The 60,948-nt window shown below is 41.6% G+C and overlaps 2 protein-coding genes and 2 long non-coding RNA genes across 10 annotated transcripts in view; 2 read left to right on the plus strand and 2 right to left on the minus strand.

The window, feature by feature from the left end:
- The window catches only part of ARHGEF7 (Rho guanine nucleotide exchange factor 7), an 87,388-nt gene extending 73,136 nt beyond the window's left edge, over window positions 1-14,252 (minus strand). For all 7 annotated transcript variants that reach the window (XR_013985374.1, XR_013985375.1, XM_081003003.1 and 4 more), the window contains exons 1-2: window positions 13,950-14,252; window positions 17-103 (exon numbers count right to left, since the gene is read on the minus strand). Coding sequence is in view for 5 of the 7 variants with exons in the window: in XM_081003003.1 (XP_080859129.1) it covers window positions 17-103; window positions 13,950-14,114 (252 nt within the window). In the remaining 2 variants the exon portion in view is untranslated. The remainder of the gene's footprint in view (window positions 1-16; window positions 104-13,949) is intronic.
- A 467-nt stretch (window positions 14,253-14,719) lies between these two features.
- On the plus strand, window positions 14,720-16,801 carry LOC308475975. Its single transcript, XR_013985602.1, has 2 exons — window positions 14,720-15,298; window positions 15,392-16,801. It is a non-coding gene; the product is annotated as an uncharacterized lncRNA (long non-coding RNA).
- Window positions 16,802-27,467: 10,666 nt separating this feature from the next.
- On the minus strand, window positions 27,468-34,512 carry LOC308475917. Its single transcript, XR_013985530.1, has 2 exons — window positions 33,538-34,512; window positions 27,468-30,581 (listed from the first exon to the last, which is right to left on the minus strand). It is a non-coding gene; the product is annotated as an uncharacterized lncRNA (long non-coding RNA).
- A 504-nt stretch (window positions 34,513-35,016) lies between these two features.
- On the plus strand, window positions 35,017-60,398 carry ANKRD10 (ankyrin repeat domain 10). Its single transcript, XM_081003192.1, has 6 exons — window positions 35,017-35,372; window positions 40,795-40,947; window positions 42,014-42,105; window positions 54,074-54,309; window positions 55,562-55,657; window positions 58,747-60,398. Exons 1-6 carry the CDS (start codon window positions 35,172-35,174, stop codon window positions 59,202-59,204), a joined length of 1,236 nt encoding a protein of 411 aa, XP_080859318.1. The 5' UTR covers window positions 35,017-35,171; the 3' UTR covers window positions 59,205-60,398.
- The last annotated feature ends 550 nt before the right edge of the window (window positions 60,399-60,948 follow it).

Below are 60,948 nucleotides of genomic sequence, written 5' to 3' on the forward strand. Positions count from 1 at the left end.
TTCTCCCCCACCTCACCTCCAGGCGGAGAGTGGCGCCGCAGGCGCGGAGGAACTCGCGGATATTGCTCAGGCACTCGCTCTCGGTGCGCGGCTCCGGATAAACCTGCAAGAGGAAGAGAAGGAGAAGCGGCTCAAGTCAGTTTCGCGGTGGCGGGTTGCGACCCTGGAGAGAAGCAGGGGCTTCGGAGCACCCACCCGGGTCTAACTTGCCCTCCGTGGGCTCCGGGCTCTCGCTTCCACCCGCCCACCCACTGCACTTTCTCCCCTCCTGGATTCACTTGGAAAGCAGCTTTTGGATTTGATTTGCCCGGAAGTAAACACGCCGACAGGAAATGGCGTGTGAACGGGGGACGAGGGAAGTCCCTCGTTCCCCCACTCCGGGATGGTTTCCCCTTCTCTTCTCTTCCCTCCCTCCCGCCCGCGCCACCCCTTCTGCAGGGGCAGGGCTAGAGAGGTGGTGTCTTATTAGCTATGCAAATACAGTAGACAATAGAGAGAGCACCCCACCAGTGCAGCAGCAGCAATGTGTGCAGAACGGAGTTGCCAGGATCTTGCCACCGTGCCTTTCTGGAAGGGCTCTCTAAGAAACTGCTCCGGCGGGCAGTTTTGTAACGGGCACAGCTCGTGTCCTCAAGTCACCAGTTAATAAAGATCCACCTGTTGGATTTGGGTTAGCTATTTCCAAGGCACGGGGAGCCTGCCGGAAATAAATGGTGGCCACCTGCAGGAAAATAATATATAAGGCAGGGCTGACGGACTTTCTTTCATAGGCTTTCCCCATCAGCAACGTTCTGCAATGGCCTGTCCACATTGTTCCAACATGTGTCTTCCCAGGGGGCCAATCTCCCCGTTAATGTAGGAGCATCCACACAATGTCCTCCCCATCTCAGTTTACCTTTTACCCTGAACCTTTCCACCTTGAAATGCAGAGGGCTTTGATGGTTGGAAAATCAAAAAAGGCCAAGATCAAAATGCCTCACATTTAAAGGAGGAGACACTGGGATGGGGGGTCCACATTTTGCCCCAGTGTGGGCAAGCCCCGAGTCTGCTGTCGCCTACAGTAGGACCATCTGCATTCCACAGCACTACAGTAGGACCATCTGCATTCCACAGCACAGCATTCAGTTCATGGTGCGCTACAAAGCACAGCGCCGGTGCTTGCAGAACAAATAGGTTACAGGAGACTCGAGAAATCAAGCCAAGCTCCATTGTACAGTCAGTAGGGGGGTGGGGAACCTACTTAACTTTTAACTCCAATCTTGCAAGCTGCTAAATGAAGCCTACATAAGTGACGAAGCCACCTTAAGATGGCTTCTTGCCATGTTCCTGCACCTTCCTTCTTTCCACTTGTTTCTCTCATGAGGAACCTGCTGAATTTGCATAATGGTGCAAAACACAGTGAAAGTGGGGAAATCTGATGATGTCACATTTACAGAGTTTCGGCAAGCAAACCATTTCGCATCACTAGAAGCTGAACCAGAGAAATGGGCCCCTCCTTAAAGCAGTGATTTCACTGCATTGATGCCACATACAGTGGTACCTCAGGTTACAAACCTCATTCGTTCCGGAGGTCTGTTCTTAACCTGAGGTGCGCTTTCACTAATGGGGCCTCCTGCTGCCACCACTGCACAATTTCCGTTATCATCCTGGGGCAAAGTTTGCAACCCGAGGTACTACTTCCAGGTTAGCGGAGTTTGTAACCTGAAGTGTTTGTAACCCGAAGCATTTGTAACCCAAGCTACCACTGTACATTGGTTTCCATACATTGTCAGTGCAGATGCAGGAGGCTAGGTGAATGGTACGGAAGTCTGTATTGTTGACTTCTATTCCTATTAACTTTACTGTATTGTTATTTAAGACATTTGTGCTCCACCTTTCCAAATGTGTTCAAGACAGCTAACAATCCTTAAATAATAAAACACATGATAAACATCAACAGCAAAACAAAGTGCTATATTTTTCCATCTATAAGATGCCCCCATGTATAAGGGGGCATTTTCTATTAAGAAAATGGGGGAAGATGGCCCAGAGTATAAGCTGCTAATGTCTAACTTTAGACATTATTTTTTAGGGGGGGGGGACCTAGTCTTATGCACAGAAAAATACACTACATAGAGACAGCCTCCTTGAATCAACCCGTTTCAACTTCTTCCCGCCAGCCCATGGTTCTAGTAACAGACACAAGCACGGTCCCCTAAACCACAGAAAATACAACTTCAACTCTCATACAGAGAGCCCTGAGTAGAGTCACAGAATCATAGCATGCAGAACTACTTATCTATGCACCCACTATAAGCATGCACCAGTTTCATGCCACTGTAATTTCCATGGCTTCTCCCCATGATATAGTGGGGGTTATAGTTTGCTGTGGGTTAAACCACAGAACCTAGGACTTGCCAATCAGAAGGTCGGCGGTTCAAATCCCTGCGACGGGGTGAGCTCCTGTTTCTTGGTCCCTGCTCCTGCCAACCTAGCAGTTCGAAAGCACATCAAAATGCAAGTAGTTAAATAGGTCCCGCTCCGGCGGGAAGGTAAACGGAGTTTCCGTGTGCTGCTCTGGTTCGCCAGAAGCGGCTTAGTCATGCTGGCCACATGACCCGGAAGCTGTACGCCAGCTCCCTCGGCCAATAAAGCGAGATGAGCGCCGCAACCCCAGAGTCGGCCATGACTGGACCTAATGGTCAGGGGTCCCTTTACCTTTACCTTTATAGTTTGCTGAAGAGACCAAGAATGCTTTTGCATAAATTGTTAGCCCCCAGCCCCTCAAAGGACCACAATTCCCAGGGTTTCCTGGGGGTAAAGGAATGACTGTTAAAACCATAGGTAGGCAAACTAAGGCCCAGAGGCCGGATCCAGCCCAATCACCTTCTAAATCTGGCCCACGGACGGTCTGGGAATCAGCATGTTTTTACATGAGTAGAATGTGTCCTTTTATTTAAAATGCATCTCTGGGTTATTTGTGGGGCATAGGAATTCATTCATATTTTTTTTCAAAATATAGTCCAGCCCTTCACAAGGCCTGAGGGACAGTGGACCGGCCCCCTGCTGAAAAAGTTTGCTGACCCCTGGTTAAAGCAGCTTACATTTGTAATGTGAGTATGCCCTTAATGTATGTATATCCCTAGGGCTAAATGCATTCAGTGTTAGTATTTTTGGTATGTTTCAACTTAGGCTACTAAACATTTCCACTACAAAGCACACAGATGGGCTCTCCAGGAAACTACTGAATACACGTGGTCTGAAAATCAAATTTCCAAAGAATGTGGAAAATAAAAATCTGAATGTATGTACATGCATACAGTCAAACTACTTTCTTCTGGCAGAAACAGGAGAAGTAAGGTGGGAGAACACTTGTGTTTGTCCCCCAAACCCCTTCCCTATTTTATTTTATTTTTAATGGAGCTATGAGGACTCCCTCACAGGCAGTTTTACGTGCCCTAAAGCAGTGGCAATGAGTACTCAGGTAGGTAGTAGCTGGCAGGCTCTGCTAGCACAAAATGGCCTGCTCTGTGTATCTGCACAAAATCTCAAGCGCGTAAACACCTCACTTTTGTGGGGATATTCGCAGTTTGGCTTGTGACGCTCACAGAGTTGGCTCCAAGTGAATGAATATAAAATCAACTATCCCAGAGTTCAAGGGAAACAACTGAAAAATCCAAAAATAGCTTTCTTACTTCTACTTTGGAAACATTTCTGAAGACTGCCAAATTGTTCTTCAAGCTGCCTTAAAATAAATGAGTTGGAACTAAAACCTGTGCGATAAATTAAGCATTACATAAGCAACCTTTATAATGCAGGAGGAAACATGGGAGCCTGTAACACTTCAGCTGCGATAAGTCTTTCCATTGGTTATTTAAAACATAGGTACACTAGAACAGAAACAAATAGCCAGCATTCATCATGAAAAGAGGTCAAAGACGACTACCCTACATGTTTCTGAGGTAAAATTGATCTGTTAGAAGAGAGTCCATACAATCCTTTGACATTTTATTACATATTTTTGCCTAATGTGTGGCACCATGTTCTGTATCACTTGGCAATACACTCAAGCTAAGAGGTGAGGCTTCATTGCAGGGCAGGGCTCTATATCTGTTAACAGTCTGAAAAACTTAATAGCGCATGGATTCAAAATTAACTTCATAATGGCAAGAGCAGCTTACACACTTACTTGTGAATACTCCCACAGGGATCGGTGGGGTCGATTTACAAGTGATTCAGTCATTTAAAGCAAACTCCAATATAGTAGGCCGAAGATCTCCATGACTATATTTATTATTATTATTATTATTATTATTATTAATTTATTTTTAAAAACCTTTTGCCCCACAGTTGTGGGCAAAAAGCTCAAAACTGGGCAGTTTCTGCTTCAACAGCTTGATTTTGAGTGCTACCTCACATAACACATTAGCTGTGGCACAAAATCATCATCATTTGTCATTTTTGGGTGTGCTTACCCGTCCTTTGACTGTTCGCTTCATAGTTAAGTTTTCTCCTATCCAAATTAATTGCATGTAGTAAGCAACAGCCTCATCACATATTGGTGCGTTCACAGAACCAGTCACTAAGTGTCCCGCTATAAAAAGAATCCACACTCATGCTGCGTCATTGCTGGGTCATTGCCATATAAACATAGTCATCCAAACACTGTCATGAGTCTTGGAAGTCTGGAGAAGTTTCTATAAGTCACAGTCTACAGCTGTTTCATACCACACAATAAACAGTATCTTTGGGTTCCAACTTAACAACCCCTATACACAAAAAAAAGGAACTTCACATTAGCGTGCATGAATTATTCGTAACCCAACTTCCTGCCAAATAACTCAGAGCAAGAACCAGCAGGAGACTAGATTGGCTCCGCTGGCGCACTTGCGCCACGCTGACCTGGCTGCCACCCCACTCCTGTTGTGCAGCCCACTCTGCTGCAGTGGCTCAGCTGGGCAAAGGTCAGGTGTGGGGCCCAGCCCCACATCACTGTCTGCCGCTGAGCAAGCTCAAACCTTGGTGAGACTGAGAGATGGCGACTTGCGTAAGACCACCCACCAAACTTCACAACTGTCTGGAGAGCTGAACCTGAGTTTTCCGTGTCTTAAACCCAATCCACCGGCCGTGGCACCCCATCACGTGATGGGTTAACCCCTTTTTTGCCATTACCTGGGTCTAACATAAAAAGGGAGTGTCGGTGAGCCTCTTGCAATACATTGCTCATGGGCTTGGTGAGTCATGAGTTGCACAGATTTGCTGTAGCCTCCTACACCGGCTGAGACTCCAGATGTAGTGCTGTGCCAACACAAGAGATTCCCAAGCGGTCTACAGTAGAAGTCAATTAGCACATGGAATCTGGAGCCATCAGCTCTGTAGTGGAGCTCTAGACCTTCAGGAGCAAATGTCAGTTCCCCACTCCCTGAGCCACCAGGACAGCTGGTGTCAAAATTAATTTGATGCACATTCAGGGAATGTTTGCACAGCCAGTTTTCAGAGAATTAACATTCTAAACGAATAGTTAATGTGCAGTGTTATTCCTCAAACAGACCAAACACAGCTGTCCTGTACAGATTATTTCTGTCAGGGGCATATATAAATCTCCACAGGAGGCTGCACATAGTGAGTATTGTCAGGGAAGGAGACCATATGCGTGTAAATATGCAGGCCATGCCTCAGGCCCCAATGTAAAGACCTAAAATGCCTCTGAAAAACTGTCACAATTGCACACTGGTGTCTTTAGGATTGCCAGGGAAGGAAAAGAGCTGCAGCTTGCACCATGAAGCCCTCTGCTTGCAATGCCTTGGTGATTAGCTCAGCAGTTCAAGGCAACCTGGTCCCATAGTCTGTGCCTCATTATCAGTTCTCAATTATCTCCTCAGAAAAAAGCATCCATATTTCTTAACACACTGGTCCCCCACTCCTCCCTCCCCCCAAAGCACTTCCGTCTGATTCTTGTCCCATTTATGGTTCCTCTCCAACACCTATAAAACACCAGGTTCCATCTCCAAAGCTGAAAAGGCAAGCACATGAGATGTCCTCACATCCAGAGCCAGTTTATGCAAGCAATGAAGTAGTGGCAGTGGCAGTGATGAGGTCTGCAACAGCTTGAATGCTCTCCCATGAGAGAGGACAACTTTGGACGGTGACAGCCTGAAGACACATTAAACCACAACCTACTGTGGCTAAATACGTCTGGGTCTCATCCATGCCTAGATGAGAGAACCTTCTATGCCACCTTGCAGTTTATGATGGAAGAAATATGGGGTATAAATGTAAGGGGGAAATTAAAAGTAAAAATGCACAATTTGTTTGTTTTAAAACTTATATTCCACCTTTTGCCTTTATACGGCTTGCATTAAAAAAAAACCAGTTCAAATGCAAATCAAATCTCCCCCAAAATAAATAAATGTGCCTCCAGATTGTGACTGCTTTGCATATCAGAATTTTAAGTTTTACATAGTTAAGAGTGGAATATACGGCTCTGTTGCCCCAGCACAATAAACATACATTTTTATACACCTTTCCATAGTTTGGAATGTGATAGGGAAATGCTTTGAAAAGTGTGGGATGAAAAATAAAGACTAATAGAAATAGATATCAACATCCCACAAGCAAACCAAGATGAATGCTCCTTGTGATATAGCGGCCCTACAAATAATGAATGCTCAATAAAGACCGGATATAATCTAACCTCCATGTTAGCTTTGTGCAAGCAAAACTGGATTAATGCTCAATAAACAGGTCATCAGGGAGATGGGACCCTAGTGCACAATAAAATATCTGGAGTGCATCTGTAAGCTCTTGCACCTCCTGGTAGTTCATCATAACCTACAACTGGATCGTGCCCGGACCTACACCACTGGCATTTTCTTTTTGTGCAAGTTTTTAAGAGGAGAAGAGAAAGGAGAAGCGAGAGGACAAAGACAAACACATAGGTTGAAAAAGGATGAGCCTCCATGTGAAAACTGAAACAGTGATGCTTCTAAAACTGATATGCACAGGCCAGAGTTCAATGCCTCTCATTCTATAACATGTGTGGACCCTTATCACATGCCCTGCTTCTCATGTCCTGTTTCTCAGCAACAACTAAAGTGTGTGGAGGGGGCAGTTAAGAAAATGCATAATATGGTATCACAGCATGTGGATGGCACATTATGTCAACAGTAACATAAACACAGAGAGATGTGGTTGATAATTAAAGTGTGATCCCTGCATGCCATGTTCTTCACATGCAGCGCAAGAGTTGATCTTCCTTATTGGACCATGCCTATGAGCTGTTGTTGTTTTTTAATAGTGTGGTGGTGAAATAAAACTGTAAGTAGTTACTAGTCATGATAGTTATGCACTACCCTTAGTATCAGAGGCTACTGCAGATCAAAGTGCAGAGAGTATCACTCTGTTCATGAGCTTCTCACATCTGGTGGGCCAATATGAGAAGGAAATCCAGGACTAGATGGCTCCTCTGGTTCTGACCCTGCACAATGTTCTCAATATAAATGTAAGTAGTCATTCCCAGAACGATCCTAAGAATTGTGCACCCAGAAGTAATTCTTGCCTTTGGCTGCAAATCGGTTACCTTGGGAGGAAGCCCCATTATGCCCAATGAGTCTTGCTTTTGAGTTAACACCACGGGACTGTGATGTTACTCCCCCCCTCCCCATTCCAAATAAATGTCTTCTCCAAAAGAAACCCACATAAAACACGTTATGCACAATACAGCACTGTAAAAAAATTAACATACAGAAAATGTTGCATGTTGTTCATATTAAATGTTCCTTTTTTTCTGTATACTTCACATGAAATCACTATTTCTCATCAGGTTCTAATTACTACCTCAATTAGTGCTGAAACATTCATGTGTAAGGGTAGCTTGCTGGGTATTTACTTCATCGTAATTAATGAGCTGGTCAGCTGTCATCAAAAGGGGCTTCCAGATGGAAGTTTTTTATGGAATCACAGCTGCTCATGTGTGCAAGTTTCTTCCTTTCTTTTTTTATAATAATATTTTATTCTTTTTTCCATACAGTTACATTTGTTACTCAACAATTATATTCCAATTCAACAAAACTAGTGACTTCCTGCTCACACCCAACATCAATGGTTTATAACCCAAAACACATACAACTGTGTTTTAAGGTTCCCTCTTATCTAAATTCATCCTTTCTCTAACATGTTTCTTCATATATTCTGCAGCTTTCTTACACTTCAAACCCCACTGTGGTCTTCGCATATGGGAAATAACTTTTTTTATATAAACTAGAAAGGGTTTCCAGTCTTCTTTAAAAGATTCTCAATTTGTGTCTTTCATCAGTGCCGTCAATTTTGCCATCTCTGCATATTCCGAGATTTTCATCAACCATTCTTGTGTGCGCAAGTCTCTTTCCATCATCCATATCACATGAAAATGCCAGGTTGTACTCTTTCCATCCATTTAAATCCAACTTTACTCTTATTGCAGAAATTCTGTTAAGTAAAAATAACGTGTTATGCATCTGCAGTCACAGCTTGTGTGGAAGCTCATTCTGTGTGTGTGGCAACATTTCAGCAAGGTCTCTATCACCACACTCCTAATTCTATTCACTCCTTACTTGAGCACAACCTAGCCTTTTTGTTTTCGGTGGTCCAAATGATAAAAGAATGGCTACTTTCACCAGTTGCCACGCACTCTGGGCATAGTGGAATTTCAGCAACCCAGTTTGGATGGTACTTGATATTTTGACGTCAAAGACTCAGGTCTCTTTCTATGCCAGGTTCTCTGCACCGCGCATACAGATACACACCTAGAAGGGCCATCTCAGTGAAAGCTGCCTTTCAGTGGTGCGGCATCACTCATCATATTGCAAAGGACAATACACTGGTACCTCGGGTTAAGTACTTAATTCGTTCTGGAGGTCCATTCTTAACCTGAAACTGTTCTTAACCTGAAGCACCACTTTAGCTAATGGGGTCTCCTGCTGCTGCCATGCCGCCGGAGCACGATTTCTGTTCTCATCCTGAAGCAAAGTTCTTAACCCGAGGTACTATTTCTGGGTTAGCAGAGTCTGTAACCTGAAGCGTATGTAACCCAAGGTACCACTGTAATGCAACTTTCTGTTATGTGTCTTTGTGCTAGCAGAAATTATACATCCAAAAAATGCAGACCTTGTCATGGTACCTGAATGTGTAAATTACATCTAAATTTGTTTATTGTAGCATGAGCTTTCATAGGCAGCATCAAGTAGTGAATGAAAGTTAGAAAGCCTGAGAAAAACCATAGTTTACCATTTCATTCAAACCAGGAAACCATGGGTTGGTCTACATTACCATCTCAGAGCACAGTAAAGTTGGTTTTTTTCTCAGTGGATTTCACAGCTCTTTCCCCGCTAGCTGTTCACTTCTGCACAGCTTCAATTAATTTCAGTTTGTAAACACATCAGGGTCTGTCGATGACAGGGATATTTTTACTCTTTGCAAAGGTGTTCATACCTTGGCTAGAGACAAATTAAGGTCCACTTAAGGACTCCAATTGGTGTGAAGTGACACCACTGGTTGGAGAAACAACACATCAAACATTGGTATATCACAGCAAAGTACAGGATACATATGCATTTTGGATAATGTTGTGTGGACACGGATTAAAATCCCAACACTGAAACTCAGTGAGTACATAGTAAATGGGAGTATAAATGCAACATATGGTTCCCAAGTTTATAACAAGCCAAAACATTCAACCACGATCTGAAGCCAGCTTAACATCGTGACTTGCTGGTAACTCTAGTCTCCCAGTTTGGATGAAATGGTAAACTATGGTTAATTCCCTTCCTGGTTCAATTATAGATCAATTGAGGGGGTTGTGTGTGCAAGCAAAACACTCATTCATTTCTCAACTTATTAGGCTGGGAGTGGATTGTCCAAATGCAGCCAATGTTAAGTCAGCTTTTCGGTGTCATACAGATTGTTTACAAAAAGAACTACAAACGCACAACAACAAAAGGCCACTCCAAATCCTCTGGCTGCAATCCTGAGAAAACTTGTTGTGCTTAGGCTTGTTGACTGGCAAAGGCAAATGACCCAGCTGAGCAGCCCTCTTTGCTGACTTAAATCCCGCAAGCAGCTTGTATCTCCTAGTTTGATCTCCATCCCTGGTGAGCCACCTTTGTTCTGGCCACAACTGGAAAGATACTTCTTCCTGATTTGTTAAGATTTCCTACCATATACCTTCAAGCAGTAGAGGGGATGCGGCAGCGGTGATTCAGAGGTCTAGGCGCCATACTCAAATAAACTACTATGAGAGTTTACATTGGCAGTTCAGCCTTAAGCCATGTTTCTCAAAGCACAAGGCAGTACAATGCTCTCTAGGAATTGCAAGATTCTCCATTGCCTCCAATCAAACCAACGGATGCTTGAACTCCCACCAACAATTCCCTATCTAGTAGGGTCCACACCACACATTTTCCATTAACACTGTTTCAGGGCAGCAGCCGATAGTAGCTAACGTCCAATTCATCTGGTTTCTAGCACCTCCCTGCAACTCCCAATTCACACATACGGTCTAAGCTTTCTTCTCATGTGCCACTGCTTGCCCCCCAAAATCCTCCCACATGCCAAAACAGCTTCTTCTTCTTCCCCACCAGCTATTTTGCCAACCCAAACAGCCCTGTCATCTAAGATGCACTCTCCCCAGGATGTCCCCACGACCCGCTGCAAATGCAAGCAAACAGCACATTCCACACTCTGCCCCAAGGACTCGTCTCCGCATCCCTTCGCCCTGCAAATTTAAAAGGAATGGTGGTGCTGGGGTTAAACCAGGGCTGCGCTACCACGGTTGGCTTTTGAATCCATGCACACACAGAGGACGTTGCCCCTCGGTGCAGAGTTATCCTGCAATTCCTTGAGAGGCCCTGTTGTTTGATGCGTTTTCTGTCAATCCGAAAGGAAAACTTAAGCCTCTGAAATATACTCGGAGTTGAGTGTGGATTTCATGCTCTTTATTCAGCTCATAGTAGTGAGAAATGAAAGTTTATATACCTTATTTATACAATGGGCAGCACGTGATTGGCTAATTCTGGGATTCTCCCATGGGCCAATCAGGTTGCGGATTCACTTCCACCTGGAGCTGGATTGGGTGGCTCCTGCGGACCAATCATACTGCTGCATTGTTCTAGGACGAATCAGACTGCTGCATTCTGAATCCTATTGTTCTAGGACCAATCAAACTGCTGCCTTTTGGATCCTATTCAACTCAGTACATAACAGCCTCATTCACCTTGCTGTTAAGATGAGGTGTGTACGCGTAACAGCCACTGTACATGCGCAGACGACAGCTTCATGAATAGGTTGCAAGGCTGGAGAAATCAAACAGGTTCACGCGCATCGGGTCTCCGCCCCAATGTTCGCAGCAAGGGGCAATTCGCAGCAATGTGCAAATGCAACTTGATACGCAGCATGGAGAAAACGACATTGCTGTGTTTTAAGCCTAGAAGTGGGTGAAAAGGAGACTGGAATCTGCTGGTAGAAATCTGGGTAATTTGAAGCAGATGAGCAAGGAAAGCTGGCTTCCTTTAAAAAAAAAAAAAACAGGACAACCACAAAAGTACTTGTCACCCCCAAATTATACTAAGACTGCTCAGGGAGAAGAGGCAATGAGGAGTGGGTTTTTTGTGTGTGTCGGGCAGTTCCAGTACTCAGCCATTTTTGGGGGTCAGAATTATTTCATTCTAAGTGTATGTCTTTTGCACCTGGGCTCCACTTGATGGATCTTGCAAGGTTCTAATACCAAAAAATAAAATAAATATCAAAGGTGATTCTGCCAACCTGGTCTAAGTCACACTGCCCACTGGACAAGATTTGCTTAAAGCGGTAGTTTTGGATTACCCAGTAGCAAGCCCTGTGCTCCCAATTTCTCCAAGGTTAGAAGAAAGGAAGGTGGGAACTCAAATTCCACATGCTCTGCAAATGCAGCTGGGAATCGCAGCTCCAACGCTAACAACCACTACACCCTCTAGAGGCCACCACTGTACAAATAATATTCTGAACGCACAAACCTATGTAGAATAGTGCCAAAACTTATGGCAAAAATACTACAGCCAGAGAAATATTGTTTTTCTTGTTGCGTTCACGCAGGTTCGTGCATTATGATGATGCATTTGTAACCAGCAAGAAAGCTGAACTTTCCCTTTCTCCCTCTACCAAAAACATAAACTAGGTAACTAGTATGAACAGGAAACTTAGCCAATATGTAGGTCAAAGTTCACATTAATTTACAAGGGTGGAGTGGGATCAGCAAACAGGCACCGATTTTCCCAAGTTTGGAAAAGTCTACAGTCAAAACTATACCCAGAGATAAGAAAATACAATAAGCCAATCTGAATACATTGTTTATAGACCTTGAAATAAAGCAGCTGGCCTTTTTTTGCCTGCAAAATACACCGGGGGTAGGGGTAGGGGTGGGGGGGCTTTCTCTGGCTTTGAATCAATGTTTGAAAAAGACAAGTACCATATTCAATTTTTTTTAACACACAACAGAAAATTTTAAGGTGCTTCGTTTTCAGCTAAAATGCTGTTTCATCTACCGAGGGTCAAGCAGTAAGACACTAAACTTAAGACTTCAAAATAACACTCACAATAAATCACCAGCGCTCCTTCAAAAACTAGGTCAGCATACTGCAATGTGAGCAAGCAGAGATATCTCTTAGTGTAAGGGGAATTTTTAAGTAATAGCAACAGTAGTGCTATAGTAGTTTGAATTATGTGATCTGCACCTCACCCAGGCTAGAACTGTAGGTCTAATGCAGGACTTCATGCAAGATTGTCTATCTTCTTTCTATCTCTCTAACCAGTCATATTTTGTGAAATTTTTATGTTCCATTGCAAGCCTGTAGCCTGAGAGTATGTCCTTTCTGTCACACCCATTCTCCCATCCAACAGGCCCAAAATGGGCCTTTGGATCTGTGAAGGCCTCAGCAGATCCTTAGCACCCATGCAAAATTATAAACTGCACCAATCCATAAATTCCAGAGCGGATTGTTAATTTCAGCTGGAACCTTCTGTCTGCAGGCCTATCAGACCACAGCTGCTATAGTAATATTACTTCTCAGTAAGAACAATGAATAACAGTGCTTGTGCAAAAAAAGGAGAGGCACGCTTTTAGTTTAGATTGCTAATGTCTTAAAAAAATATAAAGGAAAACTAATTTTCTCTTATACATTATCTGATTTTTTGAAAAACGTTTTATTCTTCCCATGGTAAATCACTGTGGGTCTTGCAGGAAGATTTGAAACGTTTTACCCTTAATTTTCGTTCAGGCAAGATCTGCAAACGTTCGACGATTCCTGCCCCTTTAAGAGGAAATCGAAAAGTACAGCAGCTTAGCCCTGCTCCAAACTCTGCTCCTGTATTTACCCCACTCCCCACCCATTTCCCACCCCCTTCCTCTTTGACAATGGCGCCTTTCGCTTGCTAGATGGGATGTCCGCGCCGTCGGCTGAAGGAAGGCAACTGCATTCCCCAGGAAAAGGCCGCACGTTTCCTGCGTTTGCGAGGGTGGGGAGACTCCTTGGACAAAGGAAAAGCGCTTAGATGCGATCGGCTCACTTCCTTGCATGTCCAGATCGACTGGGATGGAAGGAGCCTCTTCGGGTTGCGCCCATGCGCGCTGTGCGCGCCTCTTTTATCTGGCAAGGGCGGCGGAGCCTCTGGCTACCTGGGTGACTGTTGCGCCCTGTGCCAAAGAGGATCGGAAAAGCAGCTGGGGCCGCTGCATTATTCAGCACCCAGCCGGGGCATTTTTATTTGTCTGCTGCACTCGTGGGTTATCAGATCCGAGGGCAGCATGGTGTGCTGCATGCGCTGTGCGAGCACTCTGGTGGTGAAACCCAAGTATAAAATCCGCTTGCCTTACCCGTGTGATGGGGGGGGGAGGGAAGGAGGGCGGTGGAGGGAGAAGAGGAGACTTAAAGGGGAAATATAGGGACATAAATGCCACTTACTTTATCGATGGTCCCTGGCAGCAGGCGATCCAGCAGCCTGCACAGCACCACCCCGTCTTTCAGGGACGCCTGCAAAAATCCCTCCGGATCCGAGATGCTCTTTTTGGGCGATTCCAGCACCCCCAGAGTAATCAGCCATGTAACGGTTTGCTCAGCTGAATTCATGGCTGCTGCTCTTGCCAAGAGGCGGTTTTTAATCCCAGCGAAGAGCCAGCGCGAGAAAGCAATTGCGACGAAGGAGGACTGGATCTGATGGATTTTTTTTTTTTTTTAATATCAGTGATCTCCTCCTCCCTTAATTTTCCCCCAACCACCCCACCCTCCCCCTTCTTCCCCGCTTTATTTTTGCTTGTGGTTTCACATGGAGGCTGCCGAGTCTGGAATCGCTGCTTCTGCCGCCGCCACTGCTCCCCCCTCCTCCTTCCCCATGTAGTTGCAGATGATGACGATTCGCTTTACGAAATCCAGTAGGTCCAGTTTCTCCCTCCCGTGCGTTTTGGCAGATTGTCAAATGCCTTTTCATTATATACACATGAACCTGCAGTGTCTCCTCCTTTTTCCTCTCTGCCTCCCCCCCTCCCTCCTTCGCCTGCTGCCTCTCCATGACATCATTGAAGCGGGAGGAGGGGGAGAAGAAGAGACGGGCCCCCTCTCGGCAAACAGACCTTGCACAAATTCAGCACCCCTCCGCGCCTGGGCGTTTTGCATGAAAGGCACATGGGTGGCGCGCGCGCGCACATACACGCGCTCCGCTTCCCGTTAGAAATTCTGTAGGCAAACCGCTTGCAGATTATTATTTTTTTAGACGGCGCTCCAAAGCCTGTCCCTGTTGCAAATGCAGACGTTCGATCCAGCGTGAAACCTGCACGGATAAGAAAAGCATTCACACGCGCGCATGATTGCACGCGAGTGCTCTGGGACATGGGATCCCTGTCTTTTTGGCTTTTGTGCCCCTATGCGTACCACGCACACAATAGATGTAGATAAAATTGCAGGCGTACATGATTATTCTGAAGAGCAATATCTGGATCATAATTCTAAACTCCCTGTGAGAAATACCGTCTCCTGTATGCGAAAGGCTGTTTAAAAAAAAAAAAAAATCCAGTTGAAAATCCTAGGGACTTACTCCCAGGAAAGTGGTTATTACCAGAGCTCCTCCTTTAAATGTGTAGTCAAAAACGGTTGCAACAGGATCTCTCAGATTAGGCTTTAAAAAACTGAATCACTTGACAAAGAAGAGGACAAGCCAGCAACCGGGGGAGGAGAAAATGCTACTGCAGCTGCCGAGCCTTCTTTTACGCGCGCGCGCTACAAATGCGTGCCAAGGTGCGCAACGACAGGGAGGGCAGGTGAGGAGACCTAAACCGGGCAGCTTCCGGGCTGGATTGGGGAGAGATGCCGTTCTGACACTGATGGAGGGGCGGGGCTTTGCACTTCTCCAGGAACAGCTTCGGATGTCTGTAAAATACGGAATTAGAAGAGCAACGCGCTGCCCTTTTGGGCGTTTGAATGAAGAGTCGCAGCGTTGCGCGCCCCCCGGCGGAGGGTCGGTTTGTTCACACCAAAGGATGAGATCATCAAATCAAAATAGCAGGACTACGTTAACGGTTTTATGGTGCAATGAATTAAAAGGGAGGGATTTTTTCTTTTCTTGGTGACAAGGGAATGCAGACTCTTAACAGCCAAAAGGAATATTTATCTGGGTCACAGATCTAGGAATAGAAGTTATTGAAAATAGGATGTGATGGCTCAAAAAAAAAAAAAAAAAAAAAGCGGGAGAGACTAAAAAATCCTCATTGCATATTTTTAATATGGATCACGGATTCTGAAATCTGCCACAAATAATCTCTCTCACCTAACAGCATTTGGATCATATTGTTCAAGGCTAAAAAATACATTAGAAAAGCAAATGGCTGGTTAAAATTAATAAAAATGTGGACATTTCCCTTTATTCAAATGAGGAACTCCTTTATATGTGTGGTGGAGTTCAGGGGGGAAGCCCTTCTAGTAAAGACCTTGATTAGCTATTTTGAAATCCGAATATGTTTTTTCTTTGCATTGAGCTTCTGTGGCAATGTAACCCAAGATGACCGCATTTCTGTTTGCTTCACCTGCTGATTAGTCATAGCTGTTGGATAAATTAGATTGTACCATACACTTTTCACAAGTTCTTTTGTATGCTGTTATGAGAAGCTATATTCTTTCTTTCCCCACCACCCTTTTTCTGTTGCATTTTGGCATTCTGCCAGCAATGCTTTTAGCAAGACACAAGTTTGGCAAGAAGTGGGGGGAATGAGAAGCTATGGCAACCCAGGCCCCTTTGCCTATCTTTGTGCCAGATGTGGGGAACCACTGAGTCTCCAGATGTTGCTGGACTACAACTCCCATCAGCCCCTGAAAGCATGGTCAATGGCAAGGGATGAAGGGAAGACCAAAGATTGCCAAACCTGCTTAATACCAAAAGGTTATTAGAAGGTGACAAGGTTCCCCCCCACAATTAAGAACTGGTGTATCTAATACTGAAATCTTTAATAGAGGCACTCTTCTCCTTCAACTATTCATTCAAGATGTCCACTGCAACAAATTACGTTAATTTAAGAACTGGTGCCTGAGCTTGTTTCCCCCCTCTTTTTTTCCTTTCGTGTCAGGTCTTTCAGACATGGATGGTATTGGTTTTTGTTTTGCTTTTTGTGCATACTCTGGTTTTTATGTGTACCTGTCAAATGGTTTTAATAGGCACATAAAAACATGGCATATAACATGATCCTGAGAGAGAATGTGAAAAAGTAGAGAAATGCATATGATAAGGAGTAAGAGATAATGGTTTTATGTAGGGTTTGTTAATCTTCTTTTTTTAAAGAAGCAGGGAATTGGCTTTGTGCATTTTTCTTTTCTGTGTTCATATTTTTATATAATGTGCAATGCTATGTTGCTGGAAATTGCTTTGGATGAAGTGGCACATATTCTGTTACAGCATAGTTGCACCAATTTTAACTATGTGAACTACTTGTGGCCCATAACCACTGAGGCATTGATATAAAAGATTCTGTCTGTATCTTCTGTTCCTTTGCTGACACCGTTTGACTTTGAAATGCTGGTTAATCTTTGGAAATAGGGATTACCAGCCTACTGAAGTTAAATTAGTTGTGCTGTTGCCTGAAATAAGTCTGCTGTAGTGCCAAATGTTGGCATCATTATTATCATTATCTATAAAGCACATACAATTTACTAAGTGCTATATAAAGATATTGGGGGGGGGGGGGAGAGAGAGAAAATCCCTGCCTGCAGGTTTACAAATGCAGTAGACACAATGCAACAAGAACAACAAGGGTGGGAAGAGAAGAGGAAAATAAGCAAACTCAGACGCTGCTTCTTAATTGCACATAGCAGTTCTTATATTGACCATATAGGAGGAGAAAAGTTCAGAGAGGAAAGGAGCCAAATTCCGGTTTATTCCAGTTGAGCTGGTGGAGTGGGTTCTGCTTATAGGTACTGAAGGAATAAAATGAAAGAATAAAATGCCATGTACCAGTATCAGGAAACCAGCCCTGAGTGCTCACTGGAAGGACAGGTCCTGAAGCTGAGGCTCCAAGACTTTGGCCACCTCATGAGAAGAGAAGACTCTCTGGAAAAGACCCTGATGTTGGGAAAGATGGAGGGCACAAGGAGAAGGGGGCGACAGAGGACGAGATGGTTGGACGGTGTTGTCGAAGCTACCAACATGAGTCTGACCAAACTGCAGGAGGCAGTGGAGGACAGGAGTGCCTGGCGTGCTCTGGTCCATGGGGTCACAAAGAGTCGGACACGACTAAACGACTAAACAACAACAACACCGGTATCTAGCAGAATATATTGCACAAAGCCTAGTTCCCCTGATTAGCTTGCCTAGGAACATTAATTTTAGCAACATTCTTTTGCCAAGCACTGATAAAAGCCCATACACGATGACTGAAGTCCAGCTCAACCTCGGCACCATTTTTAAAGTGAAAAAAAAATGCAAAATATAATGTGTGACATCTCCTTCAGCATTGACAGACTGCAATATAATTTTCTATCTACAAATATAATTTATAAAACAAATCCCTTTTTGAATTTCACTCACCAACTTGAGTTCAGCACTTGTTTTACCAGAGTGGGGTGTGGGAGGAAAAATACAAAATACACTGAATACGATATCTGTGACTAGGCCTTTCAGATGCTGGTGCTGCCTTATTAACTAGTCGCTGTAACCATTTTGCTTTCAGGAAATCATCTTTTTGCATTAGATTTCTCTCTAAATTCTTCTAAATTCCCCCTCCCTTCAGATGTATATACTGCATGCTTGCCTGTTCAAGTTTACACTCCCCGTGTGGACTGTAGTCCACAAATGTTTATGCCATACTCAAATTTGTTAGTTTTTAACATGTTCCAAAACACTGTTGGTTTTGCTAAAACAGACTAAGACAGTTACCCTTCCCAGGAACTTGTGCTCTGTTAACATTTACAGTGGTACCTCGGGTTAAGAACTTAATTCATTCTTAACCTGAGGTACCACTTTAACCAATGGGGCCTCCCGCTGCTGCCGCACCGTAATTTCTGTTCTCATCCTGAAGCAAAGTTCTTAACCCAAGGTACTATTTCTGGGTTAGCGGAGTCTGTAACCTGAAGTGTCTGTAACCCGAGGTACCACTGTAATTATGTTTACTATGTTGCCTTTTATTTATTTTCTACTTTAATTAAAGAAGGACAATATTTTCTTTGCATCCATTTCCCACACTATGCATGCAGATTATTGTGTCCCCGTTTGCACAATTATGAAACTGGGCCCAGTGAGTGACAGTCTAGATCTGCCATTGAGGCTTTCACTTCATTGCCCAACATAATTGCACACAGATGCCTAATTGCTACTTAGCTTGAGTGTACCTGTGTACAATATCACAGTAAAGAGTCAGCAATACTCCGTAACTTAATTAAATTAAGCAGCCTGTGCACAAGTATGCTTGTGATCAAGCACATCACCTTCAAGTATTGAGACTTATATTCTAATCGGGAACACTTCTTGTGAAGTTTATGCATTCTCTTTACGTTTGTCTGAATTCATGCATCTTCTGTATCGTATGTGATTCAGCTTCATCACAAGGTAATAAACTGATACATATATATGTCTCCAGTTCAAGCACTTTGTGTGAACAAACTTGTACACTGATTGAGCAGGCACTTAAATCAACCGCTTGGCAGACACTGCTGCTGAATAATGGCAGCACTTATCTCCCAACAGAATTCTAACCATGTTGACTGAGGCACACCTGATACTTCCAGGTAGGTAAGCACAAGGGATGCCCCAAAATCTTATTTCCTTCCACTCATAAGCAAAGACATACCAAGATTTTGATCATCCCCACCAATCCACAGTCAAGATTCATATGGGATCCAATTGATCTGCCTCTCAAGGCCTTACCCAAGACTTGTTCATCTTGCTCATGCAATACCAAGGATTCGGGACTGCTTTTGTGCTAAGATATAGGAATATGTTGTGACTTTGCTGCATGTGCTGACGTCTTTCACTTCAGTTTTCCAAAGACTAGGTAATTGTGAGGTTGCCAGCAGGTGGTGTGCTGAGAGCTCAAGTGTGCCCATTGTTCCTTTCAGGAACAATGAAAAAATGGGTTGGTGGGAGTGGAATGGCTCTTCCTTTTGTCTCCTTGTGATGTGCCAAGTCTTAGATGTGATGGATTGCTATTCCTGTTTCCTTCCCCTCACCACTGCTCTCCAATGTCCAGTTTTATGTTCTTACTGGTATGATTGATGAGGCCATTCACTGAGGAAGCATAACAGAAACGTACGAAATCTGTCCATGCTAAAGGATGAGCAAAAATAGATCTATGCAGTGCCATAATGAACTAGCCAGTGTTAGAACCTGAGATATGAAAGCTGGGAGCTAAATGGCCCCTTAAACCTAGGTTATGGGTGCAACAACATAATGTCTAGGCACGCTTTTTTATAACAAGAATACAAAGCTGAAAATTAATGAACTGCAGCTAAAATATTTTGCTCATTTTTCACATGGTCTAGTCCTTCCCCTGCCCACTCCCCTAATATTCTTAAGAGGGTCTCCTCCCCAGTCTTCAGAGAGTAGCTGGAAGTGGGGAAGAAGAAGAAGAGTTTGGATTTGATATCCCGCTTTATCGCTACCCGAAGGAGTCTCAAAGCGGCTAACATTCTCCTTTCCCGTCCTCCCCCACAACAAACACTCTGTGAGGTGAGTGGGGCTGAGAAACTTCAAAGAAGTGTGACTAGCTCAAGGTCACCCAGCAGCTGCATGTGGAGGAGCAGAGACGCGAACCTGGTTCCCCAGATTACGAGTCTACCGCTCTTAACCACTATACCAGAGGCAGAAAAAGGTCCTCCTTTCTTTCCACTCTGCAGTTTTAATCTGAAATCTTAGGTGCAGTACTGCGCTAAGAACTCAGAAACTGCTCGCGCTAATGAAATTCCCCATCGCAGCTCCTTTCTGTGTTCCTCCTACACTGTATCATTTCATTCTGTGTTAAACGTATATTCAAGTACTGGTCTACCAATAGGTCTGTGGGTGAATGTGGACAAACATCAGCAAATGTGCACATTTAGCTGAAGAGAATGTACACATATTAACAGCGTCCATGAGCAACGCTGGAGAGTGGCAGACATTTTATAAACTGGCTAGGTGAAATGCATATGGTCTGTTTGAATTTCATACACTGAAAGTGCAATATGTATGACTTCTCCACATGAAGACTCAGGTCCAAATTAGCATTTAGCCCAATGAAGTTAACGGAATTCAAACTATAAATGCATCAAGCTTCCTTACATAACAGCAATTTATCATAATCTACCTGGTTATATTTCGGTGAATAGATTTCATCAGCAACTAGGAACTTGAAATCCTTATAATCATCAGAATAAAGTTCTGGATGTACCATTGGTTAAGTGTTCCATGGATTACTCTCGTAACTATAATGATTTCCAGTTAAATTATGCAACAGTAAATGGGTTAAATGCAATTTGAAGTCACATGATCTGGTGTGTATTTTGGGTGACAGTCACCTGCAGAGGACACTATAAAAAGCATTAAGTCTGTAGGACCCACACCTGCCTATAATTTTGGGTGCTTGCAGTGGTATTATCCCCCTGGAAACAATTGTTTGGAATGGCTTTTTACCATTAAACTTCCTTTTTTTCTAATGTAGAATAAATTAATTATAATTTTGTTTGTTTTTTGTTTAATAACTTATTTTCTGAAGTTCTCCCAGTTGTAGAAAAAGTAATCAGGGTCTTGAAACATTTTTGAGGTGGTGAGTTTTTTGTTGACAAGTTGATGCCTCCCCCTTAGCAAATAATGGCATTGGTAGTAAGAATGTTTGCTAATTCCTCATGGGGAATGTTTTTGGAGGTTACATCTGAGGAACAGGACCTTATCCAGAAGCCTGTCTGCTGTCAGCTGAGCATTCTTCAATACAATAATAATTATCTTTGTGCTGCATGGTTCTTTGCAAGCCTCTCTGAAATATACACTTTGCAACGACAATGATATTTTGCCTACTTTATTGTAAACATATTCTCATTAATATATACAATATAATATATAGTATAAAACTGGCAAACTTTTAAGAATGGGTGTTACTTTGTTTCCCTCCTTTCACCATTGCTATTACAGTTCTGTGGCCTTCAGCACTTTTTACGGCTGTTCTATAGAAGTGTGCTCTTGCATGTGATTTTGTATTCTAACCTTAGTACTATTACTCTCCATACTGTCCTCAGGATCCATTAAATTATAGGGATACAGAAGCCCAGTAACACTGCCAGCATCTGTAAAGGATTTAAAACATCTGGACAAAATGGACTGAAGACCATATTCTCTTGATTTAAAACGCACACACACACACACACACACACACACACATACACACAATTAGCATACTTAGAATTCTCAGCAGTTGTAAACTGAAGAGTATTTTCTGTAATGTACACTCTTAATTGAAGCCATTCCATTCGCACAGGATGTACTCAACGGAAATTAACCCAATCCCCCTCCCTCAGGCAGTCTGTCATACTCCCAAAATACTCCAGGATGTGCTTGTCAACAAAACTGTGGGCCTACATTATTCACTCGGAACAGAGAGGCTGGCACTTCTTTGCCTTGCTGAATGATCAGACATTACTTGATATACAATGCTGATAATTAAGCAATAACCTCTTCATTTTTCTTTCAAGGTTCTTCGCTGTTGTTTAGGCTTTCACGCGTATATACCTGATTACTAGAAAAGGGCAGGAGGGAACAAAACTGAGGGGGCGGGGGGAATAAGCCAAAACTAGATAGGGAGCAAGATTTCAGCTTGATATTAAGCCCTGAAATGAAATTACACAGAAAAATTAAAACAGGCAAAAACTGTTCTCACATAGAATTGTGGCGCTGGAAGGGACCACGAGGGTCATCTAGTACAACACCCTGCAATGCAGGAATCTTTTGCCCAATGTTAGGCTCAAACCCCCAACCCTGAGATTAAGAGTCTCGTGTTCTACCAACTGAGCTATCTGCAGTGTTGAAGGAAAATCATAATAGACAAAAACTGTTCTCACATGTGAATAAGCATTCATAAGAATTATGTATATGGTGTCCAGTGCAATCCTAATCATGCTTACACAAAAGTAATGCTCAGTGGGACTTACTCTCTAATAATTTTGTTTAGGGTGGCAGCCTTAAGCTGGTAGGGACACATCAATGAATGCTCCCAGGGACATTGCTTCAAATAATATCCGGGGGGGGGGGATATGTTATACATAGCCCATACTCAGATACTGACTGAAAAAGTCTGGGGCAGGATGCTCCCAACGTTCTAATACGGAGAAGCCAGAACCACACCAGGACCACAAATCTGATTGGCATCATCATCCAGGAACTTATCAAGGCACTAAGGGTGCATATGCAGCAGCTGGGAAGGGAACAGAGGGAGTTGGCCATGGGCTAAGGTGAGTGGGTGGGTTAGTGAGTCCATGGCATGCTGGCCAAGCACATATGCCTGGGGACATGGGCATCAGGAGAATGGAGGAGCAGCCTCCCTGACACCAGGTATGTTGCAACTGGTTACGCTAAAGGCAATGTCATCATGATTATGAGGGTTAGCTGCTGTGAAAATTTCAAGCCAGAGATGTCTACTGCATGTCAGTGCCTAGGCCGTTGTGAGCACATTCCTAATGTGCTGATGGCTACCATGCACCTCATCAAGCATGCCATGGCAGACACCTCCTGATCATGTTATCACTCCAAACAGCCCCAGAGCATGCCAGGCCATAACAGAACAGAAGGTCACCTGGAGCAGCATGATGCATCTGATGCCACAGCCTCACTCCTTACTTCTCAGTCATCCTCTTTCTAGACCGGCCATCTAGTAGTTAGAGAACATTGATAGCTACCCCTGCAGAGAGAGAGAGAGAGAGAAAGTACAGTGGTACCTCCGGTTACATACGCTTCAGGTTACATACGCTTCAGGATAAGAACAGAAATCGTGTGGTGGCAGCAGGAGGCCCCATTAGCTAAAGTGGTCTTCAGGTTAAGAACAGTTTCAGGTTAAGAACGTACCTCCGGAACAAATTAAGTACTTAACCCGAGGTACCACTGTATATGCAAGATATTTGATTTTTATTCAATAAACACATTCTTTATCTTTCCCCCCATGCAAGTCACAAGGCTTTGTTATGGTGGGCTTTACGCACAACCTTCCACCAATTGTATGTTTCACCTGTGTATATAGTGTGTCCAGATATCCCCCATGGAGGTGGCATATCTAGCACTCTGTCAGCGCAGGAGAACCTAAGCCAAAGCCTCTCAGCCCACAGTCTTCAGTACAGCAGAAGGAGAGTTGGGAAGCATGGTATTTCCATCAGGTTGACTGTGAGACCAGCTCCATCTGGTCTTCCCTTCTTCAACTATCACCTAGTAGCAGCCATTCCATCAATTTATAGCACAGAGAGACAAAGACAGAGGTCTGAAGCAGGGTTGTGCTTTTCCATTGAGTCCCTCTCTCAGTGGTCACTGGGCAACAGCCATTTCATCAGCTGAGGGAGAGATGGGGAGGAAAAATATAGCTCCATCAAGCTCCTCCTCTCCCTGAACTGTTTCCATTCCTGGTCATTATAAGAACCTAAAAATCCGGCAAACTATTAAGAATTGTTGTGTGCATTCCTTTGTTTCCCTCCTTTCACAATTTCTCCTTTTTCCGTTACAGCATTTAAAATTGTAAGCCTGCTCAAGGCAGCAACTGTCTAATTTTCATCGATTGTGTTTTAACTGTTCTGGAAGGCTTTTGAGCTGAAGAGCAGGGCAAAGTAAAAAATAAATAAAAAGCATTATATAAACAACATTTCAGAATGAATATGGCAATGAGTAAGGTTGTTTATCTTTTAGCTCTGCAATCTGTTATAGTTTTAGCTTGCTTTTATTTTGCATAGTTTTTTATATAAGCAATGTAACACAGGACCGTACAAAGTATCTCAGAAAAGCTCCATGGCTTAAACTGTCAACTGAAAATGATGACAGTAGTATACAAAAAAAGGGGGGGGGGCATAATGGCTACACTGAATCTGAGTCATATGTCTAACAGTTAATTTAAAAATGAGAGCAGACAAAAAGTAAGGTTGACAACAATGGGTACCTGAATGAAGAGGAAGAATACCCATACCAATTTGAGCTGGGCAACTAGAACAAGGAAGAGCCAGAGGAGAAAGAGAAGATGTTGCACCTGACTTGAGCCACAGATTATATTTACGGCTATCAAAGCAGAGGACGCACAACAGCCATGCCTGCAACTTGTTGTTCACCAAGCTAAATGCAGCCATCAGCTAAACATGCTTGATAGGAACACAATAAGCCTCTATTATAGCCGCCTGTCTGGCTTGGAAAAAAGCAGGGAGAAGTACGTCAAGATATTGGCTTGCTGCATTGGCTTGTTTGAGTTGGAGGGTCACAAACTGTACAAGCCTGCCCATGCTGAACCATAGTCTGGAACTTCAGTCCCCTCTCACTCATATGACATGCTTTTCTATTATTTCCCTATACTTGTCAAAACGCTTCTAAAATTTGCCACAGTTGCTTGCATATGTAGTGTATTTAGAAAAAATGGTTAATCCAGTGTCTAGTGTTGTGGAACTATTTCCAATAGGAGCCTTTTGATCATGGTGTGGAAGGTGGAATTATCCTTCCTCTTGGAGCCAATTCAGTACAGCAGTACACACGTTTACCTGTGGGGAACACATAAAGTATGACATGCACCACAGTCAGTCATGGTTTCTCAGTATACTTGGTGTCCACCACATGCTTCTTAAAAAAGAAGACATGTCTCCCTTCACAGTTTGTGTGCTCCCACAAAGAACATTGGTGTAAACCCCCAAAGCGTGCCTGCCACACTGAAGTGTTAGTTGGTCCTTAGGTTACTGTAACACTTCTGAAGTACAGTATTACTGATTTACTCTCAATATTTAGCTCCCCTTTCTGTTAAAAATAAAATTCTTAAGTTAATATACCTATTATCTTCTCCCTGGGTTTCCTTACCAGTTCTGGGAATATTTTAATGAAATCCTTTCTGTGATCAGCCAGCCTTTGGCTATGACGTTTATCACAGAGGGTTGGATAGCTATGTGCCTTCTCAGCAGTGCCAGATTTACGTATAAGCTAAGCAAGTTATAGCTTAGAGCACCACTCTCTTGGCCCCCCCCATTTTTTTTCACTATTAATATACTTCTTAATTGTATTTCAGTTCAACAATTACTTCGATAAAATACATATTTTCTTATGTGCAAATGGCTTTAGATACCTATTAGGTCCATAAATTACCATATAGCATATATTCAACACAAAAACCAGCGACAATTTGTTGTTGACAAAGGACAGTTGGACATATAAAGGGCCCCATTACCTTCAGTAGCTTAGGGCCTCATCAAATCTAAATCTGGCCCTGCTGCTCAGTATGCCATCAAGGTGCTAACTACTGATCGGCAACTTCAAGGCTCCTTTTTCATGGAAAAAAATTTGTTCAGGTGAACAATGGGTGAGTAGTTCCAATTCCTTGTCTTAGGCTGTGTACATGCTGTACCTTTAAAGCACATTATTTCCCTCAAAGTATTCTGGGCACTGTAGTTTGTTAAGGCTTGTTGAGAATTGTAAATGAGTAAACTAAGGGCTAGCCCACCCATGAGGCAAGATGAGGCGAATGCCTCAGGCAGCAGAATCAACAGGGGCAGCAGATCCTGACATCATTCTTAATTCCCTTCCTTGTTTCTGATGTAGATCTTAATTCACCCCTTTCTGTGGTTCGCCTCAGGTGCCTAAATGTCTTGTGCCATCTCTGAGGAAACTAGAGTGCCCAAAATAATGTGAAGGAAATAGTGTGCTTCAAATGTGTTTTAAATGTATGGTGTGTACACAGCTTTATGTACATGAACTTGATAAAGCCAGCCAGGTACCAAGAAACCGCTTGGCTCCTTTCTAGACATTTAATGTCCATATCTAGATATATGCTCTAAGATGCGCATCATGTCCATAGATGGTATCTTGGCTTCCTGTACCCTCTGACCATCTGTCCAGAAGTATCACACCCACTTATTGGTTATTCAAAACATTAGTCAAAATCCCAGGCAAAGGAGAAGTGATGTGTATCTGCCAGTCTCTGTGAGCAACATGACTTATTTGGGAGGGGGGGAATCTGTCTCACCTTTAATAGTATTTTCCAATTATAAATTTAATTTTACTTGCTGAGGAAAACTCATGACCTTTGCCTGACTAACACATGAAGATGGCTTAACATTCAAAAGCAAGTAGAAAAATTGGTCCAATGCAGGCACTCTGTTTATAAGCTATCTCATTCATGGCACACAGCAGTATGCAAGGGTAAGATGAATCACAAAGGACTGACTAGCTGACCCACAAGACAACAGCTGAAGTGATATAAGAGAAGGATTATTAACAGAATCACCCCCTCTAACAGTGAACTCAGATGTTGAGTGCGGACAGCTATGTAGCCAAAAGAAGAGTCAATGACAAACCAAAATTAAGTTATCAGCAAGCTCAAGGAACCCCAAGGATTGCAGGAATACAAAATAACAGCAACAATGGATAAACTTGAGGACCAAACAAACACCCTCTGGTATTTCAACGACCCCAGAAAGCTGAGTTTCATTTGGGGAAGCATAATTTTCCACACGGGTTGGAAAATTAGGGAGAGGGACAAAATACTGGAGGAGGGCCTGACTAGAACTCTGAAAAAGAGTGTGTCCCTGTTAAAAAGGGCAGATACACAGCAGCTTTTTGTTCCAAGCACCATTTGCAATATATAATGCTTTTTCCAGATGTGGCAGAGGACTGAGTCATTCAGAGCTCCCTGGTTTCATAAGCTACAAAGGAATCAACTTAATTATCACATCAGATTAATCATTGCAATGCACTTTTCAGCAGACAAAATACGTTACAATGCCCTGAATCGTTAACAAAAAGACAAGAAACCACTGTGCTTCAGTATTCCAAATATTTATTTTCGCACGACAATGAGACCTTTTTAACCCAGCTATATCCTTTGCTGGGCCTCAAGGAAACACTAACAGCAAGTAGCAAGAAGAAATCAGTTCAAGAGGTCCGGAAAGGCAGGGAAAATGAAAAGGGATGTTTGGGAAACACTGTGAAGCAGTAGACATATTAATTATTCTAACAACACAATAAGATCCTTTTCCTAGCTCCCCCCTAAGCAGTACTGCAATAAAACTTACTAAATTAGAATTCAGGGCTCACAGTTATATTCAGAAAGAGAGCCAGAAGTGAAGTCAATTGGCAAAAGGAGAGTGCAGAGGCAGAATAAATTGGATAACTATTCTACAATAAACAAACATAATACAAGCATTAAAACTTTTAAAGTCACGTCTAGTGAATAGTTCCATTCTGTAATGAAAGGGTAAACTACAATACTGAATTACAAAAAGAAATGCTATGGTTACATATGCTTCAGGTTACAGACTCTGCTAACCCAGAAATAATGCTTCAGGTTAAGAACTTTGCTTCAGGATGAGAACAGAAATTGTGCTCCGGTGGTGCGGTGGCAGCAGGAGGCCCCATTAGCTAAAGTGGTGCTTCAGGTTAAGAACAGTTTCAGGTTAAGAACAGACCTCCGGAACGAATTAAGTACTTAACCCTACACTGTATATGCATTTAACACTGAAGAATAAGAACCTGGTCAGTGTCCTTGACTCCATGACTGAGTTTAGGTTTCCAGCACCCTGCAGAATTCTTGAGGTCAAAGACTGTAAGCAGACCAACATTCAGATTTCTCCTGAATTGAAAGGGGATTAATAATACTACAGATTAACATTTGAACACCTACTCGTAATAAACCCTGTCCCACATTGCCACCTGTGAAAAGTATGCTTAATACTATGCCTACATACAGCCAGCAATGGGTCCACCCACTGCCTGCCAATACCAAGTTGTATCTGCTCAGCAGCAGTGATTCAGCTAAGGCTGGACCTTGAGGCTGAGTTCATAAACATGACTGGCTAACCCACCCACCCCTGCCACATGACCATTAAGTCTAGGGTCTAAAATTACTTACATACCCCACTGGTCAACACTATTTTATTATTAGCCCAACAGAATTCTGGCATGAGCCTTAAGAGCTGTGCTGGATCAGGTCAAAGGCTCATCCAGTCCAGTACTCTGTTCCCAGTGGCCAACCAGTTGCTTCTAGGAAGCCCACAAGTCAAATGTGAGCACAACAGTACTCTTCCACTCATCCTCCCTGCCACGCCCAGAAGTTGGTATTCAAGGGCATATGACCCTCTGATGCTGGAGGTAGTATAAGTCCACTGGTAGCGATTGATCACCACATTCTGTGTGAATCTGTCTAATCCCATTTTAAAACTGCTTTTAACGGTAGCCACCACCACATCTTTCAGTAGCAAATTCCAAGTTTTAACAATGTGCTGTATGAAGATGTTTGCCTTGAACCTCCCACCATTTAGCTTCATTGAGTGACCTCAGGTAGTAGTATTATGTGAGAGGCCTATCCATTTTCTACACACCATACATATAATTCTATATCAGGCTTCCTCAACCTCGGCCCTCCAGATGTTTTGAGACTACAATTCCCATCATCCCTGACCACTGGTCCTGCTGGCTAGGGATCATGGGATTTGTAGGCCAAAAACATCTGGAGGGCTGAGGCTGAGGAAGCCTGTTCTATATCACATCCCTTCCCCCTTGTTTGCCTTTTCTTCTTCCAAAGCTAAAAAGCTAAAAAGCTGCAGATGCTACATGTCAGTCAACGTTTCCTCATAGACCCCTAGTAATTTCCCCACACCTTCCTGCTTCTCCAGCTATCAACTGGACAAAAAGCTACAACCCTTCAGGCCCAGCTTGTAAGTGAAATGACTGGTCATAACCAGTTGGGCCAGTCTGCATGCGCATCTCTGGATAGATAAAAATCAAGCCCTTCTAAGAAGAAGAAAAACATCTGAGGATGTCAAATATTTTCTTTAAACTAAATGTTCTAGTCACTTCACTTCAAAAATAATATTGTATAGCTAGAAAGGGTTGGGAAAAGGCTAATCAAGGGGATGGAGCCACTTCCCTATAAGGAAAAGTTACAACATTTGGGGCTTTTTGTTTAGAAAAAAAAGGCAGGAAAGAAGGAAACACAATGGAGGCACATACAATTACAATTTTTCGTACAATCAGTGTATATATTTTATGAAATTAATAATAATAATAATAATAATATTCATGGTGTGCAAAAAGTAGATAAATAAAAAGTTTTCTTTCTCTCTTTTAACTCTAGAGCTCAATAGACATCCGATGAAACTGAATGGCGAAAGATTCAAAGCAGCTAAGAGATTCCCATTTGCTTGGAAATGAGTATGTTCTCTTCACGTTTTATGGTGTGTAGCATTACAGACACCAGTGTGCACACATGAATATGCCTATATTGCTACATAAATAAATCACTTGTCTTCTAAGTTGTTTTATTCTGCTATAGTATATGGACTAACACAATACATGCTATTCTGATTCTGAATCATGTGTCACTGGGACAAAGGCTGTGAAACTGTTATTTGCTATATTTCTACACTAGAAAAGCCCAGAATATGAATTTTTATTCTGCCAACACCTGGAACTCCTAACTCACCATGTTTTAGTTTATGAACTTGTTGAAGTTGCTTAATGGCAGAGTCATGTACAAGCACTTTTCACATGTTCCAAACCCAGACTCGGCACTGACCCCAGGATCCCTTGCTGTTGTGTTGTACAAAGGGTTGGGGCTAGTTTTTCTTCTTCTTTTTCTTCTTCTTCTCTTCCTCTCCCTCTCTTTCTTTTAAACAAGTGTTAATTTATAAGCAAGACTAAACATTTAAGCCAATCCAGCTTTCGGAATTTCCCAATGGAAAATTGCAGTCTTTGAGGTCAGTGTAATCTTAGCACTAGGACTATCAGTCACTTGAAACTTTTCCATTATAGAAGAACAGTAACTTCTACAAGCTTGCCAGCTGAACCAATTTTATCTGGAGTGTTTTGATGGAAGGACCCAGCTGGTGAAACCATGAGAATCTTGGCTTTCCCCCAAGCAGATGAAGACTTTAAGACTTGTGCACGCATAAAAACAAGACACATTGTAAAATCCCAGAATGAGCTGAACAATTTTTAATATTAAGTACCAATTTAATTGTTCAGTTGGAAGGTTTTGGGCTAAGCAGCAACTCAAATTAGAACATTAGATTTTTTTATGCTCTATGTGCAATTTTAAAAATACATAAGACAGCATTAGCCCTGCATTTATTGAACAGCAGCCCTCCATGTTCCATAGAAATAAGCTGCATTTATAAATGAAAAATGTTTCAAAAGCAGCTTGTGATTTGGCATGGGGCTCTGCTGTTCTAAGGGGCGAAAGGTTTTCCGAAATCTCACTAGCATACCCCAGCTCTTTCAATGAACCTAAAGTAGCTCTTTTGATTCTACCCATTCTGTTATGATTAGGGCTCTCATCCTGTGAGCTCATAACATTTACAGAAATGAGGCCAAGGTAGGGTTGCTGTACTTTATGAATAGCCTCCTTATGTGAACACTTGCTTTACTCCTACTCCACCTATTCTGCAAATATTTTGAGGGGGTAAAAGAAACAAGAGTCACCAACGGGAGAACAAAGACATAACATGCATGGATACGGGGCAATAGCAGAAAATAATGGCTGCAATTTATTTTTTCAACCTATGATGTGATAGCAGAAAGGGGGAAAGAAACATTAAGAAGTAGATATAGCCCCTTCTGCTGAATCATTCCTAAGGACAGGATTTTGGAAACAGTTGGAAATCTGCCAGGATGCTTCCAGATAGAGAGTTCATAGTGCTACCATTGTTCTTCTGCTGTAAGCTAAAAGCAGAATGGCAAGCAGCCATTATCCATGCTTCTGGACTCATCTTGCAGTGTTCAATGTGTGCATCCCACTATATTACATAGCTATGGTGGGCGTGGCATAGCTGTGTGAGCAGCGTTGTCCTCTTCCCCACCCCTCAACCATACTTCTGACATTTTGAAGCATGTGCTTCTCAGAACCATTTTAGCAACATTTTTTTGTGCATGCACCTGGATTTGTGTCTATAGAGTGCCTACACTACAGGTCAAGATGATTGCAGCTCATCTTACTTCCAAGTAAGCACGGTTACACAACCGGGCTCTAATTCCTGTAGATTTCACCTGAGGGTGCCAGATTTCTAATGTAGCCAATTCCACAACTGGATCTAGAACAACACAATTTCCTCTACTTGTTAGCTGTACTATCTACTACAACACAATTCTGGGTTGTATTCAACCAAATCTTACTCAGAGTAGACCTACTGAAATGAATAAACATAAGTTACTCATGTCAGTTAAGTTTGATGGGTTTATCCGACTAGGACTAGTGTTGAGTACCACTTTTTTTTTTTTACATAGTGTCTATAGCACAGGGCTGACAGATGCCTGCCTTCCAGGATTATAGGTGGAACCTACACAGATTTTCTAAGAAAGCAAGTACATGGCTAGAGGATTGTAACTTTACAGGATCACAGACAAAATTTACATGTCTGTACTTGGAAGCAAGCACTGCTGTTTACAGTGTGATCAACTAATTAAATAGCTTAAATTGAAATGTGTGGGTTGAGGAAATCTCATTCCAGGAAACAATTAATTGGTTGATCAAGAGAAAGGATTTGTGGTGCATGACATGAAATGACTCCAAAACCAGAAAAGCATAGCAAGCAGTAGAGAAAGAAGGAACATACCTAACGTGTAATTACCTTATCCAAGGACAACCCCTTCCATTGCCCTACCATTATCTGTAAAGAGCTGGCAATATTTACCTCCTTAACAGATTTTGAATGATAAGAAAAAATATAGAGGAAGCATAGACTCATAGAACTGTAGAGTTGGAAGGGACCATGAGGATCATCTCTAATCCAACCTCCTGCAATGCAGGAATTATTTTGCCCAATGTGGGGCTTGAACCCCAAACCCTGAAATCAAGAGTCTCAGTTATAATGAAAACATAGGACGATAACAGTTACAATGGAAATGGAATGGAAACAATGGAAACAGTTACAATGGAAACAGTTACAATGGAAATCTAATAAAATTGCATTAAGGAGGCATAGCAATTGTACATTAGAAGCCTCATCTGGAAGCATTCCAGGCTTGCAAGTATGAAGCACGTCCTCCCAAAGTATTTTTGATGGTTCCCATAATCTGTTTTCAGTGCTTAGTCAAAAACATATGAAAAACTACATTAAGTTCTTACAGCATCCGAGAAGTGCCTTTACTCTTTAAGAATGTGGAAAAACTTTATATAGCAGCTCACAAACCTAGGATGAGATTTCTCAGTCTTCAGTATGATAACTCAAAAGTTAAGTTCTATGTTTACTCAGAAATAAATATGCATAGGCAAACTTAAGAAGTCTAAGATTGCAGCTATACATATTTATTCCTAAAACCCAAAGGATTCATTAGAATTTACTGCTGAATAATCATACTTAGGACTGTACTGGTAGTCAATTATTTAGTGTTTAAATACCTAATTAATTGATCAGTAGTTAATCACCTAAGCTTTGTCACAGATCAAAGTGGCTTCCTCCAGTGGGGATTTTCTGAGTGTTCTGAAGATGGGTCAGCCTGTGTTCAAAGTTCTTCATGCACAGTACTTTATTTCAGTAATCCTTCCAGCAGTTCTACAAGGTCACTATTAATATCCTCATATTGCAGACTGGGGGAAGGGGTGAGGTTGAGAAAATAATGATTTGATTGTTTACAATACTGCACCAGCTGTTTCCCATTCCAATTAAATTTAACTTTTGCTTTCTTAATAATGTGGTATCCTTTGACTCTGCAACTGCAAGTTGTTGTTTAAGAACAACTGTCTACCTTCTCCAATTTCATCATTGCAAGGCAATGAATCAATCAAGACTTCAATCTTAAGCAAATTTATGAGGGAGTATGTCCTAGTTAACTGTGACATACTTCTGAGAAAACATACATGATTTTCTGCCTTGTTAACTTTATAGATGCACTTACCTGGGAGAAAGAACCAATGAAGTTTGTAGGCATGCATTGGACTGGTATGTATAAATGCTGTGCAGCCAACCATTTGCATGTATACTCAGATATAAATCCTGATGTGTTCAGTGTGGACTTACTTTCAAGTAGACGTGCAGAGGGTTCTGATGATGCAGATTCTAGTCCAGGAAAGCTTATGCCACAATAAATTTATTATTGTTAACAGCCTCCTTCACTCTTCTGCCCCAATAGATCAGCACGGTGACTCCTCTGGAATTCCTAAACACACCAGGAAGAACCATGTACAGGTTCTGTACATGATGCACACATATGAAAGGTTCCAGGTTCAACCCTGCCCATCTTCAAGGAGGGCTGAAGAGCTGCTGTCAGTCAGTGTAGAGACTCCAACTAAACATTAGGAAGATATTTCTGATGGTAAAGAGCTGTTTGACAGTGGAACAGTCTCCCTCGGGAGGTGGTGGACTAGGAGGTTTTTAAGGAGAGGTTGGATGGCCATCTGCCATGTATGATCTAGTAGAGATTCCTGCATTGAAGGGGGATTGACTAATTACCCCCTTGTGGTCCCTTTCCAACGCTTCACAGAAACCCTCCAAGGGTCCCTATTTTCCAGGAACAGTCCCAGATTTACAGCAGCCATCTCAGTTTCTGATTTGATACCGGAATGTTCCGCTTTTCCTTAGGATGTCCCTATTTTCATCAGAGAAATGTTGGAGGACATGGAGTTTGGGGGGCCCTGAGCCAAGGAGATCAGTAACTATACAACCTTTAGAAGACATCTGAAGGGAGCTCTGTATAGCGAGGTTTTTTACGTTTTTATAGATGCAGGAAGCTGCCCAGACTGGCTGGGGCCAGTGGCGTAGCGTGGGTTGTCAGCACCCGGGGCAAGGCAAGTAATTTGCGCCCCCTAACCCTAACCCCCAGGTGTTGCTCCCGGTGCGGCCGGCCCCCCTGCACCCCCCACGCTATGCCACTGGCTGGGGCAACCCAGTCAGATGGGGGGGGGGATAAATATTATTATTATTATTATTATGGAACAGTACGTCCCTATTTTCATCAGAGAAATGTTGGGAAAGTATGCTATAATTCTCTAAGGTGCCTTCCTTTGAGCAATGCTCCTTGCCACTTCCCCATGTTAAGAGTACAATCCCCAATGGCGTTTAGGGAAACCCAGCAAGATGTATAAATAGTAAAATAAAATAATAATAATAGTAATAATAATAATAGTAATCACTCAGAAGTGAGCCCAGCTAAACTCAACGGTGGTTCCCCTCTGGTAAACTCAAATGGAGAACGACAGGGCAAGGGGATGGAAGGAGCGAATCGGACGAATCGGACGCAGAACCGGGGCGGCTGATATTAACAGCGCTTTTCCCGACGCCGCTCGAGGCTTCTTCCACTCAGCGCGCAGAAGGCCCACTAGCGCCGCGCCGTCGGGGCCTGGCCAAAGCGCCCGCCTCTCGTAGGGGGCGGAGCCCCTTCAGGCCCGCCTCGCTTCCTTTGTGTTCACGGCTTCCACACAGCAGCGGCGGCAGTCGGCGGGGCTGTTTGCACGGCGGCTTCTACCTCGCCACCACCCGCCTTCTTTCGCCGGGCGCCTTCGGTTCTCCCGTGGCTCAAGCACCGCCGCCGCCATGTCGCTGGGATCCGGCCCGGAGGCGGGTTTCTCCAGCGAGGAGCTGCTGACTCTGCGCTTCCCTCTGCATCGCGCCTGCCGCGACGGGGACCTGCCGGCTTTGTGCTGCCTCTTGCAGAGCGCTCCCCGAGAGAACCTGGCAGCCGAGGACTCCTTCTACGGGTGGATGCCCATCCACTGGGCCGCGCAGTTCGGAAAGGTATGGCGGGGGGGAGAGAGAGACCAGAGACAGGGGGACCGTTTCCTCAGGCGGCGCCAGGCCGTCGCGCGCGCGGGGCTGGAGTTCTATGCCTCGAGCTGCTGGCGAGCAGCAACGGCCGGTGGGCGCGCGCCGGCGCCATCTTAGAGCGCTTCTCCCGCCTTGTTCGCGCCTTGTTCGCGGTTGCCGCCATTCCGCGCGCGCTCGTGTCTTTGTTAGAATAATAATAATAATAATTAAAAAAAATAAAACCAAAAACGCTCCCACGCCGTTAACTTCCTCTCGGGGTGGTATTGGAGAGGGATAAGAAGGTGCCTTGGGAAGGGGGGAGTGGCGCGCGGCACTTGCTCGCGGTCTGTCAGCGCAGGCGAGGCGGCGCCGTTAGCCGGCCTGTGTGGGTTTCCCCCCCCTTTTATATTTTTAAATAATAACGAGCCGAGAGCGATGAATTAGCAAATCCCGGAGGCGAGCAGCATTAGCCTGTTATTCGGCGCTCTCTGAGCGACCTCGTAGGCGGCAGCCTCGGGAGCGTGAAGCGTTTCTACCCGGCCTTTTGCCTCAGCCGGCGCTTTGCGAATCTGTGGCTCTCGAGGCTTATATATTTAACCTTCCGGGGGGGGGGAGCGTCGGATCGTGGAGTTGGAAGAGAAACCCCACAACACGGTCATCTAGTCCAACCCCGCCCCTGCTGTGCAGGAGCCTCAGCTGTGGCTTCGAATACTTATTATTTATTAAATGTATATACCGCCCTATACCCGGAGGTGGGCGGTTCACAGAACAAAATTAAAATATAAAACCACAACATACATTACATATAATCACAATAAAAACAACAACGCAATAACCCCCCCCCAAAACCCCCCACATTTTGAAAGAGAATAGAAAGCACTGAGAGATGTAGTAAGGCATGAACTCTCTGTACCTAAGGGAACGCCTAAGAACAACACTCTTAAGCCCATTGCTACATATCTTGCTGTCAAGGGGACGGAGGTGTTTTTTTCCCCTGGGTGAAGCAGGCGTTCCCATTAGCGTTGTAAGTTACTAGTAAGAAGCTGCTATGGATCCGGAGTATTCCTGTTCAGGATGGTTAGTGAACGCTCACATTTGGTTGCTTCAGCCACTTTCCTCCCTTCTTGAACCCGATAATGTAAGCAAGCCAGGAACACATAAAAGTATTTGTGGTTCTTTGATTATTATACACAACTTCCCACTTTTATTGTTGCAAGTCTTCCCTTGATGCTGCTGTACTACAGTTCCCACCATTTCTAACCCTTAGCCTTGCTGGCTGAAGCTGATGGAAGTTGGACTCCAGCATCATCTGAAGGGCTGCAGTGGTTCCCCACCTATATGTCATACTTGTCCAGTATTTATTTGTGCATGGTCTTTGGTTGCTATGCAGAGCTGTGGTGTTTGCCCTAGTACAACAGAGCTATAGTGGCAACCTTCTTTCCATATTCTGCCCATTTCCATCAAATGTTGGATTACAAAATCCTCCCCTGTTGAATCAAATTCAGAAGAGGAGAGGGCCCCTGCGCCTTGGGATAATTGCGTGGAAGAGATCTCAGCAAGTTCTACACAACTATTAAAGGAGTGTTGCCGTTGTCTACGTCTGGCTACCCGAATTCTGAATCACAGTTGACCTCCTTCCTCTCTTATCTTAGAGAGAGCAGAACTACACCCACTGCTAGATTCCACTTCTGCCTGTTTTCCAGTAGTTATCCTTTGTGCTACCCATGGGATTGGTTAGAGGTGCTCTTGTGTTCATTGTAAAAACCTAATCTCACCTTTCCACTTTGGTTTGCCACTTGTTATTAAAAACTCTTGTCAGCCACCTGTGATGTTCAAGTTCTTGAACACCTACGCAGTTTGCTCTGACACTGATGTATTTGTTATGGCATCAAAGTTGTTCAGTCCTAAAAGAAAGGGAGTGTTCTGACTCTGCCTATGTTTGGCAACAATAAATCTTACTGCGAAATGATCCTCTGATAGTGGATGAAGATTAACGTAATCAGGATTCTTTCATGTACACTGGTTTTCTTAGCGGTATCAGCGTTTTCTATGGTTCTGATACATTTTTCTGTAGAGCCCTATCAAAACATATAACTATTTTCTGTGGGCCTACTACTCTTAGTAGAATTTAGTTGGATGCAACCCAAAGAATAGTCAGTCGTTAAAAATAAAATTCCTTTGTGAGTGTAAGCAAGTACAGACAACTTTATAAACTGACACAGCATGCCAAGTTTCTGCTCCTAAATTATTGCAGCTTCTGTTTCCTTTCTCCCACTCTTGTAATGTTTCTTTTTCCTCATCTCTCATTTTGTCATCTTCTAGTGTTTGCCAAGAAGATGAAACCCTAGGATATTATTAGGCACCAGGCAAAAACATTTGTCTTCTCCTAGGCCTTTGTTGAATTAATGTATGTATGTTCTTTCAATGGGGGGGGGGGGGGAGAGCGCGTTTTTGTTTGTTGCTATGTAACATACTTTTGTGTTTTTGTATTGTAAACTGCCCTATCAACCTCGGAAAAGGATGGTATATGAAGTAGTAGCAAATAAATAAATAAATAAGAGGAAATAAACAGTATGTCGTGCTTTTAGCCTAATTACTCCCTGTGTAAGACATTTCTTTGTAATCTTATTTGGAAACATGTTAACAGCACTAACTGGCAACAATTATCAGTTTGCATACCAAAGCAAAGTATGTGTTTACTAAATTACTTTCCCCCAAAGTAGGGTGGATAAAAATAGATTTTAATAGGGCTTATTATAATAACAGTGCAACTGAAACCCCTTCTGCACCAGGCAGGGATGGGTTGGATTGGGTAGAGGAGTCCCTCAGCCAGGCCTTCCGGCCTCTGCCTGTGAAGTGACACTGCCATCATTCTAGTGGCATGGAGTTCCCATTTCTGCCTGCAGAACACAAAGGCAGGTAAAAGTGCCACCAGTGGAATGTTTAGACAGCCTACAAAAAGACTGACAATGGACCATGGGGGGGGTGTTGAGCCCTACAGGGGGATCTGCTGGATCTGAAGCCAGCCCCCACTACAATCACATTATGGCATGGGTCAGCAAACTAAGGGCCAGGGGCCAGATCCAGCCCAATTACCTTCTGGATCTGGCCTGCGGACAGTCCGGGAATTGCGGACGTGGGGATTCTGATCATTCAGGCTGCGCCATTCCCACCCCCTCACACACACCGCAGTGGTGCCTCCTCCCTCCACCCACCTGGCTTCTCCCCGCCCTGCCTAGAGAAGGAAGGGGGCTGGGCTTTGTTGAGCTGCAGATGGCTGAGCGCCATTTTAAGCAGCCCCTCTACAGAGCCAGCCCTTTTGCACTGCTCATCATCCCGCCACTCATCCCTCCGCCACCCCCAGCCCCTGCCGCCCGCAAGGCACAGGTAAGCAGCCACTGGGGCTCGTCCAGTGCTGTGGAGAAGGGAGGGTTGGGTCGGGTTGTTGTTGTTGTTGTTTTCCAAAATATAGTCCGGCCTCCCACAAGGTCTGAGGGACAGTGGTTCGGCCTCCTGTGGAAAAGGTTTGCTGACCCCTGCATTATAGCATTGAGCCCAATGCAGGCCCAAATTGCTGTGTCAGCTGCAGGCTTTCAGAAGGTTATAATATGCAGTAGCATTCTGTTGCAGATTCTACTTCTAAATGTATTAACTATATTTTGTACCAGAGACTAGAAGTCTTTGCAATTTGCTCATAGGCTGTAGTTATTAAAACTTTTATCTGCTGCACATGTGCAGGTTTTTTAAATGTACATTTTAAAGGAAACTATGAACCTGTCCAATAACCATTGGTCTACTTTTTCTGAAAAGTTTTATGTATTTAATCATTGAATAACTGGTCTTGGTTGCTTATGTACAAAGAACAGTACCCCCCCCCCCATGTTTCTGCCCACCCTTTTCGAAAGAGCATACAGTCCTATAAAAGGTTTGTGTAGTTGTAGTGGATCACACACACACTCCAGGCTCTGATAGCATTAGTTAGAAATCAACATGCCCTGGGATCCATTATGATGAAGGGCAGGTTCGATATGTATTAGTGTTAACATACACTTCATTTAGAAAGTACCTTAAGTATAATGGCAATCAAATTACTCTTGATTAAAAGGAGAAATCAAATGTCTGTCCATAATGGTTCGTGTTTGGCTCTTTTTGCATTGCTTCAGTTTCTGCAGTGTGGGAAAAAAAGCAAAGATGGCACTAACAAAGCAGACAAGACCAACCTATGAAGCGTGGAAAATGGTAGAAACGGACTTGATGTTCTTTGAAGAATTGGCAGGCTCAAATTATTGTTTAGAATGTCTTTTATTACCCTAGAACACACCTGATGTTATATGTGATGTTGGATGAGGGGTAGGTGCAGATGTGGCTCCCAGTGCACAACTGGGAGACTTAAAGTGTGTTCCTGATTGGCAGTGACAGCAAGCCTCCCTTGCCAAAGTGTAGCCAGCTTCTTGGCAGTGAGAGCAACCCAGCTGGAATCAGCTGTGCTACTGAGTCTCTCACCTAAGCACATACCAGCTGGCAGATGCTCACTTCTAGCTTCCTGGAATCTGCAGCACTGCTAACTTCCACATGATGAATTCAATAGTACAGCCAAGTGGAGCTGGAACTGAGCACTGCCAGTTGGTAGGTGCTCAGTTCAAGTTCAATTTTTCTGCAGAAGTCAGCTCCAGATAGCTCTGCTCAACTCTTTGAAGTGCTGCCATCACCTGATGATGTGCCGTTCAATGATTGACAGGTGTCGTTCCCCCCCCCCCAAAAAAAAACCCCTGTCAAGTTTGGCCCACAAGCGGTATGAGGAATAAGGTTCTGTCCTACCAGCCAGATCTAGCTTCCCACCCCTGGCCCTAGGGGAATTTCAATAGCATTAAAACTAACATACACACCATAATCAAACACAAAAACAATATTTGGTAATTTCTCATTTCCTTTCATATATATCTGCCTACATATATATTTGCATTCTTTTGGCTTTAAAAAATGCTCATTCAAATATTGCCTTCTCTTGGTGACCTTTTATCTAGTTTGGAAATGAGTATTCTGTGGCTACTGTTTTTACTGAGCCCCTCCTTGGTGGCAACCTTTTCAACTCTTTCCTGGGAGTAATATTGCTTTTGAGTAAACATGTATAGAATTCCTCTGTAAATTTCATAAATACGTAAAATAGTCTGATTTCACATGCAAACTTATAGCAACTTAGGGTATATATTTTATGTTATGTTCTTGTAATGAAAAACCATGGCTTATTTTTATATCTGAGAAGCTTTATGGTGAACAGGAATTGGCCACAGATTCTTTTAACAGTTTATGTGATATCAGGTTAAGACAATGAGCTATTTATATGACACCAGGTTAATACAGTGATGTGTATAATTAAACATGTGCTTTTTCTGTTCTTTGTTTCTTTCTAAAGCTGGACTGTTTAATGCAGTTAGTGAGAGCGGGAGCTACTGTTAATGCCTGTACAACACGTCATGCCCAAACACCAGCCCATATTGCTGCTTTCGGAGGACATCCTCAGTGCCTCATCTGGTTAATTCAATCAGGAGCCAACATAAACAAACAGGTATTGATAAGTTTGTGACTCACGTTGTTTGAATATATCCTTAAGAGAGGTATTTCAGTATCCTGGATAAGCTGTCTCTGTGGATTTGCTCCTGCTTGAATGACCTATTTCAGAAGGTGATGCTGGGGATCATTACTGCACCAGCCCATGGTTGTCATCTCCTGTGCCATTCAATACCGGCATCAAATGGTTAGGACATGTTATCTGGCATGGGCTGAGGTGTCATCAATCTGCAGATGACACCAAGCTATACACATCCTTTTACTTCATATCCATGTGACACAGTGGTGTTGTAAACTACTACAGTCCATGGTTATGGACTGGATGAGGGCTGAAATAGAGACTCAGTCTAGACAAAATAAAGATATTGTGAATGGGCAATATTCTCATGATCTTCAACTTGTTTTGGATGGGGTTTCACTTCCTCTAAAGCAGTGATGGCCAAACTTTGCCCTCTAGCTGTTTGGGGACTACAACTCCCATCATCCCTAGCTAACAGGACCAGTGGTCAGGGATGATGGGAATTGTTGTCCCAAAACAGCTGGAGGGCCAAGTTTGACCATCACTGCTCTAAAGGATCAGGTTTGTAGCTTGGAGGTGCTCCAGCTGCCTCACTTTTGAGGTACAGGTGACCCCAGTGAATTAAAGTGTCTTTTATCCTCTTCATTTGACATGCAAACTGTGGTGCTGTCAAGACAGAGAGAGGTGGAAATTTTAGCTTGTCCAAAATATGTGGTAGGAAGTTGATGCTTCAAGACACCTGGAGCTCTTTGAAGCAGTAGTTTTATTTACGTATTGTTTAAATATATATACTGCTTTTCAGGTATTAAAAAAATAGTCATCATAGGCCGTATCAGCTGGGGGTTGATGATATGTAGTTAATAATCTTTGGAGGTCTACATGACTCATATTCTACCTGCCTCTGGTCAAATATTTGCACATCTGTCCTATAGTCAGTCCAAGTCGCTTTGCTAATTTGTCATTACCCATTTTTTGTCTTCAGTCCAAGAATTCTTAGCTTAACCTATACATATTTTGTATTAATCTGCTATATATTTCCCCCCAGGATTATGGTGGTGAAACTCCTATTCACAAAGCAGCCCGGTCTGGTAGTATGGAGTCCATAAGTGCCCTTGTGGCTCACGGAGCTCAAATAGAGTAAGTAAGGTTTGGAGATATTTTGAGTAGTTGTGTGTCTAGTTAACTAACATAGAGCAGTAAACTTAGGTATTAACTGAGAAACGCAGAACAACAGGCAACTAACTAATGGAGATGATTTCAATTAGACATGTTGAATTATGCTAAGTATTGTACCTTTAACATGTCTTGTAACTTTACACATTTTACCGTGCAATCCTATACACATTTACTCAGAAGTAAGTTCCACTGTATTCAGTGGCCTTGTACTCCCATGCAAGTGTGCATAGCATTGCAGCCAAAAGTGAAATCAATGTCTGTCATCCATGAAAGAGTGCATTTTTAAGTTAACACTATTAATTGCACTTTGTAGAATAAGCTATTAAGTATTTAAGAGCCTATAGCTATATTTAAAATATGACAGACCAATTAGTTTTTTGTTAGAATAGAATTTTAGGTATGCACATTAGTAGGATTGGTAGTGTTTCATAGTAAGTTCTGTTCTTGCACTTTTAACTTTTTCTTTAAAGGTACTGTGTTCTTCAAAACATTCAGAAAATCTCACAAACAATGGCAACATACCGCATGGACAAATTGGATGCACTGTTCACTAGAACTGTTGAGTATAAGCTGTATGGCTTATAATATAAATGATGTTAGCTTTTTCTCTTACAGCTAGTTTTAGTATTTAAATAGTACTTTGTATCTTAATCTGAAGTATAAACTTTCCTTTTAGTACAATAAGAGTTTGGTGCTTGTTTAACCCTTTGGTTTCCATTTATTAAATCGGCTAATACTGAAACTCAATAGAGAGATACCTTAAATCCTCTTACACATTTTATAAGTTATTCAACATAATGGTCTTGCTCAAAAAGTGTATATATCTCCTAGGTCTTCCATTGAATTATTCTAATAAAATCTTTAGACCTGTCCAAAATCTTTGGTCTTACCTGAAACTTGGTAAGTTTTCTCCCCCCCCCCCCCCCCCCCGGTCTATACCCTTTTTAAAACATGAAATATTCTACTGAAGTTTTCAAATGCGGATGCCTAAATAGAGCCACATCTCAAATGGAGGACAAAAATTTATCTTAAATAGAAAACCTGACAATAAAAAAATGGAGATAGCAGGAAGATATAGAACTTACTGTGCAAGATAAGTTGTTTGAAGTAATTCTTGGGGAAAATAAAATAAGACCTATATAAAGTAACATTACTGTATTTTGTAAGGACTGTGTTTCAGAGTATAGTTGCTGTTAAATATTTATATTTGCTGTACTTTCAGACATTACATAGCAAGCAGAGCACTCATTGTTCGTGCCAACTTAATACATTTAGCTTTTCTCTGGCTTTTTCCTTTGTTGGTTTCTCCATTAGGGCCACAATCTTGACTCCATAGAATCATAGAATTGTAGAGGTGGAAGGGACCCCAAGGGTCATCTAGTCCAACCCTCTGCAATGCAGGAATTTCAACACTCGGTCCCCAGTTATCAAATCATCAGTGATTTGTGATAAATGGCAACATGCAAGTAACTTTTGAGTATGAGCAAAGTGTCTGTTCTTACCAAATGATTTATTTAAAAAGTAGATTTTCTAACACAAGCTTAGTTACCCTTCTTCCTTTCTGTGCTGTTTTAGTTTTAGAACACGATAAATCCTTGGGGGTCTAAAAGAACCTCAACAGATAAGACATGAGACTCAATTACTGTAAGGTTACTCAGTAGATTAATTTTTAAAAATCATTCCAGGCTCCAATTTTCTATCCCCTTTTGTCACAGAATATATGTTCATTCTGTCTGGGTTTTGACCATTGGTGACCCCTTAGTACAAAGCACCTTGAGTTTCCTACATGCTGGTTTATATATGTACACACCTGCTCATCTCAGGGAGCAGTTCTTTAGAACAATGGTGTTTGGTAACAACCAGCCTTGTGTTTGGCAAGCATGGGAACATATGGAATTAAATTGTTTCAATAATGTGATATCTGAAAGTACTAAAACTTCCAAATATGCAAAGCAGCCATTTTTTTAATCAAACATTAATTTGATGCCTACTGTCATAATAATAAATTTACTGATCTACCTGCGAACATTTCAATTTGCTTTTGTTGTGGCAGTAGTAATGCAAACCATTTGTATAGTATCATAAACATGCCAGGCATTACGTAAGCAAGATTCGTGTTGGGCATATAAGGAGCTATACATAGGCGGGTGGTTGAAAAAACTCATGAGCACTACTAGAACGATATGAGAGTTTCAGTTCTCAGTTCTAGTTTTCAGATCTAGATGTTGAAAATAAAGATGTTCTCATTAGTTACTGCAAGGTAATTGGCAATATAGGTATCTGCTTTGAAAACTGAAGTTTAAAAGGTGGTCATGTTGCACAAGATAATAAGTGAGTTTTAAAAAATAACACACTCCATACTTTTTTGTCTTGCCTAACTTTGTTCTGATCACAAATATTCAGTAATGCTATTCAAAATAGCTTTTGCAATGTGTAAATTGTATTATGATATATCAGTAGAATCCGTCCACTGAATTTGACCTTGGTTTTCTATGGAGCTTAGTTTTAACCATACCTAAAATATTGACATTTTAAAAAAAGATTGGACAAAATGCATTTCTAGTATCTTCATATAACTTTGTTTGCATAGGCAGATATATAAATCTGTCATTTTGGAAACGTGGATTAAAAATAGAATACAGTAATGCACATCCACCCTTGTGCCTGAAATGAACACCCATCCAAGGCTTCATTCTCTTTTTCATGGTGAGAAATCTTGTAATGTTAAATTCACGTTACAGTGACATTTCATAATTGAAATACTGTTTTAAAGCATGACTATTTTGCTTGCTTTAGCATTTTTATGTTTTACTAATAACATTTTTGCCAGTTTAATTGGGAATGGAAGGCTCTTAGCCTGAAACTTTTAATCAATCCCTATTTTAAAAAAAATAAAAAACACCTAGCAATTCTGAAATAAGGGGATTAAAATAAGAAAGTGTTGCTTTCCCTAATGCTGAAGTTGGATCCCTTGAGTTGTGTACCCCAGTGGAAAATATTTTGATGTGTTTTGTTGGATTTTACCTTCTCATTTTAGCTGGAGCATATTCTGTGCACTGTATACCCAACAGATATAAACATGGTTGCTCCTTTAACTTTGGTTCAGTGTTCATGGACACGAGAAGAAGGGACGCAGGTGGTCCTAATGTCCTCATATAAATAAAAGGTTTGAGGTGTAACTTTTTAATGTGGATACATAAAGTGACTTGAGTTGAGAACTGCATAATGACAAATATTTGTGCATTTTACATATTTAATCTTGTACCAGCGCATGTACAATTTTGGTGCCATGTTTTCTTTTGCCTTTCTAGTGTAACATCAGTGAAAGTCAATAAAAATATATTTTTTAAATCTACATTTTTATAACATAGCTGAAGTATGTGTCTGTAGGTAACTGAGTGTATGTAGCATTAAACAGGAGAAGATCTCTCATCACTTTCCTGCAGTTTCTGTCAAGGTTCTTACATCTTGTATTTCTTCTAGAAATGAAAGACGGTGTCTAAATTCTTTTAATTATAACTACAATATATCTTCTGTTCACCACATCTTCAAGTACTTCAAGGTAATTGAAGGATTGCTTCATCTATGTAGACTACTTCAGAGCTGCAACAGTTCAGTTGAGCTGCATTATAAATTTCTGACGAAGGACTATTGGAATCACAAGTTTTCCTTTGTGAACCGCGCTTTGTTAACAGCTTTTAGGTTTTAGCACAAAGATGGTAGAGATGAGACAGGATGAATTGGCTCAACTCTTGGGTATCCCAGGGAGGAAGAAGAAACACCCTAACCTGTGTGCATATATATATGACAACAGGTTCCCATAGTCTCACAGGAGAATCCAAAGGGGTCTCGCAGAACAGGAATCCAAGGGGAGAGTACCCCAACCCACAATTTCTACCTAATGCCAAAGCACCACCCATACTCATGGAAAGCAACCAGCTTGCATCTAAATATAAAACCTGCAGCTACGTAATTGTAACAATACAAATTAGATTTAAGATTTCTTTCTACACAGAATTCTAGAGTCATGAATGTAGTATCTTTCATTGAAAAGTTCATGTGTTCACAACTAGCTGGAGTGGGCTTTGCCAACCACAAGATTGAGTCCAAGACCAAATAGGAATCACTGTGGTCTGCAAAATACTGCTGGCTCGTTACAGTTCTTTTGCTATGAAGCTGACTAACAAGTTTCATTTCTATTAAATAGAAGGCAGAAATGTGCACTATTTGTTCCATTACAAGTGAAGATTTAGGACCATAATTAGATTCAGGGTCCCCAATCTTTTAATCTACATTTATAAACTGAACAGTGTGCCTAGTGTTAGCAAAGTAATTAGAACAAAAGTGACGTTTCCCCTTTTTGATGGATGTGGCAGGACTTAAATTACATCAGCTGTCAAGAATAAGCCAGAAACAAGGTCTGCTCAGAGGAGCCATGCCTAATGAGCACAGCAGCTCTTCTCAGTAGGTGAAGCAGTTGTGTCCCCACCTTCCCAAACTGCCTAAGGCTCCTCGACCAGGTCCATCCCAAGCAATCTGAGATTCTCCGGGTGCACCTGTCTTTTCTCCTCCTCCTTCATACCATTCCTGGTCTTGGGAGATTGAGGGAAGGGCTTTCACAGCAGGAGGGAGAGGCACTCTGGCTTCTTCACCAGCCCAACTCATCTCTGGCTCTTGGCTTCCCTCCTCTCCTGCTTCTGATTCTGAACTTCTCTCTGCAACAAACTTTCCCTGTTCACTGAACCCTGTTAGCTTTTCAGCTTCTGACACCACCACCTCCCAGTCTTCTCCCTCTGACCACTCATCATCCTCCCACCACCAATCCCTGAGCTTGAGCCTTCTTCACTTGGGGGTTCCCTAGCTGGTGCATCCCACCATTCTTCTGTGTTCACCCATAGAATCCATGATCTCGATTCTCTTCCTCAATGTATCAGCTTTTGTATTGGTTTGTAGGGAAGAGAAGCATATGCAGCCAGTTTCCATCATTCTGCTTACCAGAGGTTGGTTCTGTAAGCATTCACAATATATATTTCATGGGGCTCCCGTGGAATCCAAGCCATTCTTTATTTTCCCAATTATATCTTCACTTTACATATGATTTTATGAAGTCTCAAGATTGTCTTCTGTCTCTACATGCAAAGCATGAATACACTATACCTGCAGGTTGTAATATATTTTGGTAGGAAGATGAGAAATGTTTGTAATTTTTCCTCTTGTTTCGTTTGTAAAAGTAGACATGAGCAGTGTTGTTACTTAACATCCAGTTCCATAGACCACATTTAATTCAGAAGGGCAGTGTCTTATTAATATTTATTCAACGTACACATTCCAGCGCACTGTAAAAGGCAACCTGTTAAATTTTTGCCTGGATATTAGGTTTTTTTAGAAATTGCATTTTAGCTACTATAGAGCGTGGGGCTTGCCGATCAGAAGGTTGGCAGTTCAAATCCCCGCGACGGGGTGAGCTCCCGTTGCTCGGTCCCAGCTCCTGCCAACCTAGCAGTTCAAAAGCATGCCAAAAAGTGCAGGTAGATAAATAGGTACCGCTCCAGCAGGAAGGCAAACGGCGTTTCCGTGCGCTGCTCTGGTTCGCCAGAAGCGTCTTAGTCATGCTGGCCACATGACCTGGAAACTGTACGCCGGCTCCCTTGGCCAGTAAAGTGAGATGAGCCCCGCAACCCCAGAGTCGTCCGCGACTGGACCTAACGGTCAGGGGTATCTTTACCTTTACCTAACTTTGGTTATTTAAAGCTTGCTATCTGGTAAGAGAAGGATAGCTCTCGGATCCAAAATGCACAGTAGCTTTTATAAAGAGTAAATGCAACATTCAGGGTCATCTTCTGTATTTTCCTTTCAGTCTATTTGTAAATGACATTTTACAAATCCAGAATGCTTCAAAATAATTCCTAAGGGGACTGAATTGAACAGCATCTTGCTTTACATAATGTAAGACTTCTTGTTTCTGTAGTCACTTTGTCAAGATTTAACAGTGCTTGTGTTTTGGCTATGTTTGATATTGCCACCTGAAAAAACTATTGATTTGTCTCATTTAATACACTCCTTGGATGTTTCTTCATCATATTGAAGTACTGTAAGTACTTGTAAAATCCCACAAGAAAGGGGAACCTTGTAGTTGTTGGGGTTTTTTTGTTTATTCTTCAATCCTAAGCATATAATATAATAACACTTAGGTTACACAGAAAGTGCAAACTTACAAAAATAGTAAATTATAGCTGATTCAGGGTAACATACTAGTGGGCCAAAAGCCCGTCTTTTTTATTTTGTGGGGAACCTGAGCACGTCAATTCTTGTCAGCTCCGTGATTTCAGTTATATTATAGGAGAGTGGCAGACGAAAATAATTAGGAATCTCTTTCCCCTTTTGTACAGGAGTAGTTAAAAACACTGCATATACAACTTTGGAGAGAACAAGTTCAGGAATATTGGAATTGGAGGGAAATACATTTATTAGGACTAGTCAATGTTACTTTACCCAGCTTTGTGCTCCGTTTCTGACTGAGGGGGGGAAATGCCTTTCTTAAGAAAACACAGTTTAAAATTCTGTCTGCAGTCTTATTTCAACTTTATGGCAACAGTGAAGGAAACTTCTGAAGGCTCTTAGACTAAGATATGTTACAAGAAGGAAGCAGGGAGAACATAGTGGTGAGCAGTTAGCCATATCTGTGTATTCAATATCAGAACTTGAAGATCTTTGTAAAGCAAAGTACGGAAGCAAAGAAGAAATATAATAATCCTCATGCTGAAAAAATATAGATAAGTTATTTAATGTGAAATGAAAACATGGCACCATAATTATGTATGTTTGCAGTACATTTCTGCAGTAACTCTTTAAGTGAAGTTTTCCCCAATTGGTCTCTTGTTATTCGCCACAGTTTCAAGATCATTCTGTTGTACTTTCTATTTTTGGATGCCAAAGGGTTAAAACTTTCAGTTTAGCTTCTTTATCTTATTATTATTATTATTATTATTATTATTTATTTAATGCTTTAATGGTCTTAGGCTGGGGTCTGAGGAGCCTATGGAAAAAAAACTTGTTCACTTCTGCAGTGCTGTAGCAAGAGTTTTATTCTTTAATCCCATGTATTAGCTACTTTTTTCGTGTAGGCATAGTTGGTAATTCTCTTTACATGCAATTTACCAAAATTTAAAGTAACGGAAGCCATGAATTGACAATTTGTTTCTAGTACATATCATGTTTACATTTCAGAGAACTGACAGAATTACAATGGGCTTCAGGATGAAAATCCGTGCTTGAGAGTCCGTGCTTGAGTCAGGCGCTCTGTCTCATTGTTAAGGTGGTCACATGATGATGGCTTAATAATAATTATGTGCTACTGCACTTTATGTATGTTAATATAACTTTTAATCTTAATGTTGCCTGCAAATATGTGATCCCTTATGATGTAAGTTTCCTGTTTTATGCACCATTGCCCGTTTTTTTTTTAAATCAAAGAGAAGATTCTGAAACTATAAAAACTACACATGTCAATGTTTTACAGCTACGTAATTCGAATTGACTTGATTTTTTCAAGTAATCCTAGAAAGGGGGAGCATTCCATATAGAAACTGCTGAAACTGCCACAGGTGCTTCTCCGAAAACCTTACAGTTGTGGCATTGAATGTTCAGTATCGCTTCCTTTCTGCACACAAGGCATACTGTTGAGGTATTTGTTGCGGTGATTGGTTTTAATGCTAATCTAGGAATTCAGATATAGCATATATAGATTTGCATGCTTTTGCTTACCCTAATTACAGTTTTATTAAAAAAAAAGTAAACTAACAATATATTAAGTTTGATTATTTTTAAATGGGCATATTACATTAAGAATTGAGGTTTTATTTTCTTAAGATTGTCTCATGGCATTAATGACGAAACATTTTAAGCTACAGATAAAGTGGCAATCACCCCAGTTTAGGGGTTTTTTTAATTTAAAAAAACCTTTTTAACCCCCCCCCTTTCTTAAGAGTTTTAAGTAGGCCTGTGTTTTGTTCAAAGTATGTGACATTATAAGTGGATGATACATTCAGGATGCGAGTGGTATTCAATTCCCCTTTCCCTCCCCTCCACCCAGTAAGTCAGATGCAAAATTGCAAGGAAGAAAAGAATAGGGGCAAGTTTCCTTTTGTCAACTCGGAAAATTAACTCAGTAGACCCCCTATCACATTTGTATGTTTATAAACTTCCTAGGGATACTTTTTGGAAATTTGAATCATGCCTCAATGATTGTAATTAGCAAGGTGATTAAAAAAAATTAGGTTGATGCTCTTAAGTGTTTGCTCTCTGTATTTCCCCCCATTAAATCAGTTCATCCTATTGGAATTATCTTGAAAAATTGATTATCTGACCACATGTATAGGATGGGCTACCCTTTTCCTTAGGTCACATTATTGAAAACAAGCAGTAGTTATATATATATCTGACAGAGAGCAATCTCCTGGCACTTGAGATTCCTGCAGTGAAAGTTAACTTTGCATTTAGGATTAGGTTGAAATTCCTATTGTAGTGAAGGAATATCTACTTGATGACTGATCAATTGGAGTCTGATATGCCCATGAATCTTAATGGCAAGATTGCAATATATTTATACTTAAAGATTGTATGCTGCATCACTGCCATCCTTTAATAGTTGGTTTATAATATTACAACAGTCTCAAATGAATCATGGCCCTAGAATGGATGTCATGGTGACATAGCTAAATGGAAACTCAAAACAAGAAGAGTGAGATCCACAGATGAGAAGACTCCTTGTCAAGACTAATCAGTAGTAATGAAGATTCTGGAAGCAGCACATTGCCCAAGAGGAAAATGGATGAGACAAAGGGGGAGAAATCTACTATGAATGTTACCCTTAGTACTACAAACAAAGGTATACATGTACATCACTGTTAAAGGTCAGAAGATAAAGAATTTAACTCAGATGAAGTTTAATCATGTATAATTATATGTACATTCAGATACCTCACGACAAAAGCATTTGGATTACTAATTTTGTTCAAACTGACCTTTTGCATTTGGAAGGACACAGTTCTTGCCCCCCCCCCACCTCTGAACTTTAGTATTCCTGTTTTTATCTCGGTAAACTCTTGAATATGTCCTATGCCACCCTAGATTAGAGAGCTTCTATTCCCACCATCCAAGATTATAGGTCTGGTTTTGTTTTGTTTTTTTAAAGCATATAACCATCTCTTATTGCAACAGCAGCAACAGAAGTTAATATCAGCAGGACAAGTCTAACTTCTGTGCTCGCTTGCAATCTCACATGTTGATCTTTGTATATTGTCTTCGCAGGCTTGCACTATTTCATGAGGGGTAGAAGGGCCATCTAGGTGCAACATTTCAATAGGGCTTGATTTCTGTTTTTTCTGACTTTGATTCTATTTCATGAATTATTCTTGATGAATAAAACCTTTGTGCTCTTGCTTAAGTATCTTTTCCTTTCTGGTTTAAAGCTCAAATTAGTTCCAGCGTTATGTGATACTACCAGTTATGATTCGTTTCACGTAAAAAACCATATTGAGGGAAGCCAACCAGGTGTATCATAGGATTGAATGAGAATGATAGCAAAAAGGGAATCATTTTGCAGGACCATTTTTCAAAAATGAACAGGAAGACTCTTTTGACTTTGACCTTTTTTTCGTAACGCAAAGTTATGTATTTTAGTAGGTCTCAAGGCCTGCTACAAGTTAATGATCTAGATTTTTTGCACTAGCAGGTTAATCTGTATACCAAGTGATCAAGTTCACAATACAGTGTGAGTGCATTTGCTTCTTTGTTAGAGGGCCAAGATTATAGATCAAATCAATCACTCTTTTAACATGCAGTATTTCCTTATGTTCATATTCATATTTTCTTTGGGTAGGTTTGAAATAATAAAAGCTGCCTTAATTCTTGGGATTGGGGCAAATAAACTTCTGTGCCATTCTGTTCTTGAAGATCCTCTTGCTGATCCTTGCAACTGCCTTTCTCAGAATTCCCAGATACTACTTTTAAGCTTATTGCTTTCATCAGATATTACTTCCTTAACAGAAAACATGAAAGTCTCTAGGTGTTTATAAGAAAAGGAAGCTTTGAGAAAGTCTTAATTAGATCTCACACATACCTCCCCTTTAAATTTAGTGGCTTTGGTGAATAGAAAACTAGAACAGCTTTCTTCTGAAAAAGCTACGCAATTTCTTCTCTTCTTTTTCCCTTGCTCCTGTTATTCCAAGCTTTAGCATGTGGTAGTCTGGGCCCTGGGTTAGCTTTTATTTGCCACTCTGAATGGGTGACATTTTGCTTTATAAAATGTCCTTCACAAAATTGTACACTCCTCTTGTTCTTTTTTTTCAGGGAAATTCCCTAAGGTTGAATCCTTGAGATTTAATATTCTTAATAATCTTCACTCTTAAAAACTATGAGTTTCCACTTTATCGATTCTATCTTCCCACCATTTATTTGCTTCATATTTGGAGCTTTCAATACAGCTTTAAAAGAGGCATGGAGGCTTGGGGACTGAAGTAGAAAGTCAGACCCATGGCAAATGGGGTATCTTGTTCTGCTGTGGAGTCACACATTCCTGGACCTATATTGGCTATGTCTTGTTGCCATTTTGGCAGTTTGCTGCCTCCAGGTTATCCATAACGTGATGACAATAATCCAACACTGCCCCTCCAGTCACAGTTTTGTGTGTAATAGATGATTGGGATTCTGAGCCCTCTTTCCTCCTCCCAGCGGCCCAAGTAACTTTCAGGCCTAGGAAGGAGTTGAGCTGCCAAGTCCTTTGAGGGGAGGTCTGCCCAAGCAGTCCCATTGGAACTCAGGACTGGAGAGAGCAAGTGGAGTGAGGAAAGTGGATTCTATTGAACCCTATGCCAACCCTCATCTATGTTCAGATAGCTTGCCCCATTTGTTAAAAAACTTTTTTTTTTGTTCAGACACACACTAGATGGTTCATTGTCGAAATACATGCTATATACTGAATTAATTAACTTCATCTAGCAAATAAACTACATTCTTTCACTGAAATCTTCCTTCATTGGTCCATCTACCTATTCACAGATCATTAGCTACATAGCTAAAAAAGAAACTCATGCATCATTACAAGTATTTGGCTCTTCCTGGACTTCCTAGGGAATATTTCCTTGCTATTCTTTTGTGCTATTTTGTTCATTACTACTTTATTGTCCTTTAGAGTATGTGTGAGAGAGACAGAAACTATGTCAATATTTTTTATTGTAAAGGCAAATCATGAATTCCTCAACTTAAACTGCATCTGTCTTACCATCTTTCAGTTTTAGAAGTTCAGAGACTAATAAATCTTTTCTGTACCCATGATCATGGGCTAAAATAGTGAATAATATATTACTACTTATGATGTCACAAATTTTGAAATAAGCGGTGAGCTTAATAAAAAACACAATAGCAAAATAAAGCACTATATGTGGATATATATGTAAAGAATTTATTGCACGTGCATACCTAGTTTTTATGATTAGGAAGAACGGCGATGTATTTTTGTGGTGTTAGATTCTAGAATGCCATGGACAACTATTCTATAACAGTTTTCTCGAGTATTTTGTTCAGATAATTAATTTTATCAAATAAATTAGTATAAGACGAGTTGAATTAAGAGTCTGAAGTTTGTGTAAGCGCTCAGATACTTCAGACCATAGGCAAGAAATTTTAGCCTTTTCAGACATTTAAATAGGAAGCTTTTACTTTTTGTGTCACATGATACTTAATTGTACTGCTTCCCAAACTTTGTTTAGAATACAGATATGTGCTAAGGGATTAGTTACATAATATAACATTTGATAATTTAAAACCCTTAATGGGAATTTGCAAAATTTTCATCACCTTAGTAGAATCAGCAGCAACCACCAGGTTATGTTTATTATGGGGTATAATTCAATATATTTGTATTGTGCAGCTTGAGAAATGCCAGTGGCCAGACAGCAGCAGATCTTGCACAAACCCAGGGCTTCCAGGAATGTGCTCAGTTGCTCTTGAACCTCCAGAACTGCCCGCTGAACCATTTCTATAGCAATGGCACTTTAAACGGGGCCCATCAGAATACCAGCCCCAGTCTCCTCGATAGAGGCATAAGTCGAAAACGATCCTTTGAAGATATGAACAGTGTTGGAATGAAGAAAGCTCGGACTGAAGGTGAGGCATTGGGTTTCTGTCACTTTTGCTTGAAAGTAGTTTGAATGCAGAGGCCCAATTCATTCCTAAGGGAAAACCATGGTGGTTCTTTGTGGTCTCTGTGCACTCACACATGTGGGTTCAGCACCTGCACAGAGCTCATTCAGGAGACTTCTGAAGCTCGCAATATGTGCGTGTACTGAAGGGTTTGCCCCCCCCCCAACTCGGTTCCCTTTCAACTACTCCGAGAAATGTTCTTGGCTAAAAAAAGTTTGGAGGTGGCAGCTCTACAGTCACAAGAGATTTCTGTTTGCACAATGGAACTTCTTTCCTCCAGCCCTGCCCCCCATTTGTCCTCAAATCTAGTTGGGGAACCCTCAAGCAGATGGGGGCGGGTCAGCATATAGGGGAAGGAGAGGAAACAAGTCCCTTTTACCAGTGAAACCCCAGTGTTGCAGCAACAGACACAACCCAAATCTCTGTCTACAGAAGAACTCTTATTTTCCCGCATCCTTTTCTCCTCTCTTAAAAACATAAAACCAGATGCTGTGCGTGCCCTGTGATGCAGTTGCTGTACAGAATGTAGACTGCGGTCTCCTGTGCCATGTGGTCCACTGTTGTGTAAAGAAACTTGTATGAACTTAGAACTATTTTCAACCATGCCAATGAAACTGTCTCAAAATGTTCCTGTCCAATTTACTTTTCCCTGTGAGTTATCTTAAATATGCTAACTACAGTTGTTAAAGGGACGTGGGTGGTGCTGTGGGTTAAACCACAGAGCCTAGGACTTGCCGATCAGAAGGTTGGCGGTTTGAATCCCTGTGACGGGGTGAGCTTCCGTTGCTTGGTCCCTGCTCCTGCCAACCTAGCAGTTTGAAAGCACGTCAAAGTGCAAGTAGATAAATAGGTACTGCTCCGGCGGGAAGGTAAACGGCGTTTCTGTGCGCTGCTCTGGTTCACCAGAAGTGGCTTAGTCATGCTGGCCCCATGACCTGGAAGCTGTACGCTGGCTCCCTCGGCCAATAAAGCGAGATGAGCGCCGCAACCCCAGAGTTGGCCATGACTGAACCTAATGGTCAGGGGTCCTTTTACCCTTTACCTTTACAGTTGTTAAAGATATGGTTTCGTCCAGTAGACTTACTGAAGTCCATGGGGTGTTTGTTACTTTTGAAGGGGCTGGTCTGAGTAGGCCTAGCATTAAATTCCACCTATAAAATGTTACTGTAGTTAAATAAGAAATATTCACCAGTTTAAATCATTCTTTCCTAAACAGGTCAAAGTTTTGGTGGTCTGATATCTGTGATAAATGGAGGAACTGAAGATGATGCTGACAATATGCATGTTGATAGAGAATTTCCTGTTATATCAGGTGGGAGTGGACAGTTTCCTGTTAACCACAACAGCATTCAAATGGTTGAAGATACCATGCAGAAGAGTGGTTCTATTGGACCCAAAGAGATTGAAATATACACAGTTTCTGCAATGCAGACTCCTTGTCGTTGCAAGAATCAGTATGCATATTATCTCTAACTTAATCTTACCGCACATGTCCCAAAGTCTTAAAACTTATTTGCGTTGCTAAAATAACCTTTATAAGACATTTTAAAATAGCAAGATTATCAGTTTTGTAGAAAATGTAAGATATGAGGGAAGATGTTGATGACAGATCCAGATAGATGATCTTGTGGTTGTTCCTGTCTAGAGACCTGCATGCCTTGTGCCTTGATCAGAGGTGATCCTACTTGCTTCTTGGAAGAATATTCAGCATTTGATTAATGCAGCAATTATTTATTGTAATTAAAAAAGGTAAAGCTGATTGCACTGCCTTAATAATCATCTGATCAGTGTATAGGATTGTAAATTTAGCTTGGCGAATGCTACCAGTTTTGCTTCGAAGGTAGCCTGAGTGCGTTAAAGCAACGGGATGGGTCCAGGGGCAAGCATGTCTAATGAGTCTTGCTCATGACAGTACCCTTAAAGTGCCCCACTGAGTGTCAGGGGCCCTCCTGAATGTGGTGCAGAGGGGAGAGGAATCCCAAAACCTAGTGCCTCCATCTGGTTTTCAGATTTTACCTGGAGGGGTGTACCACAACCTGTCCTATTTAGCAGGGTCCCCTGTCCCTTGGAACATTGGGGGGAGGGCTGTTAAAGCTCCCACAGTGGACTGAGGGATCCAACCTGATATCTATGTCTTGGTTTTATTGTTAGTATTCAGCTAAATTGATAGTTAATGGATGCTTTGGGGCTTAAGTTACTATTTGCAACCCATGAAGAAAATCCTATTCATACTCGTTTTGTTGAAGCCCAGTCATTAGTCACTCTTCCCATTTCAAGGGCTGCTGGAAATGCATGAAAACACATCTCTTCTCCTAAGGGCTTCCTCAGTCACTTCAGTGGAGAAAGCTGCCAAATGCATGCAAAGAGCATACAATGTGCAGAGCTGCTTCAGCTTCCACTGAGATGAATGGAGATGATTGCGCACACTATTCTCTTAGAGTATGTTTTTTATGCTCCACACAACAATCTGGATCAGCCCAGATCTGTTAAAACTTCAGACTGGTGGTAGTTCTATATTTTAAATGACTTATTGATGCACTTTTGCATCTGTTAATGTGCACATTCGTTCTGGAGAAAATATTTCTCATCTCTGGTGCATAGGAACATAAAGTGGATTGGGTTATAGTCATTGCTGTATAAAATGGAAGGGGGCAGAATCTAATGACCCTTGATACTGCTTTTTAAATAGAAAATTAATTGTAACTTCTCACATTGTGTTGTCCCAGTAAATTCAACGTAAGTGTTTATATTGTCATTAGAAACACGCCTACGTGAATCTTACACAAACTTTAATGAGGCGGTTTTTGTTGAGTCAAGGCTGTTAAGTAACTTACGTAACAACTTGAGTTGTTTCCATTATATTTGAATTAATGGATGATGCTCATTGTTGCTGGAACAGATTTCCCCTTGCTGTCCTCCCCATCCCACAATCTGTTTGAGTGTCCCCCAACTCTCTAAAGCAAATTTGGATGGCTGCAGGGGAAGGAGAAGAAGGGAAAGTTCATTGTATGAGCATTTCTGCTAGCTGACAGTCACAACTGGATAGTGCCCAACGATTTTGCATGGTATCTAATAAAGTCCCCCCACATCTGCTGTAGAGAACTGGGGAATCACAAAAAATTCTTCCTCCTCCATTCTGCTAACAGATGCTGCCCTCTTTTAAACATACTGATATAAAATACTGGTATGCCAAATAATGCTTCCCTTTTTCTAATACACTGAATGATTTTTTTTGTGTGTGTGGGGGGGGGGGATAATATTGCTAGAATATGGCATTTTGCCAAAACAGGGCTGAAATTGAGTTATGAGGCAAAAACACCTTCATTTTTTTCATGAACTTCTGCATGTGCCCAAAGATCATCCCTAGAATCCATGTAAAATACTGACTTGTCAAACACAGAAATGCCTTTTTTTACATGTAAGAGAATATTTTATCTTGGTGATTTAATTTATTTTTGCCAAATTGATATTTTTATGTCCTACTGCTTCTAGTCCCATTACATATAAACCTTCTCTTTAAAAAAGAAATATAACTAATGAGATAATGTTTACAGAAAACTATTATTTTGCACTAACAAGTAATGAGAAAAGAGACCATTGGCTTGTTGCGAAAAATTTTAAAAACACTAGATCTCTATACATTTTGCTGTGGCCATTCATGGCGTTTTTGCAGCAGGGTTGTACCGACTTGAAATTCCACTCTAAGGAAGAACATAGATTTATTCTGTATCTAATATTAAATATAAAATTGATATAAAATAAGTTTTGCTCTTAAGACATGTTGCATAATCATTCTTGCATTTGCATAAGGCTTTTGATATGCCTGCTTTACTGTGTGCTCACCTGAAATTTAATAAGGCAGAGTTAATTAATATTGGCTTAACCTTTAATGCTTTGAAATTCCAGACTACTCACACGTTTAGTTTGTATTTCATAGTAGGGAGTTTTATATTCTAGTTAAGAAGTACATCTAACCTATTCTTTCTCCGATTGTCCAAAATATTGCTTGCAGTTTTGTATGATCCCTTTCATAACTGTTAGAAATGTACTTACATACAACTCCTATGCATCTTAACTTAAAAATAAATTCCATTGTCTTCAAGGAAGTGCATGTGCAGGATTGTGATCTTAACAGATTAACATTTTGAGCTTAGTTTAGCTGGAGCAGCATTAAGTAAATTTTAATTACACCTTGTACAGAAATTTTGTTTATAAAATGTTTTACCAGACACCTCTGTTTCTAAGGTGTATTAGTAAACTATAATTGCCTAAAGCATGAGGCTGCACTGGGTTTGTTTTGACCTTAATTTGGAAATATTTTAATAAAACTGCAATAAAATGGAAGAGAGCTTTTATTTTGATCAAGTCAACTTGTGGTGACGGGTCTATTTCTTGACGCAGATATGAATTGCAGTAACTCCATATTGAATGCATTGACAAATGGACATATCGTCAATGGACATTTGGACTTCACTTCCCCAGCTCAGCTCAATGGAATGAGTGCCAGGCACGAAGAATGCCTAACACTGATAGCACCTAATACACTAGCCTCTGCTAATAAACATACAGTCAATGTGGGCAATAGTGTTGAGGAACCAGAGAAGGTTGTAAACGGCTCTTCTGAAATGTGTGGCTCTTTGCATCTGAATGGAAGCCCAAGTAGCCTTGTTTCAAGCAGGCCATCATGGGTGGATGATCTCGGAGATACATTGCACTACGGACATTACCATGGTTTCGGGGACACTGCCGAAAGTATTCCTGAACTTAACAGCGTTGTTGAACATTCCAATTCTGTTAAAGTTGCACAGAAATATGATAATACTGTCTTGGGTACAATGTATCTCTATCACGGTTCCTAAAGTTGTCAATACCATATTTTGTGGGTGTCGGAACATATTTTGGAAAAATACTACTAAGCAATGTAATTTGCCTGGGGGGGGCAGTATAATCTGAAGGATGCAGCAAGTAACAGTTTTTACATGTTGTTTAAGGGAATTTGACACTTGATAGCCTTACGCTTCTAGTTTTGCATGCACAGAATCCATTAGTTCTACGAATAGGTGCTTTTTCAATGGAATGTTTGGTCTTTTTTATGACGAGTTCTAGTTTTGTACTTTTTTCCCTACGCTTATAAACACTGTACTTTAGAACTTTCGTTTTTCTCTTTAATTAAGCTCTTTTAAAACTAAACTTTGTGGCAAGAATCTCATTTTTGATATTAGGAAAGTACAAATTCTCTAATTTAAGATATTTCTGTTGAGACTATGGTAAGCAATCTCTCTGCCAGCTATGACTATGCAAGGAGTGGGTGGTGACAGTAAAAGCATTTGACGCAATCTGTTGCCTCGCTTCTCAAAAGGAGTGGCTTTTCTTTTAATAAGTTAATAAATGAACTACTTATAAATGCAGTAAGTAGTGGTTGTATAGTTCTTGAGACGTTTTGTTTCATAGTTATATTTGGGTTGCTGCTTTTTTTTAAAAAAATGGTTACTTTTTGTATTATAAAGTTCACAAAACTGATTCCTAGTATACAACTGAAGGCAGAAATGGGGCACTTTTTCCTTTTGCTTTGCTGCAGATATGCATGCTATTTTACCATAGCTCACAGAATGGCATGATGGCACCTTTTTACTATGTATGTGAATTATTAAAAAAAACCTGTTACTCGTTGAAATGTTGTCTGGTCAATATATTTCAGCTTCATGTTTTGTTACTCGTATAACATGAATATATTTTTCTTTTTTTAAGAGGAAAAACACATTGCTTTAAAATGTTATATATTTCCAGCCTGATGTAGGGGCTGTGTTGTTGTTTTTTAAGCCAAATTCAATGGAAATGCATTGTTTGAAGAGTGAATAGATGTATATGCAGAATATGTAAACGTGCACTGCGAAAGCTTTGTAATATTACTTTTGTGATTTGGGGTAAAATTGATGGATGAAGAAAGTGTTGAACTAAAAGCAAACTGTGTGCTTAACATGTGCTTGTATCTTTTCGTTTCTAAAGGGACCTTTACAAACTGAATTTAAAATAAACAAGCAGACTCCACCTTGCATTTTAGTTTAGTGTTTTTGTGCAGCAGCAGTATCTGTCTTACGTCTGTCATTTGGCTGTCAGAGCTTTTCAATATGCAGTGACATTAAGTGAACAGTATATTAGAATTTTGCCAGATGTTGCTAGGGGACATTCCTCATAGGGGTGGAGCCTCCTACTGGAAGGATGAGGCAGATAGCATTTTGGAGGTTTTTTTAGTCCTGGATAAAATTTAATTCAACCTCTGATTTTGCTGTTTCTCACAATTCAGGAGCACGATGGGTGCATTTAGCATTTATCAAGGGGAGAAAAATGAAAAACCACAGAAACCCCCATTATGAGGCGAAATACTACACAGCATAGTAAGGGACAAAACTGAAATAAAACATAGTGTGACAATGTTAAGGCATACAGGCTTCAACGTGGTTCACTAGCGAAAAGTCATCCTGTATACTTGGGACTTAAAACATGTATAAACATACACACTCAATCTGAGAATCTATTTGGATAATTGCAGTTTCCCACATTAATTTAATACTGAAATCCTATTAGCATGGCACACATGTAAGA

The sequence above is a fragment of the Podarcis pityusensis genome (assembly GCF_964106645.2).
Source record: "Podarcis pityusensis genome assembly, chromosome: 4".
In the NCBI taxonomy this organism is placed as follows: Eukaryota; Metazoa; Chordata; class Lepidosauria; order Squamata; family Lacertidae; genus Podarcis; species Podarcis pityusensis.

Bases quoted from the DNA above. Each gene is read 5' to 3' on its own strand.
- ANKRD10 (XM_081003192.1), top strand. From the start codon at position 35,172: ATGTCGCTGGGATCCGGCCCGGAGGCGGGTTTCTCCAGCGAGGAGCTG. The intron at 40,948-42,013 runs GTATTGATAAGT...ATTTCCCCCCAG, and splicing joins GAGCCAACATAAACAAACAG to GATTATGGTGGTGAAACTCC. The intron at 54,310-55,561 runs GTGAGGCATTGG...TTTCCTAAACAG, and splicing joins GAAGAAAGCTCGGACTGAAG to GTCAAAGTTTTGGTGGTCTG.